At 46.5% G+C, this 72089-nt stretch overlaps 2 protein-coding genes and 1 non-coding gene across 4 annotated transcripts; 2 read left to right on the top strand and 1 right to left on the bottom strand.

Moving 5' to 3' along the window:
• Positions 1 to 5549: 5549 nt before the first annotated feature.
• Positions 5550 to 8175, top strand: LOC125513550 (protein FAR1-RELATED SEQUENCE 5). The gene is given in 3 exon segments (XM_087539776.1): positions 5550 to 6777; positions 6780 to 7768; positions 7805 to 8175. Coding segments are annotated over 3 exon segments (2337 nt in total). The 5' UTR covers positions 5550 to 5579; the 3' UTR covers positions 7955 to 8175.
• A 48425-nt stretch (positions 8176 to 56600) lies between these two features.
• TRNAD-GUC (transfer RNA aspartic acid (anticodon GUC)) lies at positions 56601 to 56672 on the top strand. The gene has a single exon. It is a non-coding gene; the product is annotated as a tRNA-Asp (tRNA).
• Positions 56673 to 58162: 1490 nt separating this feature from the next.
• LOC125524453 (uncharacterized) lies at positions 58163 to 66965 on the bottom strand. 2 transcript variants are annotated; one of them, XM_048689516.2, is made up of 18 exons: positions 66733 to 66965; positions 65532 to 65604; positions 65396 to 65439; positions 64729 to 64771; positions 64483 to 64653; positions 64154 to 64309; positions 62699 to 62764; positions 62508 to 62552; positions 62323 to 62396; positions 61569 to 61633; positions 61423 to 61489; positions 61209 to 61322; positions 60481 to 60554; positions 59086 to 59183; positions 58828 to 58887; positions 58674 to 58742; positions 58551 to 58604; positions 58163 to 58451 (listed from the first exon to the last, which is right to left on the bottom strand). In XM_048689516.2, exons 1-18 carry the CDS (start codon positions 66810 to 66812, stop codon positions 58380 to 58382), a joined length of 1425 nt encoding a protein of 474 aa, XP_048545473.2. In that variant the 5' UTR covers positions 66813 to 66965; the 3' UTR covers positions 58163 to 58379. The 2 variants fall into 2 exon arrangements, with proteins under 2 accessions (XP_048545473.2, XP_087384158.1); XM_087528032.1 differs by lacking the exon at positions 66733 to 66965 and having other exon boundaries at positions 65532 to 66244.
• Between the last annotated feature and the right edge of the window lie 5124 nt (positions 66966 to 72089).

The raw sequence follows: 72089 nt of genomic DNA, 5'->3' as shown, positions 1-72089 counted from the left end.
GTTGCTATCAATATTATTGAGTTTGGTTTACTTTTATTTTGAAGTTACTAAAAAAATTCAGAATTTTTCGGAGGAAGAAAAATGCTTAGGAAAATGTTCCAAGGTGGTTCCTCAAGGAAGCAAGGACCCAGGCTTGCAATGCGTGATGTTGATGAAGAGCCACCAAGAGACGCTCCAGTGCGTCCTTGTGAGTGGCCTTCCGAAAATTTTATGGATCGAGAAGGAATTAAAGAAGAATTCAACGCATATTTGCGTAATGCCTATCTTGTGAGCTTCGAGGAAGAGAAGTGCAGTCAGTATCACAACCTCACCAGTACCTTTGTGAGGAGGTTTGAATTTTCAACTTCACGTAATTCTCCAACTGTCCGGTTTGATCTTTATGAAAATTCTTATACTATGGACTTAGAGGACTTTACCACTGCTTGCAAACTTCCACAATGGGGTAGTATAAGGGATCCTCGCAAATCTGAATTTAGAGATTGTCTTGCTAGTATAACTATGGGAGAATCTAGAGATATAACACAAGCCACCATATGGAGCATTCACTTTCCTGTTATACGTTATTTTGCTCTCTTCATAGGTAGATGCATTAATGGTAAAGATGAGGCATGTCACATGTGTGTCCCTGACCTCAGTATTCTTAGGAGTGCTGTGTTAGGAGACACATCTTATAATTTGGGAGCCATTGTTGCACGTAGGTTGCATCTTAATAGATTTAATGGAGATTTCTTTGGTGGGATTTATGCAACCCGCATAGCTAATTTTCTTGGTATAGCCATACGCGAAGATGATATTGAATTACCTCCTGCTTACCTAGACTTTAATGCTATGGTTCACCACCAGTTTGTCGAGAGGAATGAATCACCTCTCCAGTATCGACTAATCTTTGACATACGCCGTGCTATCCATATTACTCTCCCTGCTCCTGCCTTCTTTGATCATCAGGCATAAGGAAGATATACTATTACCAGAGAGGAGGCAGATGAGTACGAGAGGAGAGCGGAGGCCGCTCGTCGCCACGCTGCAGCTCAGCAGGCGATAGCCACTGCATCGCCGTACGACCCCAGCTACTATTATGGATATCCGCCAGGCCAGCCGTGGCCATAGACCAACTTAGGCCAAAAGCCTAAGCTTGGGGGAGTACTATTTCCCACCGACATTACATTTATGTTCACACACTCATTGCTAGATGTCGGTGCTCATACTTTTTCATTGTATCATCCATGCTATTTTATTTTCCTTTTTATGCTTTCTTTTTGTGTGTTTAATAAACCTTAAGAAAAAAACAAAAAAATTAGTAGTAGTTTTTAGTTAGTTTAATTTCCATGCTTGTAATAGTAATTAAAAAGAAAACCCAAAAAGATTTCATGTTCTTCTTTTTACTTGTTGGGAGCTTTCCCGTGTAAATAGTTTTATTTTTTTCTTTCCTTTGGGGGTCGAGAGGAGAAGACCATAATTAAATTGTTGAAGTGGCTCTTATATGCATTAATGTTGATCTGACAAAAGGAGCCCATATTGCCTTGTGTTCTCCTGTTTATTGAATGCTTGCAGATTCCAGCTTAGTCCTGTGCACGCGCACTATTATTATTATTCACATCGTTTGGTCGTGCAAGTGAAAGGCAATTATGACGATATATGATGGACTGACTGAGATAAAAAAAACTGGTATGAACTCGACCTCTTTTGTTTTTGTAAATATTATTAGTTCATCGTTCCTGATTCAGCCTATTATGAATAAACATGTTTGCAATGACAACTAGAGATCATAGTTTCTTGTGCCATGCTTGATTAGCTAGGAGCTTATAATGGTTTACCTTACGTGCCAACATGCTATTAAAATAGTTGTGATGTGGTATGATAGGGTGGTATCCTCCTCTGAATGATTTAAGTGACTTGACTTGGCGCATGTTCACACATGTAGTTGAAACAAAATCAACATAGCCTTCACGATATTTATGTTCATGGTGGATTATATCCTACTCATGCTTGCATTCGGTGTTGATTAATTTTAATGCATGTTCATGACTGTTGTCGCTCTCTAGCTGGTCGCTTCCCAGTCTTTTGCTAGCCTTCACCTGTACTAAGCGAGAATACTGCTTGTGCATCCAATTGTGACGCTCCGATTCAATCGTACACTAATCATACACGCAAACGTGTACGATTAAGATCAGGGACTCACGGGAAGATATCACAACACAACTCTACAAATAAAATAAGTCATACAAGCATCATATTACAAGTCAGGGGCCTCGAAGGCTCGAATACAAGAGCTCGATCATAGACGAGTCAGCGGAAGCAACAATATCTGAGTACAGACATAAGTTAAACAAGTTTGCCTTAAGAAGGCTAGCACAAACTGGGATACAGATCGAAAGAGGCGCACGCCTCCTGCCTGGGATCCTCCTAAACTACTCCTGGTCGTCGTCAGCGGGTTGCACGTAGTAGTAGGCACCTCCAGTGTAGTAGTAGCCGTCGTCAACGGTGGCGTCTGGATCCTGGGCTCCAACATCTGGTTGCGACAACCAGGTAGAATGGAAAGGGGGAAAAGAGGGAGAAAAGCAACCGTGAGTACTCATCCAAAGTACTCGCAAGCAAGGATCTATACTACATATGCATGGGTATATGTGTAAAGGGCCATATCGGTGGACTGAACTGCAAAATGCCAGAATAAGAGGGGGATAGCTAATCCTGTCGAAGACTACGCTTCTGGCCACCTCCGTCTTGCAGCATGTAGAAGAGAGTAGACTGAAGTCCTCCAAGTAGCATCGCATAGCATAATCCTACCCGGCGATCCCCTCCTCGTCGCCCTATTAGAGAGCGATCACCGGGTTATATCTGGCACTTGGAAGGGTGTGTTTTATTAAGTATCCGGTTCTAGTTGTCATAAGGTCAAGGTACAACTCCAAGTCGTCCTGTTACCGAAGATCATGGCTATTCGAATAGATAAACTTCCCTGCAGGGGTGCACCACATAACCCAACACGCTCGATCCCATTTGGCCAGACACACTTTCCTGGGTCATGCCCGGCCTCGGAAGATCAACACGTCGCAGCCCTACCTAGGCACAACAAAGAGGTCAGCACACCGGTCTAAATCCTATGGCGCAGGAGTCTGGGCCCATCGCCCATTGCACACATGCATGTTGCGTGGGCGGGCGGAAGCAGAACTAGCCCCCTTAATACAAGAGCAGGCTTACGTTCCAATCCGGCGCGCGCCGCTCAGTCGCTGACGTCACAAAGGCTTCGGCTGATACCACGACATCGAGTGCCCATAATTGTCCCCGAGTAGATGGTTAGTGCGTATAGGCCAGTGGCCAGACTCAGATCAAATACCAAGATCTCGTTAAACGTGTTAAGTATCCGCGAACGCCGACCAGGGCCAGGCCCACCTCTCTCCTAGGTGGTCTCAACCTGCATTGTCGCTCCGCCACAAAGTAACAGTCGGGGGCCGTCGGGAACCCAGGCCCACCTCTACCAGGATGGAGCCACCTGCCCCTTCAGCCCCCAACTCCGAATAGTACCACAGGTAATGTAACAATGTAAAGTATATAGTATATGCCCGTGATCACCTCCCGAAGTGATCACGGCCCAGTAGTATAGCATGGCAGACGGACAAGAGTGTAGGGCCACTGATGGAACACTAGCATCCTATACTAAGTAGTAGGATAGCAGGTAAAGGTAACAACAGTAGTAGCAAGGACAGACTATGCATCAGAATAGGATTAACGGAAAGCAGTAACATGCTACACTACTCTAATGCAAGCAGTAGAGAGAAGAGTAGGCGATATCTGGTGATCAAAGGGGGGGCTTGCCTGGTTGCTTTGGCAAGAAGAAGGGTCGTCGGTGACGTAGTCGACCACAGGGGCGTCAGCATCGTCACGGGGTCTACTGAAGCGAAGAGGGGGGAGAAACAGTAAATACATAGCAAGCAAGTGCATAACAGGACAACAGGCAGAGTTAGACGTGTTCTAGCGCGGTATGAGGTGATACCGGTGAAGGGCGGAAACATCCGGAGAAGTATTCCCGGTGTTTCGCGTTTTTGACAAATGAACCGGAGGGGGAAAGTTGCATGTTCGATATGCTAGGGATGTGTGGCGGATGAACGGGCTGCGTATTCGGATTCGTCTCGACGTTCTAAGCAACTTTCATGTACAAAGTTTTTGCATCCGAGTTACGGATTATTTTATATGATTTTCCAAAGTTTTAAATGATTTTCAAATTTTCTGGATTTACTTGTAATTCGAAAATAAATGGGAAAATGCTAGGTGCACCCAGATCTGTGTACACAGAAGTGCACCATAGAATGACATGTGGGTCCACGGGGTCCTAGTTGACCAGTCAAACTTTGACTGGTCAACAAGGGGCGGGACCCCACCGTCATTGTTTAGTAGACTTAAGTTAACAGTTTGTTTTTGACTAATTAGGTTTTAGTTAATTAATTTAACTAATTAATTAATTTAATATTTATTATTTATATCCTCTGTTTTTTAACCTCTCCCTTTTTTTGGCAGGGCCCAGGTGGCAGTGGCCAACCGGCCTCCTGACCGGGCACTACGCACGGCGGACTGGGATCAGGTGACATGCCTCTTGGCAGTCACCGCGTAACGTGCGCCCTCCCATCCACCGCTATTTTTTCATCCAACGGTTATCAGCGAACAAAGTAAAAGAAGGCAACAGCTAGTAGTTTTGGCATGGAGACGAGACGATGCGGGTGAAAAAGAGGAATAGGCGGGCTCCTCAGTTCTTTCCCGCGCCCGCTGCAGAGCAGATGGAATCGGCGCCGCACCGCTGCTGAGGGAACCGGCTACATCGCCGCCGTCGTCCGCCACAAGGCCACAAGATCCACCACCAGGTCATCGCAAGGAAGTGGACGAGGGGTTGGGGTGGAGGGGCACCGCACGGATGGCAACGGGGCCGGGGCATCGCTGCCGCCGAGGTGAGTGAGGGAGCCGGGGCCGAGCCGCCGCGGAGGTGCTCGAGGAGGGGCTGTGGCTGAGCTGCACGCCGCGGAGGTGCTCAAGGGGGGCCGGGGCTGAGCTGCCGCGGAGGTGCTCGAGGGGGGGGGGGCGGGGTTGAGCCGTCGCGGAGGTGCTCGAGGGGCGCCAGGGCTGAGCTTCCACGGAGGTGCTCGAGGGGGTAGTGATTGAGCCGTCACGGAGGTGCTACGCCGACACGTCGGACCTCTCCGATTCCGCCGATTTGGGTGCTTCTCTGCTCCAGATTGTGGAGCTTCTCCACCTCAACAGGAGCAACCTACAGGAGGTTTAGAGGTACTAAGGCACAACCCCTCCTTTGTTTCGTATATGTTTCTGTCTGAGGATATTTAGGACAAAATTTAACAGAACAATGTGTGTTGCTTGAGGAGTAATCTGTAGAAAATCATCATCCTGTTTATATCTTTTGAATGAAGACAATTGTTAGAACAAGTCCCTGATGTTGAAGTGATGTCATTGTACTTGGTGCACATCATTCAATTTTCTTAATCATTGTTGCACATCCGTGCTTGTTTTTTCTCTGATATACATGTCATTTTGAATTTTGGCGGAATTTGGGTATTATGCAATTGTGAAAGTGTTGTGCAATGGCACAAATTGACAAGAGGATACCTCAAGTTGGTATGAGATTCAAAGATTCAAATGAGGCTTGGATGTTTTGGGTAGAATATGGGGGTCACATAGGCTTTGATGTGAGGAAAAGATGCACCAACAAAAGCAAATTTGATGGAAAGGTGACTTCATGCAGATTTGTTTGTTCCAATGAGGGTCTTAGAAGGAAATGTCAAACCGAACGTGAGCCAAAGCGTTTTAGAGCTGAAACAAGAACTGATTGTCTAGTTCGGATGGTTATTACATTGGATCGAGCGACAGAAAATTATGAAATTACTGAAATTGTGTTGGAACACAACCACTACCTTCAATTGCCACAAACCCGCCACTTGTTGGCTTCACAAAGAAAGATTTTAGAACTGCAAGCTTTCGAGATAGAAACCGCTGATGATTCTGGAATTATGCCAAAAGCCGCACATGAGTTTCCTTGTCGTAAAGTTGGTGGGCCGCTTAACCTTGGCTATACTTGTCGGGACCAAAAGAATCATTTGCGAAGCAAGAGACAGAGAGAATTGGCTTTTGGACAGGCTGGGAGTATGTTGAAATATTTTCGCGACAAAGTTGCTGAGAATCCATCATTTCAATATGCTTTGCAGCTCGATTGTGAGGAGAATATTGCCAACATATTCTGGGTTGATGCTAAAATGTTACTTGATTATGCACACTTTGGTGATGTTGGCACATTTGACACCACATTTGGCACAAATAAAGAGTATAGGCCATTTGGTATTTTTCTTGGGCTCAATCAGTTTAGAGAAACCACCATTTTTGGTGCTGCCTTGATGTTTGATGAAACATGAGACTCGTTTATATGGATCTTTGAGAGTTTTCTAGCAGCACATAATGAAAGACAACCTAGAACTATTTATACGGATCAAGATATAGCAATGGGAAAAGCTATAGAGCATGTCTTCACGCAATCATATCATGGATTGTGCACCTTCCACATAATGCAAAATGCTGTCAAACATTTATCTTCAGTGAAGGACAAAGAGGAAGATGAAGTGGAAGAGAGAGATGAAGTGGAAGATGAAGAAAAGGAGACTCACATTCTCACTGATTTTGGTCCATGTATGTATGGCTATGAGGACAAGGCAGAATTTGAAGAAGCGTTTGATAATATGAGACAAAAGGTGCATAAGCAAACTTGGTTAGATAGTATCTACAAGGTGAAGGAAAATGGGTTGAATGTTATATGAGAGATGTCTTCAGTTTGGGAGTGAGGAGTACACAACTAAGTGAGAGCTTCAACAATGCATTGAAGAATCATTTGAAATCAGATTTTCATATTGTTCGATTCTTGATGCACTTTGAGAGGACGATGGAAGTGAAAAGAAGAAAGGAATTGGAATCTGAATCTGAGGCAAGGAAAAAATTACCAAGAATCAAAATGTTCACACCTATGTTGGTGCAAGCAAGCAAAGTGTATACTCCAATTATTTTTGAAGCTTTCCAAGGTGAGTATGAAAGATCCATGGCTGCATGTTGTAGAGTATTGGATGGAAATAACAAATTTGGTGTTGCTATTGGGAGTTTGCATGGTGATTTACAGTTCGAGGAGGAGCGCATAGTGATAGGTGATCCTTTGACCCAAACCATTTCATGTAGTTGTGGAATGTTCAATAGGGCAAGAGTATTGTGTTGACATGGTCTCAAAGTTCTTGATTTGCTGAATATAAAGACAATGCCAACACATTATGTCTTAAAGAGATGGACTAGAGAAGCACGCAATGGAAGTATACAAGATAGGCAAGGAAGGAATGTTGTAGAAAATCCAAAACTAGAAGCTCAACTTCGGTACCAGGATTTGTCTCATAAATTTCACAATTTGGCACATAAAGCAGCCAACTATTTAGAATGTTGTGTGCTATTGGAGAATGCACTTGATTCCGTTGCTCCACAAATAGAGGATAAACTCAACGCAACTACGAGTGCTATGAATGAACCATGTAAAGACAAGGAAAATGTTGAACCAAATGTCTAGCAAACAAATGAGTTTCTTTGTTCCGCACAACTAAAGAAAAAAGAGGTTCAATCAAGAAATTTAAGGAGAAAGAAAGGTTGGCTTGATAAGTTACTCAAGGGGAAGCGCAAGTCAACTAAAACTACCGCACCAACAAAAAAAGGAGCAAAGGTATGTCGTTATTTACATGATTTGTTCATTGTTCAATTCTAAACTAGTTACTTTAATTTTCACTAGAAGCAACAAAAGAAGGGGAAACCTCAAGTGGAAGTGGAGAAGGATGACAAGAACAAAGGAGCAAACTTGGAGTTTCAAGAGTGCAATGCAATCTTCAGTTTCACCCAACTCTTGACAACTCCACCTTGTGATGTTCATCATTTGTTTTAGCATGTGCAAGTCTTCTAGATAGTATTTTGGACAGAGTTAACTATAGTTGGGGCTAACTATAGTCTTTTGTGGCCTAAGTGTACAAGTAAAACGGCCTATTTTGTGTACTCCGATGATTGTTTCACTAGCAAGACTTGTTGCTGCAGAATTTACATGTTGAGTACTGCTAGTGGCAGCATGTAATTTGGTCCAGCAATACTAGTGTTGATCTTGAGCAAGAATGATGGCTGCTGTTTCTTTCAATGCTAAGCGTTGAATTTATTGACTCGATCATGTACAATACCTCTTTTTAACCTTAAATAGTTGCTGTTGTTTTTCATCTCTAATTGCATCAAAACTGACTGATGTTGGCTTTACTGTTGGCTGTCTAAAGAATAGTAAGTTTGGATTTTTCTTTTCAGTTTTCTAATCTGTGGATGATGGCTGGATGGGTTCATGAATTGGTTGATGTATGCTTGATAGAAACTGACTGATGTTGTTTACACTGTCGGCTGTCTAAAGATGTGTAAGTATGGATTTTTTTTTTCAGTTTTCTAATGTGAGGATGGTGGCTGGATGTGTTGATAAATTGGTTGATGCATGCTTGATCGTTGCCAGGTCTTGATTTTAATGTATACAAATTGGTACAACATATAAAGCTGTAGTTTCTGGACTAGCAAAATGATCGCTGTTGTGAGACGCTTGCTACTGTCGACTGTCTGAAAAAAGCTCAAGTCTGAATTGTTTTGCACTTGGATCAATCAGTGGCGTTGGATGAGGAATCAACGATGGATGGGAGGGCGCATGTTACGCGGTGACTGCCAAGAGGCATGTCACCTGATCCCAGTCCACGCAGGGCCTCGCAGAGGAGGGCCGGCGACCACGGTCAGGCGCAGGGGGGGCAAGGGCCGGCCGGTAACGGGGCGGCTCCGGCGGAGGGCAGCGCCGGTGCCGGCGGGACGAGCGGGGCGGGCGCTGCAGGAAAAGGGCGCAGGCAGGGAGCAGCGGCGGTAGCAGTAGCGAGCAACGGCGGGCGGCAGCGCATCTCGGGCGCGTCGGTGGAGCAGTGCGGCGTGAGGACGAGCAGGCAGGGCGGCGGAGCGGGGCAGCACGGGCATGCTGCCGGCGCACCACGCCCAGGCGGACGCGGCCAGGGGATGGGTTGGGCGCGCGGGGACGGCAGGGGGAACCCAGGTCGCGGGCTGGGCGCGGTGAGCGCATCCAGAGGCAAGCGGGCACGCGGAGCTCCAGGACAGCACGGCAGGCGCGGGGCGGAGGCCGGCGCGGGCGCAGCCTGGTCGTGCACGGAGCAGGGCACCGGGCGCAGCAACGGGAGGACGCGAACGGCGATTACGGCGACGAGGTTGAGAGGGGGTCGTCGGAGAGGCTCACAGCGGAGCTCGTGGAGGTCTCGGTGAAGCCGGGGGAGGTCGAGGCCGTCCGCTGAGGCAGGGGCAAGGCGCGAGGTTGGAGGAGCCGGCGGGGAGGGGTCGGGACGAGGGGGATCCGGCGGAGGGGCTCGGTGCGGCGATGTTGGAGGAGTTGCAGGGCGGAGGCGGCGGTCCTTGGGCGCGGTGCGCGTCGAGAGGAGGGGACCGAACAGGGGCGCCCCTCCCCTGCACGTCTGCGTGCGTGTGTCGTGTGTGCGCGGGAGGCGGCGCTGGGAGGGTGACGAGGGGAAAGGGGAATCGTGGGGGGTTACGGGTTAGGGTTCGGTGGGAGTGGGGAGTTAAGGGGAGGAGTGGGGATGGGCCGGCCTAGGTGCTGGCCTGGTGGGCCGAGGCCCATGTGAGAGGGAGTGGCCTATGCTTTTATTTTAGTTTTTTTGTTTTCCGTTTTACTTATTTTCTTCTCTATTTTATTTTATTATTTAATTCGTTTTTGTTTTCAAAAATATACAATTGGCACCAAAAATAGTGTTGTAATTTAAGCCTCTGTAATAACAAGTTTGACCACTAAAGAAAATAGTCTAGCATTTCATAATAATAAAAGGCATTTTTAATTAAACATTTAAATCACTATCTTATTTAGTTTTGAACATGTAAACACATTATAAAAATGTGGTCTCTCCTCTAATATTTATTATGGATTATTTTCCCCCTCTAGAAGATTTTAGTTTTATTGTTTGAAAACTTTATTGTTCAACTTTATTTTAAATTTGAATTTTGGATCGGTTTTGAACTAACGTGAGATTAACCACATTAATCATGGTGACATGGCATCATTAGTAGAGATTACTGTAGCTTAACGATCCGGTCGTCACAATTCTCCTCCACTACAAGAAATCTCGTCCCGAGATTTAAGAGGGGAGTAAGGGGGAAAGTTCTGGTTACGAAAGTTTAGCGAGGGTTATCGGTATTCGTTACTCTTCTCGAAGAGGTTGATCCAATACATTGATGTCTTAATTTCTCTGCTTCAGGTCATCATGATGAAGTCAACATTCTTTCTTCGGGAACTCCATCGTACTTACGGTAGAATAAAGCGGGGTTATTTTGGGAGAACGAACCTCACAAGGTTGACTATCTGGTTGATAACATCGGGGATGGTGGCGGAAAGTAACTCTTGAATTGATACTTAACAAATTATCGAGAGCAAAGTAAGGAGGTGCAAAATGGAAGTTTCAAGCGCATAGGCAAACGTTTGTTTTCTGAAACGAAGTGTGAAAGGGGTATAGAGCAATGGGAATAAGCATTGCGCCTGATACCAGAATAGATCACTAGACAGGTGGTCCGTGAATTACATACGAAGTCAAGCGCGAGTGAGGGAGTCCTGAATTAGGGGGTGTCCGGATAGCCGTACTATACCTTCGGCCGGACTCCTGGACTATGAAGATACAAGATTGAAGACTTCGTCCCGTGTCCGGAAGGGACTTTCCTTGGCGTGGAAGGCAAGCTTGGCGATACGGATATGTAGATCTCCTACCATTGTAACCGACTCTGTGTAACCCTAGCCCTCTCCGGTGTCTATATAAACCGGAGGGTTTTAGTCCGTAGGACGAACAACAATCATACCATAGGCTAGCTTCTAGGGTTTAGCCTCCTTAATCTCGTGGTAGATCTACTCTTGTACTACCCATAGCATCAATATTAATCAAGCAGGAGTAGGGTTTTACCTCCATCGAGAGGGCCCGAACCTGGGTAAAAACATCGTGTCCCTTGTCTCCTGTTACCATCCGCCTAGACGCGCAGTTCGGGACCCCCTACCCGACATCCGCCGGTTTTGACATCGACATTGGTGCTTTCATTGAGAGTTCCTCTGTGTCGTAACTTTTAGGCCCGATGGCTCCTCCGATCATCAACGACAATGCGATCTAGGGTGAGACTTTTCTCCCCGGACAGATCTTCGTATTTGGTGGCTTTGCACTGCGGGCCAATTCGCTTGGCCATCTGGAGCAGATCGAAAGCTACGCCCCTGGCCATCAGGTCAGATTTGGAAGTTTGAGCTACATGGCCGACCTCCGCGGAGACTTGATCTTTGATGGATTCGAGCCGCAGCCGAGCGCGTCGCACTGTCACGATGGGCATGATCTAGCTCTACCGCCGAACAGTGCCCTGGAGGCCGCACCCGCATCAGCTCCGACCCTTAATTCAGAGCCAACTGCGCCAATCGAGGATGGGTGGTTGGACACCGCCTCGGGGGCTGCAATCTCTATGGCGATCGAGCCGAACACCAGCCCTATTCTCTGCGAAGCCCGTGACTCCAAGGAGCCGGACTCCTCTCCAGACTCTGAGCCCTCCACGCCCCTACCGATCGAACCCGATTGGGCGCCGATCATGGAGTTCACCGCCGCGGACATCTTTCAGCACTCGCCCTTCGGCGATATTCTAAATTCACTAAAGTCTCTCTCTTTATCAGGAGAGCCCTGGCCGGACTATGGTCAGCAAGGTTGGGATGCGGATGATGAAGAAATTCAAAGCCCACCCACCACCCACTTCGTAGCCACTGTCGATGATTTAACCGACATGCTCGACTTCGACTCCGAAGACATCGACGGTATGGACGCCGATGCAGGAGACGATCAAGAACCAGCGCCTATAGGGCACTGGAAAGCCACCTCGTCATATGATATATACATGGTGGACACTGTTGGAAATATGCCCTAGAGGCAATAATAAATTAGTTATTATTATATTTCCTTGTTCATGATAATCGTTTATTATCCATGCTAGAATTGTATTGATAGGAAACTCAGATACATGTGTGGATACATAGACAACACCATGTCCCTAGTAAGCCTCTAGTTGACTAGCTCGTTGATCAATAGATGGTTACGGTTTCCTGACCATGGACATTGGATGTCGTTGATAACGGGATCACATCATTAGGAGAATGATGTGATGGACAAGACCCAATCCTAAGCCTAGCACAAAGATCGCGTAGTTCGTATGCTAAAGCTTTTCTAATGTCAAGTATCATTTCCTTAGACCATGAGATTGTGCAACTCCCGGATACCGTAGGAATGCTTTGGGTGTGCCAAACGTCACAACGTAACTGGGTGGCTATAAAGGTACACTACAGGTATCTCCGAAAGTGTCTGTTGGGTTGGCACGAATCGAGACTGGGATTTGTCACTCCGTGTAAACGGAGAGGTATCTCTGGGCCCACTCGGTAGGACATCATCATAATGTGCACAATGTGATCAAGGAGTTGATCACGGGATGATGTGTTACGGAACGAGTAAAAGAGACTTGCCGGTAACGAGATTGAACAAGGTATCGGGATACCGACGATCGAATCTCGGGCAAGTGTCGTACCGATAGACAAAGGGAATTGTATACGGGATTGATTAAGTCCTTGACATCGTGGTTCATCCGATGAGATCATCGTGGAACATGTGGGAGCCAACATGGGTATCCAGATCCCGCTGTTGGTTATTGTCCGGAGAGTCATCTCGGTCATGTCTGCATGTCTCCCGAACCCGTAGGGTCTACACACTTAAGGTTCGGTGACGCTAGGGTTATAGAGATATGAGTATGCGGTAACCCGAAAGTTGTTCAGAGTCCCGGATGAGATCCCGGACGTCACGAGGAGTTCCGGAATGGTCCGGAGGTAAAGAATTATATATAGGAAGTGCTATTTCGGCCATCGGGACAAGTTTCGGGGTCACCGGTATTGTACCGGGACCACCGGAAGGGTCCCGGGGGTCCACCGGGTGGGGCCACCTGCCCCGGGGGCCACATGGGCTGTAGGGGGTGCGCCTTGGCCTATATGGGCCAAGGGCACCAGCCCCAAGAGGCCCATGCGCCAAGAGAAGAGGAAAATGAAGAGTCCTAAAGGGGGAAGGCACCTCCGAGGTGCCTTGGGGAGGAGGGACTCCTCCCTGGCCACACCCTTCCTTGGAGGAAGGGCCAAGGCTGCGCCTCCCCCCTCTCCCTTGGCCCTATATATAGTGGGGGAAGGGAGGGCAACCATACCTAAGCCCTGGCGCCTCCCTCTCCCTCCCATGACACATCTCCCTCCTCCCGCGGCGCTTGGCGAAGCCCTGTTGGAATCCCGCTACTTCCACCACCACGCCGTCGTGTTGCTGGATCTCCATCAACCTCTCCTCCCCCCTTGCTGGATCAAGAAAGGAGGAGAGGTCGCTGCTCCGTACGTGTGTTGAACGCGGAGGTGCCGTCCGTTCGGCGCTAGGATCATCGGTGATTTGGATCACGACAAGTACGACTCCATCAACCCCGTTCTCTTGAACGCTTCCGCGCGCGATCTACAAGGGTATGTAGATCCACTCCTCCCTCGTTGCTAGATGACTCCATAGATAGATCTTGGTGACACGTAGGAAAATTTTGAATTTCTGATACGTTCCCCAACAGTGGCATCATGAGCTAGGTCTATGCGTAGTTTCTATGCACGAGTAGAACACAAAGTAGTTGTGGGCATTGATTTTGTTCAATATGCTTACCGTTACTAGTCCAATCTTGATTCGGTGGCATTGTGGGATGAAGCGGCCCGGACCGACCTTACACGTACTCTTACGTGAGACCGGTTCCACCGACTGACATGCACTAGTTGCATTAGGTGGCTGGCGGGTGTCTGTCTCTCCCACTTTAGTCGGATCGGATTCGATGAAAAGGGTCCTTATGAAGGGTAAATAGCAATTGACATATCACGTTGTGGTTTTTGCGTAGGTAAGAAACGTTCTTGCTAGAAACCCATAGCAGCCACGTAAAACATGCAAACAACAATTAGAGGACGTCTAACTTGTTTTTGCAGGGTATGCTATGTGATGTGATATGGCCAAAGGATGTGATGAATGATATATGTGATGTATGAGATGATCATGTTCTTGTAATAGGAATCACGACTTGCATGTCGATGAGTATGACAACCGAAAGGAGCCATAGGAGTTGTCTTAATTTATTTATGACCTGCGTGTCAACATAAACGTCATGTAATTACTTTACTTTATTCCTAACCGTTAGCTATAGTAGTAGAAGTAATAGTTGACGAGACAACTTCATGAAGACACGATGATAGAGATCATGATGATGGAGATCATGGTGTCATGCCGGTGACGATGATGATCATGGAGCCCCGAAGATGGAGATCAAGAGGAGCAAAGTGATGATGGCCATATCATGTCACTATTTGATTGCATGTGATGTTTATCATGTTTATACATCTTATTTGCTTAGAACGATGGTAGTAAATAAGATGATCCCTCATTAAAATTTCAAGAATGTGTTCTCCCCTAACTGTGCACCGTTGCTAAAGTTCGTCGTTTCGAAGCACCACGTGATGATCGGGTGTGATAGATCCTTACGTTCACATACAACGGGTGTAAGACAGTTTTACACATGCAAAACACTTAGGGTTAACTTGACGAGCCTATCATGTACAGACATGGCCTCGGAACACAAGAGACCGAAAGGTCGGGCATGAGTCGTATGGTAGATACGATCAACATGAAGATGTTCACCGATGATGACTAGTCCGTCTCACGTGATGATCGGACACGGCCCAGTTGACTCGGATCATGTAATCACTTAGATGACTAGAGGGATGTCTATCTGAGTGGGAGTTCATAAGATGAACGTAATTATCCTGAACATAGTCAAAAGGTCTTCGCAAATTATGTCGTAGCTCGCGCTTCAGTTCTACTGTTTAGATATGTTCCTAGAGAAAAATTTAGTTGAAAGTTGATAGTAGCAATGATGCGGACTAGGTCCGTAAACTGAGGATTGTCCTCATTGCTTCTTAGAAGGCTTATGTCCTTAATGCACCGCTCAGTGTGCTGAACCTCGAACGTTGTCTGTGGATGTTGCGAACATCTGACACACACGTTTTGATAACTACATGATAGTTCAGTTAACCGGTTTAGAATTAAGGCACCGAAGACGTTTTGAAACGTCGCGAAACATATGAGATGTTTCGAGGGCTGAAATTGGGATTTCAGGCTCGTGCCCATGTCAAGAGGTATGAGACCTCCGACGATTTTCTTAGCCTGCAAACTAAGGAGAAAAGCTCAATTGTTGAGCTTGTGCTCAGATTGTCTGAGTACAACAATCATTTGAATCGAGTGGGAGTTGATCTTCCAGATGAGATAGTGATGTTTCTCCGAAGTCATTACCACCAAGCTGCTAGAGCTTCGTGATGAACTATAATATATCAGGGACATATATGATGATCCTTGAGATATTCGCGATGTTTGACACCGCAAAAGTAGAAATCAAGAAGGAGCATCAATTGTTGATGGTTGGTAAAACCACTAGTTTCAAGAAGGGCAAGGGAAAGAAGGGATACTTCATGAAACGGCAAATCAGCTGCTGCTCTAATGAAGAAACCCAAGGTTGAACCCAAACCCGAGACTAAGTGCTTCTGTAATAAGGGGAACAGCCACTGGAGCAGAATTACCCTAGATACTTGGTAGATTAGAAGGCTGGCAAGGTCGATAGAAGTATATTGGATATACATTGTGTTGATGTGTACTTTACTAGTACTCCTAGTAGCACCAGGGTATTAGATACCGGTTCGGTTGCTAAGTGTTAGTAACTCGAAATAAAAGCTACGGAATAAAAGGGAGACTAGCTAAAGGTGAGCTGACGATATGTGTTGGAAGTGTTTCCAATGTTGATATGATCAAGCATCGCAAGCTCCCTCTACCATCGAGATTGGTGTTTGCGTTGAGCATAGACATGATTGGATTATGTCTATCGCAATACGGTTATTCATTTAAGGAGAATAACGGTTACTCTGTTTATTTGAATAATACCTTCAATGGTCTTACACCTAAAATGAATGGTTTATTGAGTCTCCATCATAGTGATACACATGTTCATGCCAAAAGATAGTAATGATAGTACCACCTACTTGTGGCACTGCCACGTAAGTCATATCGGTATAAAATGCATGAAGAAGCTCCATGTTGATGGATCTTTGGGCTCACTCGTTTTTGAAAGGATTGAGACATGCGAACCATGTTTTTTGGTAGATATGCATGAAGAAACTCTATACAGATGGATCGTTTGGACTCACTTGATTTTTGAATCACTTGAGACATGCAAATCATACCACATGGGCAGGATGACTGAAAGCCTCGGTTTCAGTAAAATGGAACTAGAAAGCAAATTGTTGGAAGTAATACATTTTGATGTGTGCAGTCCAATGAGTGCTGAGGCGTGTAGTGGATATCGTTATGTTCTTACTTCACAGATGATTTGAGTAGATGTTGAGTATATTTACTTGATGAATCACGAGCCTGAATTATTGAAAGGTTCAAGTAATTTCAGGGTGAAGTTGAAAGATCGTCATAACAAGAGGATAAAAAGATCTATGATATGATCATAGAGATGAATATCTGAATTACGAGTTTGGCACAGAATTAAGACATTGCGGAAATTGTTTCACAACTAATACAGCCAGGAACACCATGGTGTGATGGTGTGTCCGAACATCATAACTGCACCCTATTAGATATGATGCATACCATGATGTCTCTTATCAAATTACCACGATAGTTTATGGGTTAGGCATTAGAGACAACCACATTCACTTTAAATGGGGCACCACGTAGTTCCGTTGAGACGACACCGAATGAACTATGGTTTAGAGAAACCTAAGCTGTCGGTTCTTAAAAGTTTGGGGCTGCGACGCTTATGTAAAAAAAGTTTCAGGCTGATAAGCTCGAACCCAAAGCGGATAAATGCATCTTCATAGGACACCCAAAACAGTTTGGTATACCTCCTGTCTCAGATCCGAAAGCAATAAGGGATTGTTTCTAGAATCGGGTCCTTTCTCGAGGAAAAGTTTCTCTCGAAAGAATTGAGTGGGAGGATGGTGGAGACTTGATGAGGTTATTGAACCGTCACTTCAACTAGTGTATAGCAGGGCACAAAGAGTTGTTCCTGTGGCACCTACACCAATTGAAGTGGAAGCTTATGATAGTGATCATGAAACTTCAGATCAAGTCACTACCAAACCTCATGGGATGACAAGGATGCGTACTACTTCAGAGTGGTACGTAATCCTGTCTTGGAAGTCATGTTGCTAGACAACAATGAACCTACGAGCTATGGAGAAGCGATGGTGGGCCCGGATTCCGATGAATGGCTCGAGGCCATAAAATCCGAGAGAGGATCCATGTATGAAAACAAAGTGTAGACTTTGGAAGAACTACTTGATGGTCGTAAGGCTGTTGAGTACAGATGGATTTTAAAAGGAAGACGGACAATGATGGTAAATGTCACCATTAAGAAAGCTCGACTTGTTGTTAAGATGTTTCCCGACAAGTTCAAGGAGTTGACTACGATGAGACTTTCTCACTCGTAGCGATGCTAAGAGTCTGTTGGAATTATATTAGCGATTACTGCATTATTTATGAAATCTTGCAGATAGGATGTTGAAACATTGTTTCCTCGACGATTTTTTGAGGAAAGGTTGTATGCGATACAAACCGAAAGGTTTTGTCAATCCTGAAAGATGCTAATAAGTATGCAAAACTCCAGCAATCCTTCTAAGGACTGGAGTAAGCGTCTCGGAGTTGGAATGTATGATTTGATGAGATGATCAAAGATTTTGGGTGTATACAAAGTTTATGAGAAACTTGTATTTCCAAAGAAGTGAGTGGGAGCACTATAGAATTTCTGATGAATATATGTTGTTGACATGTTGTTAATCAGAAATGACGTAGAATTTCTGGAAAGCATATAGGGTTATTTGGAAAGTGTTTTTCAATGGAAATCCTGGATTAAGCTACTTGAACATTGAGCATCAAGATCTATAAGGATAGATCAAAAATTCTTAATGGTACTTTCAAATGAGCACATACCTTGACATGATCTTGAAGGGGTTCAAGATGGATCAGTCAAAGAAGGAGTTCTTGCCTGAGTTGTAAGGTATGAAGTTAAGACTTAAAGCTCGACCACGGCAGAATAGAGAGAAAGGACGAAGGTCGTCCCCTATGCTTAAGACATAGGCTCTACAGTATGCTATGCTGTGTACCGCACCTGATGTGTGCCTTGCCATGAGTCAGTCAAGGGGTACAAGAGTGATCTAAGAATGGATCACAGGACAGCGGTCAAAGTTATCCTTAGTAACTAGTGGACTAAGGAATTTTCTCGATTATGGAGGTGGTAAAAGAGTTCGTCGTAAAGGGTTACGCCGATGCAAACTTTGACTCTAATCCAGATTATTCTGAGTAGTAAACTGGATTCGTATAGTACAACAGTTATTTGGAATAGCTCCAAATGTAGCGTAGTAGTTGCATCTACAAGATGACATAGAAATTTGCGAAGTACATACAGATCTGAAAGATTCAGACCCGTTGACTATAACATCTCTCACAAGCATAACATGATCAAACCCAGAATTCATCGAGTGTTAATCACATGGTAATGTGAACTAGATTATTGACTCTAGTAAACTCTTTGGGTGTTAGTCACATGGGGATGTGACCTTGAGTGTTAATCACATATCGATGTGAACTAGATTATTGACTCTAGTGCAAGTGGGAGACTGTTGGAAATATGCCCTAGAGGCAATAATAAATTAGTTATTATTATATTTCCTTGTTCATGATAATCGTTTATTATCCATGCTAGAATTGTATTGATAGGAAACTCAGATACATGTGTGGATACATAGACAACACCATGTCCCTAGTAAGCCTCTAGTTGACTAGCTCGTTGATCAATAGATGGTTACAGTTTCCTGACCATGGACATTGGATGTTGTTGATAACGGGATCACATCATTAGGAGAATGATGTGATGGACAAGACCCAATCCTAAGCCTAGCACAAAGATCGCGTAGTTCGTATGCTAAAGCTTTTCTAATGTCAAGTATCATTTCCTTAGACCATGAGATTGTGCAACTCCCGGATACCGTAGGAATGCTTTGGGTGTGCCAAACGTCACAACGTAACTGGGTGGCTATAAAGGTACACTACAGGTATCTCCGAAAGTGTCTGTTGGGTTGGCACAAATCGAGACTGGGATTTGTCACTCCGTGTAAACGGAGAGGTATCTCTGGGCCCACTCGGTAGGACATCATCATAATGTGCACAATGTGATCAAGGAGTTGATCACGGGATGATGTGTTACGGAACGAGTAAAAGAGACTTGCCGGTAACGAGATTGAACAAGGTATCGGGATACCGACGATCGAATCTCGGGCAAGTGTCGTACCGATAGACAAAGGGAATTGTATACGGGATTGATTAAGTCCTTGACATCGTGGTTCATCCGATGAGATCATCGTGGAACATGTGGGAGCCAACATGGATATCCAGATCCCGCTGTTGGTTATTGTCCGGAGAGTCATCTCGGTCATGTCTGCATGTCTCCCGAACCCGTAGGGTCTACACACTTAAGGTTCGGTGACGCTAGGGTTATAGAGATATTAGTATGCGGTAACCCGAAAGTTGTTCGGAGTCCCGGATGAGATCCCGGACGTCACGAGGAGTTCCGGAATGGTCCGGAGGTAAAGAATTATATATAGGAAGTGCTATTTTGGCCATCGGGACAAGTTTCGGGGTCACCGGTATTGTACCGGGACCACCGGAAGGGTCCCGGGGGTCCACCGGGTGGGGCCACCTGCCCCGGGGGCCACATGGGCTGTAGGGGGTGCACCTTGGCCTATATGGGCCAAGGGCACCAGCCCCAAGAGGCCCATGCGCCAAGAGAAGAGGAAAAGGAAGAGTCCTAAAGGGGGAAGGCACCTCCGAGGTGCCTTGGGGAGGAGGGACTCCTCCCTGGCCGCACCCTTCCTTGGAGGAAGGGCCAAGGCTGCGCCTCCCCCCTCTCCCTTGGCCCTATATATAGTGGGGGAAGGGAGGGCAACCATACCTAAGCCCTGGCGCCTCCCTCTCCCTCCCATGACACATCTCCCTCCTCCCGCGGCGCTTGGCGAAGCCCTGTTGGAATCCCGCTACTTCCACCACCACGCCGTCGTGTTGCTGGATCTCCATCAACCTCTCCTCCCCCCTTGCTGGATCAAGAAAGGAGGAGACGTCGCTGCTCCGTACGTGTGTTGAACGCGGAGGTGCCGTCCGTTCGGCGCTAGGATCATCGGTGATTTGGATCACGACAAGTACGACTCCATCAACCCCGTTCTCTTGAACGCTTCCGCGCGATCTACAAGGGTATGTAGATCCACTCCTCCCTCGTTGCTAGATGACTCCATAGATAGATCTTGGTGACACATAGGAAATTTTGAATTTCTGATACGTTCCCCAATAGACACCCCAAAAGAAGGCAATGGCAATGGAACAGCGGAGGATGACCCCTCCAAGAAGCAGCCTAAGCGCCGGCGTCAGCGGCGCCGCTCTAAATCCCGCCAAAGCAAAAACGGTGATTCCGGCACGGGAGATAATAACACCCCGGACAGTGCCGAAGACAACCACCTCTAGCAAGATTCAGCACAGGAGGATGGAGAAGCCAGCCCTCATGGGAGAGCGGCAGACAGAGAGGTCGAGGACGATAATTATATGCCTCCCTCCGAAGACGAGGCAAGCCTCGATGACGACGAATTTGCCGTGCCGGAGGATCCCGTCGAACAAGAGTGTTTCAAACGTAGGCTTATGGCCACGACGAGCAGCCTCAAGAAAAAACATCAACAACTTAGAGCTGATCAAGATTTGCTAGCCGATAGATGGATTGAAGTCCTTGCGGCCGAAGAGTATGAACTTGAACGCCCCTCCAAGAGCTACCCAAAGCGCAGGTTGCTACCCCGATTAGAGGAGGAAGCACCTAAACCTACATCACCAGCGCATGATGCGGCCGATCGGCCACCCCGTGGCCGCGACAGAGAGGCCTCTCGGCCCTCCACTCAAGCCACACCCCGGCGCCACTTAAAAAATACCAAGGCACGGGAAAATGCACCAGACCTGCGAGATATATTGGAGGACAAGGCAAGGCAAAAAATATCGATCTACGGATCGCGTGGGCGCCCCACGGCACGAGACAATAATCGTCACTCCGGATACAGTCAATCCGGCCGGGCCGAACACAGTAGACAAAGCTCGTTTGAGCTGCGTCGTGATATAGCCCAATACAGAGGCGCCGCACACCCACTATGCTTCACAGATGAAGTAATGGATCATCAAATCCCCGAGGGTTACAAACTCGTGAACATCGAATCATACGATGGCACAACAGATCCTATGGTATGGATCGAGGACTATCTCCTTCATATCCACATGGCCCACGGTGATGACCTACACGCCATCAAATACCTCCCACTCAAGCTTAAAGGACCAGCTCGGCATTGGCTTAACAGCTTGCCAGCAGAATCAATTGGTTGTTGGGAGGACCTGGAAACCGCATTCCTTGACAATTTCTAGGGCACTTATGTGCGACCACCAGACGCCGATGACATTAGCCACATAATTCAGCAGCCAGAGGAATCGGCCAGACAATTCTGAACACAGTTCCTAACCAAGAAAAATCAAATTTTCGACTGTCCAGACGCAGAGGCCCTAGCAGCCTTCAAGCATAACATCCGCGACGAGTGGCTTGCACGGCACCTAGGACAGGAAAAGCCGAAATCTATGGCAGCCCTCACGACACTTATGAACCGCTTTTGCGCGGGAGAAGACAGCTGGCTAGCTCGCAGCAATAACATGACCGAGAGCCCTGGTAAATCGGATACCAAGGACAGCAGTGGCAGGTCGCGTCGCAACAAGCAAAAGCGTCGCATTAATGGCGACAATACTGAGGATACGGCAGCTAATGCCAGATTCAAAGGCTCTAAACCCGGTCAGCGGAAAAAGGCATTCAAAAGAAATACTCCAGGCCCGTCCAGTTTGGACCGAATACTCGACCGCTCATGCCAGATACATGGCACCCCCGAAAAACCAGCCAATCACACCAACAGGGATTTTTGGGTGTTCAAGCAGGCAGGCAAGTTAAATGCCGAAAGCAGAGACAAGGGGCTGCATAGCGATGATGAGGAGGAGCCCCGGCCGCCAAACAATAGTGGACAGAAAGGTTTTCCCCCACAAGTGCGGACGGTGAACATGATATACGCAACCCACGTCCCCAAGAGGGAGCGGAAGCGTGCGCTAAGGGACGTATACGCGATGGAGCCAGTCGCCCCAAAGTTCAACCCATGGTCTTCCTGCCCGATCACTTTTGATCGAAGGGACCACCCCACTAGCATCCGTCATGGCGGATTCGCCGCATTGGTTCTAGACCCAATTATTGACGAATTTCACCTCACTAGAGTCCTTATGGACGGTGGCAGCAGCCTGAACCTGCTTTACCAGGATACAGTTCGGAAAATGGGCATCGATCCCTCGAGGATTAAACCCACTAAAATGACCTTTAAAGGTGGCATACCAGGTGTAGAGGCCAACTGTACAGGCTCAGTTACACTTGAAGTGGTCTTCGAATCTCTGGATAATTTCCGAAGCGAGGAGTTAATCTTCGACATAGTCCCGTTCCGCAGTGGCTATCACGCACTGCTCGGGTGAACCGCATTTGCCAAGTTCAATGCGGTGCCGCACTACGCATACCTCAAGCTCAAGATGCCAGGCCCTCGAGGAGTCATCACGGCCAATGGAAACACCGAACGCTCTCTCCGAACGGAGGAGCATACGGCGACTATCGCAGCAGAAGTACAAAGCAGCCTCTCAAGGCAATTCTCCAGTCCGGCCATTAAATGTCTGGACACCGTCAAGCGCGCCCGGAGTAACCTACAACAAGACCACCTGGCATGTTCCGAGGAAGCGTAGCAGTGCGGCCCGACCCCAGCCCTCCCGAACTTGTGAAACCAGTGTTGCGCGTACATAACTACGCTCTGGAAATACCATGGGCACAGGGGGAGGGGCACCATCACGGCACGCCCGAAACGCGGCTTAAACCGCACTAGGGGCTGCCGATTTCTTAATTTTCTCTTATTTTCAGGACTCCATTCTTCGGAAGGCTTGTCCGGCAGTACAATTGCCGCACAAACGATACAACCAGGGAAGCAGAAAGCTACGCCGCACTATGGAACTCTAAGGTGGTCTCTATAACGAGTAGTATACCTGTTTCACATACCATTCCGCAGCTCGCCCCTAGAAAGGACATGTTAAATAGTCCCATCTTTTGCTTATTGCACTATTTGTATCGTTCTTCTTTGATCGCAGCTTTTTTAAATAAACAATGCATATATTTCGTCTATTATTGCATTACTCTTTTTTACGAATATATGTTCATTAATGACATGTTGCACCCGTACACTTTGGTACGGCCAATACGCCAGGGGCTTAAGTACCCCACAATACGGTGTGAGAAGTCCGAACACTTTCACAAGTGCGGCACCCTGAACTTATAGCATTATATGCATCGGCTCCAAATCATGTCTTGGGTCAATAGTTGGGTTTGCCCGGCTCCTATGTTTTGGTACCTTACGTTCCGTTATATCGGCTAAGGTAGCACTAGGAGAACTACTGCGATTGTGCCCCAGTTGAGCTAGGCTAAGCACCTCAGTAGAGAAAGCTAAAACTGACCGTCATGATGAGGCGAGAGCTGGTCGCTATTCGAGAGGTTTTCGAGTCCCTAAAGACTTATGCCGCTTAGAGCGAGGAGTCGGCTTTGTCCGGCCTAGGCGTGGATAGCGCCCCGAACTCGGTCTTCCGAGCACTAGGGGCTTCGCCGAAATTTAAAATTATAGAATTCTATGGCTAAGTGAGAGTGTTCAAGCATTATAGTCCGATTGCCTTGTTCGCCTCCCTCGAAGGACCCAAGAATGGGAAAAAGAGCGCTCATGTTTATCCCGAACACCCCAGCACTCGCGGCATGGGGGCAGAAGCCGACGACTCGCCATCTCTCAAATTTGATAAACGGCCACACAGAAGGTAATATTTTAAATTCAAAAGCGTTGCTTAGCGCATATGAACAAGTTTTCAGCGTACAGGATCACAAATGCGAGTTTACTCAAAAATTACATCTTTGGAGCATTCATCCGCTATAAGGCGGGCACCCTTCAGGACGCCCTCATAATACGCTTCCGGGACGCGATGCTCCTTGCCCGGCGGCCGCCCGTCCTTCACCGGCTTCTCCGCATCCATCTTGCCCCAGTGCACTTTAGCACGGGCAAGCGCCCTACGGGCACCTTCGATGCAGACGGAGCGCTTGATTACTTCAAGCCGTGGACAGGCATCCACCAGCCGCCTCACCAGCCCGAAGTAGCTCCCAGGCAGAGCCTCTCCAGGCCAAAGCCAAACTATGAGGCCCTTTATGGCTTGTTCGGCCACCTTGTGGAGCTCGACCATTTGCTTCAGCTGGTCGCTCAAAGGCACCAGGTGTCCGGCCTCGGCATACTGAGACCAGAACACCTTCTCCGTCGAGCTCCCCTCCTCGGATCGGTAGTAGGCGGCGGCATCAGACGCACTGCGGGGCAAATCTGCGAATGCTCCTGGAGAGCTCCGGACTTGGGTAAGTAACAAGTAATTCACTTTCATGTGCTTGCTTTGCATAATGAATGCCTTACCCGCCGCTATCTTCTTCATCACTTCAATTTCTTGGAGGGCTTTTTGGGCTTCGGCCTTGGCAGACTTCACGCTTTCGAGGGCTACCGCAAGCTCGGACGCTTGCGTCTTTGAGTCAAGCTCCAAACTCTCGTGTTTTTTCATGAGAGCCTGGAGCTCTTTCTGCACCTCCTCCACCCGCGCCTCTTGCTCCCCTCTCTCTGTGCGCTCCGCGGCCGCTCTGTTTTTGGCCTCGGACAGTGCTTTCTTAAGGGTTGCCATCTCGGTCGTGGCCCCTATAATAGCACGTTGATCCTGTCATTTTTTGCAACCACATCTTCTCTATATAGTTGCGCAAGGTATTACTTACCTTCCTTCTCCTCGAGTTGCCTCTTGGCATGGCCGAGCTCGTTCTCGGACCGCGCGAGGTTTTGCTTCAGTGTATCCACCTCCGCAGTCAGTGCGGCGGAGGCCAGCAGCGAAGCCTGCATACGCATATTGACTTGATTATGTTAGACTCCTGCGGATGTTATTAGATCCTCTATTCGACTTTTCTTTCCGAACGCCGAACAGAGCATCGGGGGCTACTGTCTATGCGGTAATATTTTTACATATTCTTTACCTACCTCAAAGCCTGTTAGAAGGCTGGCACAGGCTTCAGTCAGTCCGCTCTTGGCGGACTGAACCTTCTGGATCACCGCACTCATAATAGTATGGTGCTCCTCGTCGATGGAGGCGCTGTTAAGCACCTCCAGAAAATTGTCTGGTGCCTCCGGTTGGACGGAGGTCACTGGCTCGGTAGGCTTGCTCCTCTTAGAAGGAGGCTGCCTACCGGAGTCCAGAACCGTTGAAGGTTCCGGCGCGGTGTCCGGCTCAAGGCCGGACTGAGCCCTTGGGGGTTCTATCCCCTTTGCGCCTAGAGTCTGGGAGGTCGCCTTGCGGCGCCTCTAGGACCACCTCCTCCTGGCTTGGAACCTGTTGGGACGCCACCTTGGCGTCGTCCGTAGGGTGGGGGGAGGTAGCCGTCAGAAGCGAATTCACATCCGACGAATCCAGGGAACCGCTCGACGACACGTCGAGCTGGTCTTTGGGCGGACTGCATAGTCATATTCGACGTAAGGAGGAGCTATGCAAGAAAGGAACACTATGAATTGCTCTGGTGTCCGAATACTTACGATCTCGCCAGGGGCTTGGCCCTGTGCGGCCACTCCTCTTCGCCGTCGTCGGCGTTGGTGGAGTAGTCCGGAGGAGGGGTCTTCCCCTTCTTGGACCCTTCGGTCTCCCCAATTGGGGCGGCCTTCCTTTTCTTCCCTCCCCCGCTGGAGGGGGAGAGGTCTCTTCTTCCTCCTCCTCGTCTTCACAGGAGGAGTGCATCTTGGAGTCGTCGGATGATGAATCCGACACCTCCAGGCGTCGGGCACTCTTTCGAGTCCCCGTGGCCTTCTTCTTGGCCTTCTTCTTCAGCACCACATAGGGTGCCGGAACCAGCAGCTTCGCCAAGCGAGCGTCCGCTGGGCCTTCGGGCAAAGAAGTCGGACAGTTGATCTGTCCGGACGTCTCTTGCCAATCCTGTCAAAGGTAAGGGAGCTTAGATCCCGCATGGAGTCAAACTATGAAAAACTAATACCCTGTAAAAGGTAAAAACAGCTTACCGCACTAGCGTGACGCTTCGTGCTGAATCCGCGATCCTCGGTAGCGGATGCGGGGGCCTCGATGCCCTTGAAAAGCACCTTCCAGGCATCTTCGTACGTCGTGTCGAAGAGCCTGCTCAGAGTTCGGTGCTGCGCCGGGTTGAAATCCCATAGGTTGAAAGCCTGTTGTTGACACGAGAGGATCCGGCGGATGAGCATAACCTGGACTACATTGACAAGTTTGAGCTTCTTGTCCACCAGGGTTTGGACGCATGTTTGGAGTCCGGTCAGCTCTCCTTTTTTACCCCACGACAGGCCCGTCTCTTTCCAGGAGGTGAGCCGCGTAGGGGGTCCGGATTGGAACTCGAGGGTTGCGACCCATTCAGGGTCGCGCGGCTCGGTGATGTAAAACCACCCCGATTGCCACCCCTTTAGGTCTCCACGAAGGAGCCCTCGAGCCATAGGACGTTAGGCATCTTGCCCACCATGGCGCCACCACACTCCGCTTGGGTGCCGCGCACCACCTTCGGCTTGACATTGAAAGTCTTGAGCCATAGGCCAAAATGGGGGCGGATGCAGAAGAAAGCCCACACACGACGATAAACGCCGAGATGTTGAGGACAAAGTTCGGGGCAAGATCGTGGAAATCAAGGCCATAGTAGAACATGAGCCCCCGGACAAATGGGTGGAGAGGGAAGCCCAGTCCATGGAGGAAATGGGGGAGGAACACCACCCTCTCATGGGGCCTAGGGGTGGGGATGAGCTGCCCCTCTTCGGGAAGCCGGTGCGCAATGTCGTTAGACAAGTATCCGACCTTCCTCAGTTTTTTGATGTGTCCCTCCGTGACGGAGGAGACCATCCACTTGCCTCCCGCTACGGACATGGCTGGAGAAGGTTGAGGTGGGGTGTGCGGACTTGGGCACTGGAGCTCGAGTGCACGGAAATGGATAGGCGAAGGAGGAAGAAGGCATGGATGAAAAGGTGGATCCTTATCCCCTTATATGGGCGGATGCGACTATGCGTCCCCACCAGCCTGGTAAAACTCACTTATCTCCCAAGCGCTGTAATCAATGGCGCGGTTGGGTTACCCACGCCCGTATTGATGATAATCCCGGAATAAGGGGACACGATCTCTGCTTTGACAAGACGTGCCAAGGAAACCGCCTCGCTAAACGCGCTGAGGTGGGACAGTAAAACGATTCGAATAATGACTTGGCCGTGGTGTGATGTCACGCTACGGAATACGTCAGCAGATTAGATTTGTGTAAATATTATTCTCTCTATGGCAATATGTGGAAACTTATTTTGCAGAGCCGGACACTACCTTTGTGTTCAAAATCTTCTATGAAGTACTTGGAGGAGGAACCCGCCTTGCAATGCCGAAGAGAATCTGCGCGCCGGACTCGTCGTCATTGAAGCCTGGTTCAGAGGCTACTGAGGGAGTCCTGGATTAGGGGGTGTCCGGATAGCCGGACTATACCTTCGGCCGGACTCCTGGACTATGAAGATACAAGATTGAAGACTTCGTCCCGTGTCCGGAAGGGACTTTCCTTGGCGTGGAAGGCAAGCTTGGCGATACGGATATGTGGATCTCCTACCATTGTAACTGACTCTGTGTAACCCTAGCCCTCTCCGGTGTCTATATAAACCGGAGGGTTTTAGTCCGTAGGACGAACAACAATCATACCATAGGCTAGCTTCTAGGGTTTAGCCTCCTTGATCTCGTGGTAGATCTACTCTTGTACTACCCATATCATCAATATTAATCAAGCACGAGTAGGGTTTTACCTCCATCGAGAGGGCCTGAACCTGGGTAAAAACATCATGTCCCTTGTCTCCTGTTACCATCCGCCTAGACGCACAGTTCGGGACCCCCTACCCGAGATCCGCCGGTTTTGACACCGACAATGAGGAACAACCTTGGGAATAGATGGTGTACAGGAGAGTCAGGTTTTGATCCTGTGGAACTGTGGGTTATGGGCCCACCATCTGGGATAAAAGTATGAGTGGTGACATCTTGCATGGTCACGATAGCAATGCATGTCAGAGGCTAGCCTATCAGTTATGTCGGCAACAACATCGATACCAAGGGCGAGGGACGAAGAGAACCATTTTCCTGCTCGTTGAACGAGGCGGACCAATAGGCAAAGTTCTCGTCCATCGGTGGTTACCGGGATGCTATCAACAATGGTAACAGGGTCTTACTGACAGAGTTGTACAACGAGGTGCTTACCCAGCAGGGAATTATCACTGCTCAGTTAAGTCAGATTACAAGAAAGCTTAACAAGACAATGGAAAGGAAAATGCGATTATCAGGTTTAAACAGAACAATGGAAAGGGAAATGTGTTTAAACACATACTTCAAGTGTATATCCTTCCCAAGGAAAAGCAGAGCATGATATCCATAACATGATAGAAAGTAGAAAACCATTTAGGTAAGGGGGGAAATCTCATGATATTACCCATACAACGGTGTTAGGGTAAATGATAAGAAAATTTAGCATTGTGCTTCAAATGTTCTTATTGAAGATCAGAGTACCACAGACATGCTTCGAGATAGCATTGACATGGTCTTCAAGCAAAGATCAAACTTGGATACACAAAGGATCCCTTAGGAATAACTTGTAGAATAAGTCATACAATTTCCTCATGGGAGAATGGATAACCTTGCTGAAAAGGAATCTATAACCATAGGGCCTCCGGCCGGGTGTGCTAAGCACGACATCCTGGATATAAAAGATGGTAATACTCCAAGGTAAGGAAGAACAAATGTTGGATAGCAAGGAACTCAAGGTATAACACGAAACACGGACAAGTTTGTGTTGGAGGGAAGGCAATAACTTGTCGATGATAACACAATTCATCGAGGGGCAAGGATGGTATTTCTCACCATGACTTCGATTGATATTCTAGAAGAGCTCATAAGATTGATGATGATCATGACACAATGGTTGAGAGGTTTCATGAAGATGTAATCCCTCGGCGATGACATCAAGTCAAATGATTGATGAAGCGAAAGGTTATTGGAACCATGGGTACGGCACAAACTCGAAACCAAGCTTGTGGTTTAAGGAGAAATGATATGATGAGGAAAATCGACGTAAGCTTAGCTCATCATAGAAAATTGTGCTCCGGGAAGAAGGACCAGGTAGCACAGTTAAGAGCAGCACGATAAGGGTATAGCCGATCAAGCTAGGTATGACTTGAAGGATTATTTAAACTCGTAAGCAACAAAAATTATTTAGGGTTATTGAATCGGAGTGCAGACTCGATTCACTATTCGATGTTCTCGGTTGACGACAACCCAGAACCCAGAAAACTTGGAATCGGTGAGAAATAATAATTAATGAAGAACCCATAAGAAGTTATGTAGTTCCAAGACATTATCAAGATATCATAGTGTAATAATCGATAGTAGATCAAAGTAAAGGTTGGACAGGTGCAATGAACTGCACAAGACAAGTACTTCAACTTGTCTGAGAAATGGTATTAAGGAAAAAATATGGTCGGAACCATGATTACAAAGGACCAAACATAGATACAGGACGAACTTATAACAAGGGGATTATTATCATTTACAAGAAGCTTCGATGAAAAGTTCCACATCGGGACCATGGGCATGAACGCAAAGGCTCAAGGTCGACTCCCACTTCTTCAATGCATAACCTTTCATTTTACTTCTCGTTTTTTATGAGGCTGTAGTGTAGAAATTTTATCTGGCATGACAATAGTAGAGTATGACCCGTAGTAGTTTCCGGGTTCACACAGATTAGAAAAGGCATAGGTCCAACCCATCAGGGCCACTTAGGAACATATATGAGGGAGTCCTGGATTAGGGGGTGTCCAGATAGCCGGAATATACCTTTGGCCGGACTCCTGGACTATGAAGATACAAGATTGAAGACTTCGTCCCGTGTCCGGAAGGGACTTTCCTTGGCGTGGAAGGCAAGCTTGGCGATACGGATATGTAGATCTCCTACCATTGTAACTGACTCTGTGTAACCCTAGCCCTCTCCGGTGTCTATATAAACCGGAGGGTTTTAGTCCGTAGGACGAACAACAATCATACCATAGGCTAGCTTCTAGGGTTTAGCCTCTCTGATCTCGCAGTAGATCTACTCTTGTACTACCCATATCATCAATATTAATCAAGAAGGACGTAGGGTTTTACCTCCATCAAGAGGGCCCGAACCTGGGTAAAACATTGTGTCCCCTGCCTCCTGTTACCATCCGCCTAGACGCACAGTTTGGGACCCCCTACCCGAGATCCGCCAGTTTTGACACCGACATTGGTGCTTTCATTGAGAGTTCCTCTGTGTCGTCACTTTTAGGCCCGATGGCTCCTCCGATCATCAACGACGATGCGATCCAGGGTGAGACTTTTCTCCCCAGACAGATCTTCGTATTTGGCGGCTTTGCACTGCAGGCCAATTTGCTTGGCCATCTGGAGCAGATCAAAAGCTACGCCCCTGGCTGTCAGGTCATATTTGGAAGTTTAAACTACACAGCGGACCTCCGCGGAGACTTGATCCTCGACGGATTCGAGCCGCAGCCGAGCGCGCCGCACCCGCATCAGCTCCGACCCTTAATTCGGAGCCAACTGCGCCAATCGAGGATGGGTGGTTGGACACCGCCTCGGGGGCTGCAATCTCTACGGCGATCGAGCCGAACACCAGCCCTATTCTCTGCGAAGCCCGTGACTCCAAGGAGCTGGACTCCTCTCCAGACTCCGAGCCCTCCGCGCCCCTACCGATCGAACCCGATTGGGCGCCGATCATGGAGTTCACCGCCGCGGACATCTTTCAGCACTCACCCTTCGGCGATATTCTGAATTCACTAAAGTCTCTCTCTTTATCAGGAGAGCCCTGGCCGGACTATGGTCAACAAGGTTGGGATGCGGATGATGAAGAAATTCAAAGCCCACCCACCACCCACTTCGTAGCCACTGTCGATAATTTAAACGACGTGCTCGTCTTTGACTCCGAAGACATCGACGGTATGGACGACGATGTAGGATATGAACATGAACCAACGCCTATAAGGCACTGGACAGCCACCTCATCTCATGATGTATACATGGTGGACACACCCAAAGGAAGCGACGACGAGGAACACAGGGATGCAACGAGGGATTGTTCACTCGAAAAGCAATCAAAGCGGCAACGTAAGCGCCGCTCCAAACCCCGCCTCGACAGAGAAAGCAGCCATACAGACCCAGCCATAGAGCAGGATGAGCCGGCGGACGACGAACATGCCTTCGAGCAACCTCCGAACAGGGCAACTTGGATAAACAAACCGAACACCCCGTCCCCGGCGAAAACAACAGTCCGGACGACCTTACGCCGGATAGGCTCATGGAGCAGAAGAACCTCCATGAAGGGCTCGTCGCTACTGCGCGTAGCCTGAAAAAGCAGAAGCGGAATCTCAAAACTGCGGAAGATGCACTCAAAATCAGATGGAGCAAAGTACGCAGCACCGCAGACAAATATGGCGGCAGTCGCCGCACAAAAAGCTATCCAAAGTGAAAGCTACTGCCTGAATTTGACGAGGAGGCCTTAGAGCCCCCGCAGTCAAAAAATAGGAAAGCCACCCGGTCGGATAGACGACCACATGGCCAGCATGGAGCAGCAAGCGGCGACGCACACAAGCCGGCACGCGATCCACCAAAGGATCCGCATCAAAAAGATGGCCCAGCCAGATCTATCTACGGGCCAAGAAAGCAAGCTCTAGTAAGCAATGCAAAACAACAAATATCCGAACATCACGGCACACCCAAATACAGGGGTGCCGCACACCCCCTATGATTCACCGATGAGGTGCTGGACCATGAATTTCCAGCGGGATTCAAGCCCGTAAACATAGAGGCGTATGACGGAACAACAGACCCTGGGGTCTGGATCGAGGATTATATCCTCCACATACACATGGCCAGAGGAGATGACCTCCACGCCATAAAATACTTACCCCTCAAGCTTAAAGGGCCAGCCCGGCATTGGCTCAAAAGCCTTCCCGAAAACACCATTGGAAGTTGGGAAGAGCTTGAGGGTGCTTTCCGGGCAAATTTTCAAGGGACCTATGTCCGCCCTCCGGATGCAGACGATCTCAGTCACATAACTCAACAGCCTGGAGAGTCAGCCCGGAAATTCTGGAACATATTTCTTACTAAAAAGAATCAGATAGTCGACTGTCCGGACGCTGAAGCCCTAGCAGCTTTTAAGCATAACGTTCGAGACGAATGGCTCGCCAGACACCTTGGCCAAGAAAAGCCAAGAACAATGGCCGCATTAACAAGCCTCATGACCCGCTTTTGCACAGGAGAGGACAGCTGGTTGGCAAGATGTAGCACCAGCGACCCAAGTACATCCGAAGTTAGGGATGGAAACGGAAAACCCCTACGCAACAAGGACCAGCGCCGGAATAAGAGAAACAGCCCAAAGAGCACGACGGTCAACGCCGGATTCAAAAGCTCGCGGCAGAATCAGAGAAAGCCGCCCCTCAAGGATAACAGGGACGAGCTATCCAACTTAAACAAAATCTTGGACAAGATATGTCAAATACACAGTACTCCCGGGAAGCCTGCGAACCATACCCATAGAGATTGTTGGGTTTTCAAGCAATCCGGCAAACTCAATGCCGAACACAAGGGGTTCGACACACCAAGTGAGGACGACGACGAACCCCACAAGCAGAGCACCAGGAAACAAAAGGATTTCCCACAAGAAGTCAAAACAGTAAACTTACTTCACGTGACAAACAGAATGGCGCCAACAGAGATACGCGCCATACGGCCTATCCCAAAGGAGTCCCGCCAATGGTTGTTAAAACCGATCACCTTCGACCATCAGGATTACTCTAGAAGTATCCGGAACGCAGGCTGGACTGCCTTGGTATTAGATCCAATAATCGGCGGACTCCACTTTACAAATGTCCTGATGGACGGCGGCAGCGGTCTAAACCTGTTATACCAAGACACAATCCGCAACATGGGGATAGACCCAATAAAAATTCGCCATAGCAAAACCTCCTTTCAAGGGGTAACGCCAGGCCCGGATGCCCGTTGCATGGGTTCTCTCCGGCTAGAAGTTATGTTCGGCTCCCCCGATAACTTCCGTCGCGAACAGCTAACTTTCCACATCGCCCCATTCTCAAGTAGCTATCAAGCACTGCTGGGACGCGAAGCTTTCGCCCGCTTTAACGCAATACCGCATTATGCATCTCTCACGCTTAAGATGCCCGGTCCACGAGGTATCATCTCATTAAAGGGAAAACATTGAGTGTTCCCCCCGCATGGAAGACAGTGCGGCTGCCTTGACAACCCCACAATAAAGCGGCTTCACCAGCCAAAGCACCTAAACAGGTCGTCAAGACCACGGACACGGCTAGATGAGTCCGGCATAAACATACAATTGATAAAGGCTTAATAGCCGTATACCCCTGTACTAGGGGCTCCGCGCATATAAAACAAGAGACAATAAAGCTCAATTTTACCCATTTCGATTTATACTTCGTTTATTTAGTATAACTCATGTTCAGCACGATCTTTCCTAAACTAAGTTCCTCTCTTTTACAGATGAACACCGTGCTACGCCCGTCCAGGATACGGCACAACGGAGACACAGGCGCAGACGTGCAGCAGGGACCCGTTCCAAGGATTCTTTTCAGATTAAGACCCTGCGTAAACCTTTTTTACTGTCTCTTGTTGATACACATCCCTTGGTTTCTTGGTATAACCAAGGAGGAGGCTGGCGTTTTGGCATGTGGCCACGTCAGAGTTTTGCGCGTACCTGGACACTAGGGTCTTATTACTAAGGGTGTTATCCCGCCCGCCCTCATAAAGACCGAATACCTTAGGGAGTGTTCGGCGTCGCGAGTTTGGCCTTATATGCATTAGCTCCGAATCATGTCTTTGGTCAAATGTTGGGTTTGCCCGGCTCCTGCGTTTTGCTACCTTACGTTCCGCTCTATCGGCTAAGGCGGCACCAGGAGAACTACTGCGATTGTGCCCCTGTTCGGCCAGGCGAGCACCTCAGTAGAGAAAGCCAAAAACTGACTGTCATGATATAGCGTGAGACTGGTCAACCACTCGATGACTTACCAGAATCTTTAGGATTCCTCCGCATTAACGAAGGGCCGCTTCCCGGCCAGGCACATACGCGCCCCGAGTTCGGGCGAGCGCAGACGCCACCAGGGGCTATATAAGTAGCCTCACTGTCAAACTCCTATGGCTAAGTGAAAGTGATAAAGCATCATAGTCCGATTGCCTAGTTCGCTGCGCTATCACCTCCTTTGTAGGACCAAGACGTTGGATCAAGTGTGAAAATGCGCCTTCTGCGAACACCCCCGCATTATGTGCGTGGGGGCTAAAGCTGACGACTGCCATCTTTCAGATTATATATACATATATGTTAAACGGCCGCACAGGAGGTATTATAATACTTGCAGGCACAAGTATAAAAAGCTTCTCAATTTATCAAAATATTGTTTTACAATAATATATGCTATTCGAATATAGTATCCTTCGAGCACTGCGTCTCTATTAAACGAGCACCTTGCAGAACTTCCTGAAAATAGTGCTCGGCAGGTACTCGGCTTCCATCCGAGTCTGGGGATGCAACAACGGTGGCCTCCATTTCCGCCCAGTATGTCTTCACACGGGCAAGAGCCATCCGCGCACCCTCTATGCACGCTGACCTCTTCATCGCATCGATATGCGGTGCCGCACCAAGGAACTGCTGCACTAAGTTGAAATAACTTTTCGGCTCCGGCCTCTCTGGCCACAAATGACTCATGACATACTTCAACCTATTTAGCTCGGCCCATTCAGCCAAACGATCGGCTAATGACAGTGGACGCTCCGGATTGTGGAACTGCGACCAAAAGAGCTTTTCCACTTCGCGATCTTCTTGATCTCAGAAGTGTTCGGCCGCATCTGCGGCACTCGCTGCCAAATCCAGATAGGTGTCTGCCGTACTCCACATCCGGTCTAACGGAGCATGTTTAGGACCACAGAACTTCCTCCGCAGCATAAAGGGCTTTCCAGCCGCGATCTCTCCAGCCTGACGCAGCTCCTCCTTCATAGCTCTCATTGCAGAGCGAGCATCCTTGGCATCAGAAACGACCTTCTCCAGGTCCGTCTGTTCCGCCCAATCTTCTTTTTCAAGAAGATTGCAACGGTCAGCAGCGTTCTTCAGCTTCACGGCCATCTCGGCCATTTCCTTCTTGCTTCGGCAGTGAGCAGCCTGTTCGGCTTTCAGCTCTTCAATTGCCTTTCCGGTAGCCGCATCACTTTTCCTGGCTTGCTCCTTGGCTCGGGCAAGTTCCGCCCGAAGATTCTCCATGGCAGCAGCACCATCTGCATCAAGCGCACACATTGTAAGATACTGGCATAAAGCTCCTCTTACCAGGTGCCGCCGGAGGAATTACATACCTTGTGCCTCGTCAAGCCGCTTGTTGACAAGCGCGATGTCGGCATCGGCCACATCAAGTTCCCGCTTTAGCTCGGCAAATTCATCAGTCTGGCTTGCCACCGGACACTTCGCCACCTACGTATGAAGGCGGCATATTAGACCTGGGATTATGATCCTCTGTGCGTCGTCACTTTTGACAACGCACAGAGTCTCAGGGGCTACTATCTACACAGGGCGCATCTTATTTATGCGCAACTGTCCAAAAAGGGTACATTATTTAGCGTACCTCAAAACCTGTCAGCAAACTCCTGACGGCCTCGTGCAATCCGCTCTCCGCGGATGAAATCCTCTCAATCACCGATCACCGTACCCATCAATGCACGGTGCTCCTCTGAGATAGATGCTCGCCCTAGCAGATCCTTCAGCTCCTCCGATCGCGCACCAGACGGCGCCGGACTCGTCCGATGGCCCTTTTCGAAGGCCGGACATGGAGGGCTTTGGGGGCCATATGACTACCTTCCGGCCCTGCCGGATTCGAAGAAACCCTCCGCGATGATACCTCAGGGTCGCCCGCCTCGCAAGGCAGTATGGCAGGGGGAGGCGTTCCGCTCTCCATCATCTCCGGAAGAAGATCCCCCGAAGACGAGCTCTGCTGAGAAGGGCTAAGGTCCGAGCTACAATAGCCGGACACTACCTTTGTGTTCAAAATCTTCTATGAAGTACTTGGAGGAGGAACCCGCCTTGCAATGCCGAAGACAATCTGCGCGCCAGACTCGTCGTCATTGAAGCCTGGTTCAGGGGCTACTGAGGGAGTCCTGGATTAGGGGGTGTCCGGATAGCCGGACTATACCTTCGGCCGGACTCCTGGACTATGAAGATACAAGATTGAAGACTTCGTCCCGTGTCCGGAAGGGACTTTCCTTGGCGTGGAAGGCAAGCTTGGCGATACGGATATGTAGATCTCCTACCATTGTAACTGACTCTGTGTAACCCTAGCCCTCTCCGGTGTCTATATAAACCGGAGGGTTTTAGTCCGTAGGACGAACAATAATCATACCATAGGCTAGCTTCTAGGGTTTAGCCTCTCTGATCTCGCGGTAGATCTACTCTTGTACTACCCATATCATCAATATTAATCAAGCAGGACGTAGGGTTTTACCTCCATCAAGAGGGCCCGAACCTGGGTAAAACATTGTGTCCCCTGCCTCCTGTTACCATCCGCCTAGACGCACAGTTCGGGACCCCCTACCCAAGATCCGCCGGTTTTGACACCGACAATATACCACAAATTTCAGGAATAATTTATACAAGCTCGAAGGTAGAGCATGCTTGAGAAAGCAGAGGATATAATTTACCAAAGGCATTATGTATCCGGGGAAGAACTCACAAGGTGATTGAATAGGAAGGACACTGTCGGATGATATTTCAACAAAGGATCCGACGGTCCATAGCGAAGCTGATGTGAGTATCGGCACACAATCAGAGGAAGAAACAATGCGAAGGCACTAGATTATAGAAGCAACTAGCTAATTCAAAGCTCACATGTAAAGGAATTATGATTTCCAAATCAAGGGATCAGAAGCAAACGCTCTGATTAAGGATGGATAGGTTGAGTAAGCTTAGGGGTAAAATCGACAACAATTTGATTGGTCGAGATTCAGCTCATGTTTAAAATGACGTCAGAGCCGAAAGAATGAATTCTAGGATCTGATTGAGGATTGCGAGCATTCACAACATTTTGAATCAACGGACTCAAAATGATAATGACAAGGGATGCCAATATGATTACGAGACTTATGGGATTAACCATAATGCCAGCAAGCAAGAATTTCAAGAGCAATACGGTCCTGAGGATTTTCGGAAGATCGAATGGTATTTCGAAGATTGGTGACATACATGAATCAACTGGGGAGGAGTGGATACTTGGTAAGGGTGAGAAATTATCCGTAGGGATATTCATGTGGCAAGAACTGCAAGGCAGTAGACACAAAGTATTCTCGGAACATTAGAGAGAATTTCGGGGTATCTTGTAATAACAAGATCAACTGGGAATAAAAGTAAGAACGACAGGTGTAAGTATTTATCCATAGGGATGTTTCAGTGGTAGGGAATTGCAAAAGCGACAGGCACAAGGTCTCCAGAGAATATCGGAGAGTATCTTCGAATTCTTCTGGTTCACAGAGCAATCATCTGGAGTGAGGGGTTCTCCGGGAGGAAGTAGTAACGAGATCCTAAAGTTAGATTTTAGTAAATTCAGTAAACCCGAATAGAAGAGAGATCAGAGTCCCGGAGTAAAGGTCAAGGAGTAAAAGATCCTAATACCACCCAGATGGCGACGTCGGCCCGTAAGGCACACAGCCATGTTAGTAAAAAGTTTTGCAATGCCTAGACTCGACTTCGGTCAAGGAGTGTGGAAGGGGGATTCCTACAGGCAGTCAGCTCTGATACCAACTTGTGACGCCCCGATTCAATCGTACACTAATCATACACGCAAACGTGTACGATCAAGATCAGGGACTCACGGGAAGATATCACAACACAACTCTACAAATAAAATAAGTCATACAAGCATCATATTACAAGTCAGGGGCCTCGAAGGCTCGAATACAAGAGCTCGATCATAGACGAGTCAGCGGAAGCAACAATATCTGAGTACAGACATAAGTTAAACAAGTTTGCCTTAAGAAGGCTAGCACAAACTAGGATACAGATCGAAAGAGGCGCAGGCCTCCTGCCTGGGATCCTCCTAAACTACTCCTGGTCGTCGTCAGTGGGCTGCACGTAGTAGTAGGCACCTACAGTGTAGTAGTAGCCATCGCCAACGGTGGCGTCTGGATCCTGGGCTCCAACATCTGGTTGCGACAACCAGGTAGAATGGAAAGGGGAAAAGAGGGAGAAAAGCAACCGTGAGTACTCATCCAAAGTACTCGCAAGCAAGGATCTATACTACATATGCATGGGTATATGTGTAAAGGGCCATATCGGTGGACTGAACTGCAGAATGCCAGAATAAGAGGGGGATAGCTAATCCTGTCGAAGACTATGCTTCTGGCCACCTCCGTCTTGCAGCATGTAGAAGAGAGTAGACTGAAGTCCTCCAAGTAGCATCGCATAGCATAATCCTACCCGGCGATCCCCTCCTCGTCGCCCTGTTAGAGAGCGATCACCGGGTTATATCCGGCACTTGGAAGGGTTTGTTTTATTAAGTATCCGGTTCTAGTTGTCATAAGGTCAAGGTACAACTCCAAGTCGTCCTGTTACCGAAGATCACGGCTATTCGAATAGATAAACTTCCTTGCAGGGGTGCACCACATAACCCAACATGCTCGATCCCATTTGGCCGGACACACTTTCCTGGGTCATGCCTGGCCTCGGAAGATCAACACGTCGCAGCCCTACCTAGGCACAACAGAGAGGTCAGCACACCGGTCTAAATCCTATGGCGCAGGAGTCTGGGACCATCGCCCATTGCACACCTGCACGTTGCATGGGCGGCCGGAAGCAGAACTAGCCCCCTTAATACAAGAGCAGGCTTACGTTCCAATCCAGCGCGCACCGCTCAGTCGCTGACGTCATGAAGGCTTCGGCTGATACCACGACGTCGAGTGCCCATAACTGTCCCCGCGTAGATGGTTAGTGCGTATAGGCCAGTGGCCAGACTCAGATCAAATACCAAGATCTCGTTAAACGTGTTAAGTATCCGTGAACGCCGACCAGGGCCAGGCCCACCTCTCTCCTAGGTGGTCTCAACCTGCCCTGTCGCTCCGCCACAAAGTAACAATCGGGGGCCGTCGGGAACCCAGGCCCACCTCTACCGGGATGGAGCCACCTGCCCCTTCAGCCCCCAACTCCGAATAGTACCACAGGTAATGTAACAGTGTAAAGTATATAGTATATGCCTCTGATCACCTCCTGAAGTGATCACGGCCCAGTAGTATAACATGGCAGACGGACAAGAGTGTAGGGCCACTGATGGAACACTAGCATCCTATACTAAGCAGTAGGATAGCAGGTAAAGGTAACAACAGTAGTAGCAAGGACAGGCTATGCATCAGAATAGGATTAATGAAAAGTAGTAACATGCTACACTACTCTAATGCAAGCAGTAGAGAGAAGAGTAGGCGATATCTGGTGCTCAAAGGGGGGCTTGCCTGGTTGCTTTGGCAAGAAGAAGGGACGTCGGTGACGTAGTCGACCACAGGGGCATCAGCATCGTCACGGGGTCTACCGAAGCGAAGAGGGGGGAGAAACAGTAAATACATAGCAAGCAAGTGCATAACAGGACAACAGGCAGAGTTAGACGTGTTCTAACATGGTATGAGGTGATACCGGTGAAGGGGGGAAACATCCGGGAAAGTATTCCCGGTGTTTCGCGTTTTTGACAAATGAACCGGAAGGGGAAAGTTGCGTGTTCGATATGCTAGGGATGTGTGGCGGACGAACGGGCTGCGTATTCAGATTCGTATCGACGTTCTGAGAAACTTTCATGTACAAAGTTTTTTTTTCATCTGAGTTACGGATTATTTTATATGATTTTCCAAAGTTTTAAATGATTTTCAAATTTTCTAGATTTACTTGTAATTCGAAAATAAATGGGAAAATGCTAGGTGCACCCAGATCTGTGTACACAGAAGTGCACCATAGAATGACATGTGGGCCCACGGGGTCCCAGTTGACTAGTCAAACTTTGACTGGTCAACAAGGGGTGGGACCCCACCGTCATTGTTTAGTAGACTTAAGTTAACAGTTTGTTTTAGACTAATTAGGTTTTAGTTAATTAATTTAACTAATTAAATTACTAATCAACTAATTAATTAATTAAATATTTATTATTTATATCCTCTGTTTTTTTAACCTCTCTTTTTTTGGCAGGGCCCAGGTGGCAGTGGCCAACCGGCCTCCTGGCCGGGCACTATGCACGGGCGACCACGGACAGGCGCAGGGGGGGCAAGGGTCGGCCGGTAACGGGGCGGCTCCGGCGGAGGGCGGCGCCGGCGGAGGGCAGCGCCGGTGCCGGTGGGACGAGCGGGGCGGGCGCTGCAGGAAAAGGGCGCAGGCAGGGAGCAGCGGCGGTAGCAGTAGCGAGCAACGGCGGGCGGCAGCGCGTCTCAGGCGTGTCGGTGGAGCAGTGCGGCGTGAGGACGAGCATGCAGGGTGGCGGAGCGGGGCAGCACGGGCATGCGGCCAGTGCACCACGCCCAGGCGGACGCGGCCAGGGGATGGGTTGGGCGCGCGGGTACGGCAGTGTTGGAAATATGCCCTAGAGGCAATAATAAATTAGTTATTATTATATTTCCTTGTTCATGATAATCGTTTGTTATCCATGCTAGAATTGTATTGATAGGAAACTCAGATACATGTGTGGATACATAGACAACACCATGTCCCTAGTGAGCCTCTAGTTGACTAGCTCGTTGATCAATAGATGGTTACGGTTTCCTGACCATGGACATTGGATGTCGTTGATAACGGGATCACATCATTAGGAGAATGATGTGATGGACAAGACCCAATCCTAAGCCTAGCACAAGATCATGTAGTTCGTATGCTAAAGCTTTTCTAATGTCAAGTATCATTTCCTTAGACCATGAGATTGTGCAGTTCCCGGATACCGTAGGAATGCTTTGGGTGTACCAAACGTCACAACATAACTGGGTGACTATAAAGGTGCACTACGGGTATCTCCGAAAGTGTCTGTTGGGTTGGCACGAATCGAGACTGGGATTTGTCACTCCGTGTGACGGAGAGGTATCTCTGGGCCCACTCGGTAGGACGTCATCATAATGTGCACAATGTGATCAAGGAGTTGATCACGGGATGATGTGTTACGGAACGAGTAAAGAGACTTGCCGGTAACGAGATTGAACAAGGTATCGGGATACCGACGATCGAATCTCAGGCAAGTATCGTACCGCTAGACAAAGGGAATTGAATACGGGATTGATTAAGTCCTTGACATCGTGGTTCATCCGATGAGATCATCGTGGAACATGTGGGAGCCAACATGGGTATCCAGATCCCGCTGTTGGTTATTGACCGGAGAACGTCTCGGTCATGTCTGCATGTCTCCCGAACCCGTAGGGTCTACACACTTAAGGTTCGGTGACGCTAGGGTTATAGAGATATTAGTATGCGGTAACCAAAAATTTGTTCGGAGTCCCAGATGAGATCCCGGACGTCACGAGGAGTTCCGGAATGGTCCGGAGGTAAAGAATTATATATAGGAAGTGCTATTTCGGCCATCGGGACAAGTTTCGGGGTCATCGGTATTGTACCGGGACCACCGGAAGGGTCCCGGGGGTCCACCGGGTGGGGCCACCTGCCCCGGGGGGCCACATGGGCTGTAGGGGGTGTGCCTTGGCATATATGGGCCAAGGGCACCAGCCCCAAGAGGCCCATGCGCCAAGAGAGAAAAAAAAGGGGAGAGTCCTAAAGGGGGAAGGCACCTCCGAGGTGCCTTGGGGAGGATGGACTCCTCCCCACCCTTGGCCGCACCCTTCCTTGGAGGAAGGGGCAAGGGCTGCGCCTCCCCCTCTCCCTTGGCCCTATATATAGTGGGGAAAAAGGAGGAGCAAACCAATCTAAGGCCTGGCGCCTCCCTCTCCCTCCCGTGACACATCTCCCTCCTCCCGCAGCGCTTAGCGAAGCCCTGTTGGAATCCCGCTACTTCCACCACGCTGTCGTGCTGCTGGATCTCCATCAACCTCTCCCTCCTCCTTGCTGGATCAAGGCATGGGAGACGTCTCCGTTCCGTACGTGTGTTGAACGCGGAGGTGCCGTCCGTTCGGCGCTAGGATCATCGGTGATTTGAATCACGACGAGTACGACTCCATCAACCCCGTTCTCTTGAACGCTTCCGCGCGCGATCTACAAGGGTATGTAGATCCACTCCTCCCTCGTTGCTAGATGACTCCATAGATTGATCTTCGTGACACGTAGGAAAATTTTGAATTTATGCTACGTTCCCCAACAGTGGCATCATGAGCTAGGTCTATGCGTAGTTACTATGCACGAGCAGAACACAAAGTAGTTGTGGGCGTTGATTTTGTTCAATATGCTTGCCGTTACTAGTCTTATCTTGATTCGGCGGCATCGTGGGATGAAGCGGCCCGGACCAACCTTACACGTACTCTTACGTGAGACCGGTTCCACCGACAAACATGCACTAGTTGCATAAGGTGGCTGGCGGGTGTCTGTCTCTCCTACTTTAGTCGGATCGGATTCGATGAAAAGGGTCCTTATGAAGGGTAAATAGCAATTGGCATATCACGTTGTGGTCTTTGCGTAGGTAAGAAACGTTCTTGCTAGAAACCCATAGCAGCCACGTAAAACATGCAAACAACAATTAGAGGACGTCTAACTTGTTTTTGCAGGGTATGCTATGTGATGTGATATGGCCAAAAGGATGTGATGAATGATATATGTGATGTATGAGATTGATCATGTTCTTGTAATAGGAATCACGACTTGCATGTCGATGAGTATGACAACCGGCAGGAGCCATAGGAGTTGTCTTAATTTATTCATGACCTGCGTGTCAACATAAACGTCATATAATTACTTTACTTTATTGCTAACCGTTAGCTGTAGTAGTAGAAGTAATAGATGATGTGACAACTTCATGGAGACACGATGATGGAGATCATGATGATGGAGATCATGGTGTCATGCCGGTGACGATGATGATCATGGAGCCCCGAAGATGGAGATCAAAAGGAGCAATATGATATTGGCCATATCATGTCACTATTTGATTGCATGTGATGTTTATCATGTTTATACATCTTATTTGCTTAGAACGACGGTAGTAAATAAGATGATCCCTTACAACAATTTCAAGAAGTGTTCTCCCCTAACTGTGCACCGTTGCGACAGTTCGTGTTTCGAAGCACCACGTGATGATCGGGTGTTAGATTCTAACGTTCAAATACAATGGGTGTTGACGAGCCTAGCATGTACAGACATGGCCTCGGAACACATGCAAAACACTTAGGGTTAACTTGACGAGCCTAGCATGTACAGACATGGCCTCGGAACACAGAAGACCGAAAGGTCGAGCATGAGTCGTATGGTAGATACGATCAACATGAAGATGTTCACCGACGTTGGCTAGTCCGTCTCACGTGATGATCGGACACGGCCTAGTTGACTCGGATCATGTAATCACTTAGATGACTAGAGGGATGTCTATCTGAGTGGGAGTTCATAAGATGAACTTAATTATCCTGAACATAGTCAAAAGATCTTTGCAAATTATGTCGTAGCTCGCGCTTCAGTTCTACTGTTTAGATATGTTCCTAGAGAAAAATTAGTTGGAAGTTGATGGTAGCAATTATGCGGACTAGGTCCGTAAACTGAGGATTGTCCTCATTGCTTCTTAGAAGGCTTATGTCCTTAATGCACCGCTCAGTGTGCTAAACCTCGAACGTTGTCTGTGGATGTTGTGAACATCTGACATACACGTTTTGATAACTACGTGATAGTTCAGTTAAACGGTTTAGAGTTGAGGCACCGAAGACGTTTTTGAAACGTCGCGAAACATATAAGATGTTTTGAGGGCTGAAATTGGGATTTCAGGCTCGTGCCCACGTCAAGAGGTATAAGACCTCCGACGATTTTCTTAGCCTGCAAACTAAGGGAGAAAAGCTCAATTGTTGAGCTTGTGCTCAGATTGTCTGAGTACAACAATCATTTGAATCAAGTGGGAGTTAATCTTCCAGATGAGATAGTGATGTTTCTCCGAAGTCATTACCACCAAGCTGCTAGAGCTTCGTGATGAACTATAATATATCAGGGACATATATGATGATCCTTGAGATATTCGCGATGTTTGACACCATGAAAGTAGAAATCAAGAAGGAGCATCAATTGTTGATGGTTGGAGAAACCACTAGTTTCAAGAAGGGCAAGGGAACGAAGGGATACTTCATAAAACGGCAATTCAGCTGCTGCTCTAGTGAAGAAACCCAAGGTTGAACCCTAACCTGAGACTAAGTGCTTCTGTAATAAGGGGAACGGCCACTGGAGCAGAATTACCCTAGATACTTGGTAGATGAGAAGGCTGGCAAGGTCGATGGAAGTATATTGGATATACATTGTGTTGATGTGTACTTTACTAGTACTCCTAGTAGCACCAGGGTATTAGATACCGGTTCGGTTGCTAAGTGTTAGTAACTCGAAATAAAAGCTACGGAATAAACGGAGACTAGCTAAAGGTGAGCTGACGATATGTGTTGGAAGTGTTTCCAATGTTGATATGATCAAGCATCGCACGCTCCCTCTACCATCGAGTTTGGTGTTTGCGTTGAGCATAGACATGATTGGATTATGTCTATCGCAATACGGTTATTCATTTAAGGAGAATAATGGTTACTCTGTTTATTTGAATAATACCTTCAATGGTCTTACACCTAAAATGAATGGTTTATTGAATCTCGATCGTAGTGATACACATGTTCATGCCAAAAGATAGTAATGATAGTACCACCTACTTGTGGCACTGCCATGTAAGTCATATCGGTATAAAACGCATGAAGAAGCTCCATGTTGATGGATCTTTGAGCTCACTCGTTTTTGAAAAGTTTGAGACATGCGAACCATGTTTGTTGGTAGATATGCATGAAGAAACTCTATACAGATGGATCGTTTTGTACTCGCTTGATTTTGAATCACTTGAGACATGCAAATCATACCACACGGACAAGATGACTGAAAGCCTCGTTTTCAGTAAAATGGAACAAGAAAGCAACTTGTTGGAAGTAGTACATTTTGATGTGTGCAATCCAATGAGTGCTGAGGCATGTAGTGGATATCGTTATGTTCTTACTTCACAGATGATTTGAGTAGATGTAGAGTATATTTACTTGATGAATCATGAGCCTGAATTATTGAAAGGTTCAGGTAATTTCAGGGTGAAGTTGAAAGATCGTCGTGACAAGAGGATAAAAAAATCTATGATATGATCATAGAGATGAATATCTGAATTGCGAGTTTGGCACAGAATTAAGACATTGTTTCACAACTGATACAGCCTGGAACACCATAGTGTGATGGTGTGTCCGAACATCATAACTGCACCCTATTGGATATGATGCATACCATGATGTCTCTTATCGAATTACCACAATAGTTTATGGGTTAAGCATTAGAGACAACCGCATTCACTTTAAATAGGGCACTGCGTAATTCCGTTGAGACGACACCGTATGAACTATGGTTTAGAGAAACCTAAGCTGTCATTTCTTAAAAGTTTGGGGCTGTGACGCTTATGTGAAAAAAGTTTCAGGCTGATAAGCTCGAACCCAAAGCGGATAAATGCATCTTCATAGGACACCCAAAACAGTTGGGTATACCTCCTGTCTCAGATCCGAAAGCAATAAGGGATTGTTTCTAGAATCGGGTCCTTTCTCGAGGAAAAGTTTCTCTCGAAAGAATTGAGTGGGAGGATGGTGGAGACTTGATGAGGTTATTGAACCGTCACTTCAACTAGTGTATAGCAGGGCACAAAGAGTTGTTCCTGTGGCACCTACACCAATTGAAGTGGAAGCTTATGATAGTGATCATGAAACTTCAGATCAAGTCACTACCAAACCTCATGGGATGACAAGGATGCGTACTACTTCAGAGTGGTACGTAATCCTGTCTTGGAAGTCATGTTGCTAGACAACAATGAACCTACGAGCTATGGAGAAGCGATGGTGGGCCCGGATTCCGATGAATGGCTCGAGGCCATAAAATCCGAGAGAGGATCCATGTATGAAAACAAAGTGTAGACTTTGGAAGAACTACTTGATGGTCGTAAGGCTGTTGAGTACAGATGGATTTTAAAAGGAAGACGGACAATGATGGTAAATGTCACCATTAAGAAAGCTCGACTTGTCATTAAGAAGTTTCCCGACAAGTTCAAGGAGTTGACTACGGTGAGACTTTCTCACTCGTAGCGATGCTAAGAGTCTGTTGGAATTATATTAGCGATTACTGCATCATTTATGAAATCTTGCAGATAGGATATCAAAACATTGTTTCCTCGACGATTTTTGAGGAAAGGTTGTATGTGATACAACCGGAAGGTTTTGTCAATCCTGAAATATGCTAATAAGTATGCAAAGCTCCAGCAATCCTTCTGAGGACTGGAGTAAGCATCTCGGAGTTGGAATGTATGCTTTGATGAGATGATCAAAGATTTTGGGTTTATACAAAGTTTATGAGAAACTTGTATTTCCAAAGAAGTGAGTGGGAGCACTATAGAATTTCTGATAAGTATATGTTGACATATTGTTGATCAGAAATGATGTAGAATTTCTGGAAAGCATATAGGGTTATTTGGAAAGTGTTTTCAATGGAAAGCCTGGATTAAGCTACTTGAACATTGAGCATCAAGATCTATAAGGATAGATCAAAACGCTTAAAAGTACTTTCAAATGAGCACATACCTTGACATGATCTTGAAGGTGTTCAAGATGGATCAGTCAAAGAAGGAGTTCTTGCCTGAGTTCTAAGGTATGAAGTTAAGACTTAAAGCTTGACCACGGCAGAATAGAGAGAAAGGACGAAGGTCGTCTCCTATGCTTAAGACGTAGGCTCTACAGTATGCTATGCTGTGTACCGCACCTGAAGTGTGCCTTGCCATGAGTCAGTCAAGGGGTACAAGAGTGATCCAAGAATGGATCACAGGACAGCGGTCAAAGTTATCCTTAGTAACTAGTGGACTAAGGAATTTTCTCGATTATGGAGGTGGAAAAAGAGTTCGTCGTAAAGGGTTACGTCGATGCAAGCTTAACACCTATCCGGATAGCTCTGAGTAAAGATACCGGATATGTATAATGGAGCAACAATTTAGAATAGCTCCAAGTAGAACAGTTATTTGGAATAGCTCCAAATAGAACGTGGTAGCTACATCTAGGAGATGACATAGAGATTTGTAAAGCACACACGGATCTGAAAGGTTCAGACCCGTTGACTAAAACCTCTCTCACAAGCAACATGATCAAACCCAGAACTCTTTGGGTGTTAGTCACATGGCGATGTGACCTTGAGTGTTAATCACATATCGATGTGAACTAGATTATTGACTCTAGTGCAAGTGGGAGACTGTTGGAAATATGCCCTAGAGGCAATAATAAATTAGTTATGATTATATTTCCTTGTTCATGATAATCGTTTGTTATCCATGCTAGAATTGTATTGATAGGAAACTCAGATACATGTGTGGATACATAGACAACACCATGTCCCTAGTGAGCCTCTAGTTGACTAGCTCGTTGATCAATAGATGGTTACGGTTTCCTGACCATGGACATTGGATGTCGTTGATAACGGGATCACATCATTAGGAGAATGATGTGATGGACAAGACCCAATCCTAAGCCTAGCACAAGATCATGTAGTTCGTATGCTAAAGCTTTTCTAATGTCAAGTATCATTTCCTTAGACCATGAGATTGTGCAGCTCCCGGATACCGTAGGAATGCTTTGGGTGTACCAAACGTCACAACATAACTGGGTGACTATAAAGGTGCACTACGGGTATCTCCGAAAGTGTCTGTTGGGTTGGCACGAATCGAGACTGGGATTTGTCACTCCGTGTGACGGAGAGGTATCTCTGGGCCCACTCGGTAGGACGTCATCATAATGTGCACAATGTGATCAAGGAGTTGATCACGGGATGATGTGTTACGGAACGAGTAAAGAGACTTGCCGGTAACGAGATTGAACAAGGTATCGGGATACCGACGATCGAATCTCAGGCAAGTATCGTACCGCTAGACAAAGGGAATTGAATACGGGATTGATTAAGTCCTTGACATCGTGGTTCATCCGATGAGATCATCGTGGAACATGTGGGAGCCAACATGGGTATCCAGATCCCGCTGTTGGTTATTGACCGGAGAACGTCTCGGTCATGTCTGCATGTCTCCCGAACCCGTAGGGTCTACACACTTAAGGTTCGGTGACGCTAGGGTTATAGAGATATTAGTATGCGGTAACCCAAAAGTTGTTCAGAGTCCCGGATGAGATCCCGGACATCACGAGGAGTTCCGGAATGGTCCGGAGGTAAAGAATTATATATAGGAAGTGCTATTTCGGCCATCGGGACAAGTTTCGGGGTCATCGGTATTGTACCGGGACCACCGGAAGGGTCCCGGGGGTCCACCGGGTGGGGCCACCTGCCCCGGGGGGCCACATGGGCTGTAGGGGGTGTGCCTTGGCATATATGGGCCAAGGGCACTAGCCCCAAGAGGCCCATGCGCCAAGAGAGAAAAAAAGGGGAGAGTCCTAAAGGGGGAAGGCACCTCCGAGGTGCCTTGGGGAGGATGGACTCCTCCCCACCCTTGGCCGCACCCTTCCTTGGAGGAAGGGGCAAGGGCTGCGCCTCCCCCTCTCCCTTGGCCCTATATATAGTGGGGAAAAAGGAGGAGCAAACCAATCTAAGGCCTGGCGCCTCCCTCTCCCTCCCGTGACACATCTCCCTCCTCCCGCAGCGCTTAGCGAAGCCCTGTTGGAATCCTGCTACTTCCACCACGCCGCCGTGCTGCTGGATCTCCATCAACCTCTCCCTCCTCCTTGCTGGATCAAGGCATGGGAGACGTCTCCGTTCCGTACGTGTGTTGAACGCGGAGGTGCCGTCCGTTCGGCGCTAGGATCATCGGTGATTTGAATCACGACGAGTACGACTCCATCAACCCCGTTCTCTTGAACGCTTCCGCGCGCGATCTACAAGGGTATGTAGATCCACTCCTCCCTCGTTGCTAGATGACTCCATAGATTGATCTTGGTGACACGTAGGAAAATTTTGAATTTATGCTACGTTCCCCAACAGGCAGGGGGAACCCAGGTCGCGGGCTGGGCGCGGTGAGCGCGTCCAGAGGCAAGCGGGCACGCGGAGCTCCAGGGCAGCACGGCAGGCGCGGGGCGGAGGCCGGCGCGGGCGCAGCCTGGTCGTGCACGGAGCAGGGCACCGGGCGCAGCAACGGGAGGACGCGAACGGCGATTACGGCGACGAGGTTGAGAGGGGGTCGTCGGAGAGGCTCATAGCGGAGCTCGTGGAGGTCTCGGTGAAGCCGGGGGAGGTCGAGGCCGTCCACTGAGGCAGGGGCGCGGCGCGAGGTTGGAGGAGCCGACGGGGAGGGGGATCCGGCGGAGGGGCTCGGTACGGCGATGTTGGAGGAGCTGCAGGGCGGAGGCGGCGGCCATTGGGCGCGTGCGCGTCGAGAGGAGGGGATCGAACAGGGGCGCCCCTCCCCTCCACGTCTGTGTGCGTGTGTCGTGTGTGCGCGGGAGGCGGCGCTGGGAGGGTGACGAGGGGAAAGGGGAATCGTGGGGGGTACGGGTTAGGGTTCGGTGGGAGTGGGGATGGGCCGGCCTAGGTGGTGGCCTGGTGGGCCGAGGCCCATGGGAGAGGGGGTGGCCTATGCTTTTATTTTAGTTTTTTTGTTTTCCGTTTTACTTATTTTCTTCTCTATTTTATTTTATTGTTTAATTTTTTTGTTTTCTAAAATATACAATTGGCACCAAAAATAGTGTTGTAATTTAAACCTCTGTAATAACAAGTTTGACCACTAAAGAAAATAGTCTAGCATTTCATAATAATAAAAGGCATTTTTAATTAAACGTTTAAATCACTATCTTATTTAGTTTTGAACATGTAAACACATTATAAAAATGTGGTCTCTCCTTTAATATTTATTATGGATTATTTTCCCCCTCTAGAAGATTTTAGTTTTATTGTTTGAAAACTTTATTGTTCGACTTTATTTTAAATTTGAATTTTGGATCGGTTTTGAACTAACGTGAGATTAACCACATTAATCATGGTGACGTGGCATCATTAGTAGAGGTTACTGTAGCTTAACGATCCGGTCGTCACACCAATCCCCTAAACCCCAAAATTATTCTACATGAGTCCACTATACCTACCTATATACGGTATCTACCTGCCGTTCCAAGTAAATTTGTATGTGCCAAACTCTAAACCTTCAAATAAATATTCTGTTTTGTATGCTCGAATAGCTCATGTACCAACTAGGGTTGTCTGTATCTTCCATGTTAGGCGGGTTATTCTCAAGAGGAGTGGACTCCGCTCCTCACTCATGAGATAAATGGCTGGTCATCGGGATGCCCAGTCCCATGCTTTATGCAAACTAAATAAAAATAATTGCAAATAAAACTCCCCCTGGGACTCTTGTTAGTTGGAGGCACTCGTTGTTTCGAGCAAGCCATGGATTGATGCTTGTTGGTGGAAGGGGGAGTATAAACTTTACCATTCTGTTTGGGAACCGCCTATAATGTGTGTAGCATGGAAGATATTGCCATCTCTTGGTTGTTATGTTGACAATGAAAGTATACCGCTCAAAATATTATTCACCTCTATTTCAAAACCGAGCTCTGTCACCTCTACAAATCCCTGCTTCTCTCTGCGAAGGGCCTATCTATTTACTTTCATGTTGAGTCATCATCCTCTTATTAAAAAGTACCAGTTGGAGAGCACCGTTGTCATTTGCATTCATTATTGTTAGTTTACATTGAGTATGACCTGACTGGATCTCTTTTACCATGAATCGGTCCTTGGTCTTTAAAGGTGCTCTGCATTTATGTTTTGCGGTCTCAGAAAGGGCTAGCGAGATACCATCTTGTTATATCATATTATGATTGTTTTGAAAAAGTGTTGTCATCCGAGATTTATTATTATTGCTCGCTGGTTGATTATGCTATTGGTATGAGTAAACTTGAGACCTAAGCGTTATTGCGAATGTGGTTAGTTATAATCTTTGCTGAAAACTTGAATCCTGACTTTACATATTTACAACAACAAGAGCAAACAGAGTTTGTAAAAGTTTTTCTTTATCACTTTCAGTTTGTCAACTGAATTGCTTGAGGACAAGCAAAGGTTTAAGCTTAGGGGAGTTGATACATCTCCGTCGTATCTACTTTTCCAAACACTTTTGCCCTTGTTTTGGACTCTAACTTGCATGATTTGAATGGAACTAATCCGGACTGACGTTGTTTTCAGCAGAATTACCATGGTGTTATTTATGTGCAGAAACAAATGTTCTCGGAATGACCTAAAACTTCACGGAGCAACTTTTTGGAAAATATAAAAAATACCTGCAAAAGATGAAGGCCAGGGGGCCCACCACCTGTCCACGAGGGTGGGGGCGCGCCTGCCCCCCTAGGGCGCGCCCCCTACCTCGTGGGCCCCCTAGTGCCTCTCCGACTCCAACTCCAACTCCATATATTGTGTTTCGGGGAGAAAAAATCAGAGAGAAGAATTCATCACGTTTTACGATACGGAGCCGCCGCCAAGCCCTAAAACCTCTCGGGGGGCATATCTGAAATCCGTTCGGGGCTCCGCAGAGGGGAATCCGTCGCCATCGTCATCATCAACCATCCTCCATCACCAATTTCATGATGCTCACCGCCGTGCGTGAGTAATTCCATCGTAGGCTTGTTGGACGGTGATGGGTTGGATGGGATCTATCATGTAATCGAGTTAGTTTTGTTAGGGTTTGATCCCTAGTATCCACTATATTCTGAGATTGATGTTGCTATGACTTTGCTATGCTTAATGCTTGTCACTAGGGCCCGAGTGCCATGATTTCAGATCTGAACCTATTATGTTTTCATCAATATATGAGTGTTCTTGATCCTATCTTGCAAGTCTATAGTCACCTATTATGTGTTATGATCCGCTAACCCCGAAGTGACAATAATCGGGATACTTACCGGTGATGACCATAGTTTGAGGAGTTCATGTATTCACTATGTGCTAATGCTTTGTTCCGGTACTCTATTAAACGGAGGCCTTAATATCCCTTAGTTTCCATTAGGACCCCGCTGCCACGGGAGGGTAGGACAAAAGATGTCATGCAAGTTCTTTTCCATAAGCACGTATGACTATATTCGGAATACATGCCTACATTATATCAATGAACTGGAGCTAGTTCTGTGTCACCCTAGGTTATGACTATTACATGATGAACCGCATCCGGCATAATTCTCCATCACCGATCCATTGCCTACGAGCTTTCCATATATTGTTCTTCGCTTATTTACTTTCCCATTGCTATTGCTATCATCACTACAAAAAACCAAAAACATTACTTTTGCTACTGTTACCTTTTGCTACCGTTACCACTACTATCATATTACTTTGCTACTAAACACTTTGCTGCAGATACTAATTTTCCAGGTGTGGTTGAATTGACAACTCAGCTGCTAATACTTGAGAGTATTCTTTGGCCCCCCTTGTGTCGAATCAATAAATTTGGGTTGAATACTCTACCCTCGAAAACTGTTGCAATCCCCTATACTTGTGGGTTATCATAGAGCACCTTTATAATCACCCAGTTACGTTGTGGCGTTTGGTAGCACACAAAGCGTTCCTCCAGTAAACAGGAGTTGCACAATCTCATAGTCATAGGAACATGTATAAGTCATGAAGAAAGCAATAGCAACATACTAAACGATCAAGTGCTAAGCTAACGGAATGGGTCAAGTCAATCACATCATTCTCTAATGATGTGATCCCGTTAATCAAATGACAACTCATGTCTATGGCTAGGAAACTTAACCATCTTTGCTTCAACAAGCTTGTCAAGTAGAGGCATACTAGTGACATTCTGTTTGTCTATGTATTCACACATGTATCAAGTTTCCGGTTAATACAATTCTAGCATGAATAATAAACATTTATCATTAAATAAGGAAATAAATAATAACTTTATTATTGCCTCTAGGGCATATTTCCTTCACTCGAAGCCATTCTGCTTCGACGCATGATGTGTCTAATGTTGTGAGTTCTGCTTCCATAGTCGATCTGGTTAAGATCGTCTGCTTGCAAGACTTTCAGGAAACAGCACCACCACCAAGTGTAAAGATATATCCACTTGTGGCTTTCATCTCATCAGCATCAGATATCCAATTAGAATCACAATACCCTTCAAGTACCGTTAGTTACCCAGAATAGTGAATACCATAGTTTGCATTACCTTGCAAGTAACGCATCACTCGCTCAACAACATGCCAATGCACATCTCCTAGATTGGAAACAAACCGGCTCAGTTTGCACACACCAAATGAGATGTCAGGACAAGTAGCACAAGCTAGGTACATTAGTGAACCAACCACTTGAGAATATCTCAATTGATCTACAGTCGTGCCTTCGAGGTTTCGAATCCGGACGCTAGGATCATATGGTGTTGTAGAAGGTTTGCAGTCCGAATATCCAAAACGGCTCAAAATCTGCTCAACATAGTGGGATTGCAAAAGTGTAATTTCACCCTCAGTATTTCTCAATAGCTTGATGTTCAAGATAACATCAGACATGCCCAGGTCTTTCATCTCAAAGTTATTACATAGAAAGGCCTTGACCTCCTCAATGACTTTGAGGTGGGTCCCAAATATTAGTATGTCATCAACATACAAACACAGTATAACTCCTTCGCCCCCACCATAGCGATAGTATACACATTTGCCAACTCCGTTAACAACAAAGCCAGCAGATGTCAGAGTAGTGTTGAACTTCTCATGCCATTGCTTAGACGCTTGTCCATGAGTTATTGAGTGTTTTCAGTTGTTTACACAGAATAGAAGGGGAAAAGGAAGAAAAGAATGGCCCACCGGCCAAAGGCAACAACACTAGTGATTAGGGAAACTCCAATATGGACCATCAAATTGCCCCTAAATATTCGAATCGAGATCAGTCCGAGCATTTTTAGCTGTCCAACGGTGGTTACCAAAATTGTCCGCACCAATTCAGATGTCCAAAATCTCACAAACCAAAACCAAATTGCGGGCGGTTTGTGGGCGTCCATACGTCCATCATGTATGCATCTGGCAATGAGGACCCACCCAAAAACCCTCTCCTACTGCATCCGCTCACCTCCGCCCCGCATTCATCTGGCAATGCGGACCCATCCAATAACCCTCTGCCATCGCATCCGCTCACCTCCGCGACACATTCATGTTGGTTCAAATCGGACATGACATGACGTGATGGCTTTCGACTACATTCAGCCGGTTAACCGACCATCCGCCTACCCGACATTCATACCGGTGCGGCGAATAAGACGCCAACTCCAAGAGTCCCCCATTAAAGCCGTTGCTCCGCCTCTCCCGCCATGTTCGCTTGCTCTCCGCGCTACATTCTTCATGTCGGTTCATAGTGGACGTGACCAAACGGGACGATGAGACCACTTCCTACTGCATTCAAGCCGGTTAATCGGTAGTCCGCCTTCCCGGCATTCATAGCGTGCGGTGAACGAGAAGCCAACTTAGGGCACCCGCATTCAAGCCACTGCTCCGCCTGCCTGGGCACCTGTTATTTATAGCCGGATGGTGACGCCACAAAACCTGACCCCTCCATGCCCCATCTCCCTCCATCCAAGTCACCGGCGCACTGCCACTTCCTCCAATTCTCCTTCGTCTACCGCCGACACAATGGACGAGACCGGTCATGAGTACTGGAAGAGCCTTGATGTGAAGCCGCCATGAAGTCGCCATGAGCCTGTGTATTTGCCTCCCCTCTGCATGCCGCTCCAGTGACCAGTGGGTGGGGTGGGGGGATCCCAGTGCTTCCGCCCCGGTTAGTAGTTTAGGCTAGGGTTTTAGTCCTTGCAGGTGTGGCGCTTCTATCTGGAGTTTGTTTTCCGTGCTCAGATCCTCCTCGAGTTCGTCCATCTGGACATTGTCGATGAAGCTCTGACGTAGATTCGTGCCGTCTCTTTGGGGCGGTGAGGTTATGGTTTATTGTCAAGTGGCGAGATTTGGTGTTAGGTGCTTCAAATCTATTCAAGGTTCAACGATGAAAACTGCGGCTCCAGAGTGCTAGTCCTTAGGGGCACATGCACGAAGACTTTCCGGCTATATAATCGACAAGGTCAAGCTGGCTCCGATAGGGGAGCGCAGTGGCGGTGCCGGGATCAGAAGTCTGTGATGTCATTTCAAATCTGTGATGTCAAATACATGTGTTTTCACTAATTTTATAAAAAACATACATGATTTCTACTTGTGTACAAAGGATTTGCCAAAAACCTGTGTGGTCAATCGACCACACTCCTCTCAACGTGGCTCTGCCACTGGGGGAGTGGCGACAACGGCGCGTCGACGGCTCATTCTGACGGCGGTAGTGATTATTCGGTGGTCTTGGAATCTTAGGCCCTGTTCGGGAATTGTCCAACTCCGTAGAATACGGGAGCCGACGGAGTACCACTTTCGCAACTCCTAGAAAATACACCGCAGGCCGCTCCGCTCCGGCCGCTTCAGGAGCGGAGCTGCGGAGCCGGAGAGCTGCCGAACAGGCTCTTAATGTAATTTTTTTATTATGTTTGAGATACTTTGTACTTTCGATGAACTTTGATAATAGATTTGGATCATTTTTGGAAGAGAAAAAACTCGGTTGCATGGACGTCCATAGCTCCCACAACTCAGGGTGCTCGGTCCCTGGCGTTCATGAGTAGGGTTATATTGCGGAATCTGAAAAAAAAAGTAGGGTTATTACGGTAGTGGTGTACTGGTCCCCGGCATGCGGACGAGAAAGATTTCTCTAATGATGGGGGAGTTCATGAAGGAGAAGGCACAGATCACGTGGAGCACGGTGCTGCTAGAAAACAAGGGGGACTTTGTCTGTGGCGGAATCTACTAGTGAAGGCAAGAACAGAGCCAGCGTGCTTAGCTGCTTGGTGGGGCCTGAGGGAGCTAGTTGATACAGTCAAGTTAGCTTCAGTTCGATGCAAGCACAAGCAAGTCGTTGTAGTATAGTGGTAAGTATTCCCGCCTGTCACGCGGGTGACCCGGGTTCGATCCCCGGCAACGGCGTTTTTTGTTTTTTAGTACCCAACATGTTTGGCTTGGGTCTTAAAGGTAGCCCACAAAGTATGTTTACTACTCACTTCGTTTTATAATATATAGATTTTTTGATAGTTAAACTTAACAATCTTCGATCAACAGAAACCTATTTATATCTACAATATCAAATATAGACAACATAAAAGTATGACTCGTGATTTTTTTTTGAACCGGCCTATAACCCCTTTACATCGCAATTGAATTTGATGCTGTCCAGGTTTTTGCCTCATGGCATTCGTTTCGACGGTGGGCGAATGAAGTGGGTTCGATCCCCGGCAACGGTGCTTTTTGTTTTTTAGTACCCAACATGTTTGGCTTGGGTCTTAAAGGTAGCCCACAAAGTATGTTTACTACTCACTTCGTTTTATAATATATAGATTTTTTGATAGTTAAACTTAACAATCTTCGATCAACAGAAACCTATTTATATCTACAATATCAAATATAGACAACATAAAAGTATGACTCGTGATTTTTTTTTGAACCGGCCTATAATCCCTTTACATCGCAATTGAATTTGATGTTGTCCAGGTTTTTGCCTCATGGCATTCGTTTCGACGGTGGGCGAATGAAGTGGGTTCGATCCCCGGCAACGGTGCTTTTTGATTTTAGTACCCAACATGTTTGGCTTGGGTCTTAAAGGTAGCCAACAAAGTATGTTTACTACTCACTCCATTTTATAATATATAGATTTTTTGATAGTTAAACTTAACAATCTTTGATCAACATAAACCTATTTATATCTACAATATCAAATATAGACAACATAAAAGTATGACTTGTGATTTTTTTTTTCGAACCGGCCTATAACTCCTTTACATCGCAAATGAACGTAAATACAATACTTCTAGAAACAATTAGGGGGTAGGGAAAGAGGTAATGCGAGCTCAAGCACTGCCAGGAAACCCACTTCATTCGCCCGCCGTCGAAACGAATGCCATGAGGCAAAAACCTGGACAGCATCAAATTCAACACTCATCTTCTTTTTTTACGGGGGCAAATTCAACAATCTCAATACTACTACAGCCTATTACACCAAAAGCCAGCAGGGGGCAGGATACCACCGCAAGTCTAACTGCAAGCACAGCAAAAGCTAATTAGGGGACCAGAACCCAGCTGAACAAAGCGCCAAATTAGACAGCCCACCTATTCTCATTCTATCGGACGCCTCACAGCATTGCACATCTTCATCAGATGCATAGTTTGACTTGTGATGTACCCTAGGATATGTATTTCATATTCTAGATCTATATGTTTTTCTCTACAAACTTGGTCAAAGTTTGTAAATTTTGACTTTTTAAGAAATCTATATGCGATACATTATGTAATGGAGGGAGTGCTAAATTCTTTTGGATTCCTCGTTGTTTCCAGATAGACTATCGGCTGCACGTCACCCCCACACCAAGTAATGGTCAACCTTCTTTCGAGGCACATCACGTCGCCGTTTGCTAGAAGTGAAGTGACGCCAAGCAAATTATATCACAGGATTCACAGCACAGTTTCGCTCTGAGGTCCAAGTATCAACACTAGTATATCATGGTGCGACAATGGCGGCACCAAACACATCATCCTCGTTTGTCCCAGGATAAACATCACCAATGGGACCGACCCAAATCACTCTTTCTAAATTTCTAACAACTTTGACGCGAATTTCACACCAAACGGGGGATCTTCGCCTCACTGCCGCTTTTTAGCTTTCGACCGAGACGCATCCTTCCTCATCGTCCAAAATGCCGCGCGGTATCGATTCTGCGACTCAAACCAGATGCTGAGATAAGACCGGTTGTCGTACATAGATTGAATTCAATGTTATACGTCACATAATTCAGTCAACTGTTAGTAGTTTACCTGCATCATCGATACCATATTTGCTGTGTAAGTGGTATCTATCATTTTCTCCACCTGCAAAATTGCATGTTAATAAAATCTGTGGAAACAGCGATAGTCAATTTATAGTGCATAAACCCTCACCTCCATCACAAATCCATAATGGTAAGCTACCCTTTTCACGTCTTCCAAACTTAGTTCGATAGACATATCCTGAGTTCAAGGAGACAAATTATGTCAACTGATAATGCCACCTTCAATTAGTATAAATAATGGGGGTCAAGAAAAGAGTAATTACATCATCTGGTCCATAGGCATCAGCAAAGTGATAAAGAAGCGGACCCATGTTTACCCAGACCTGTTGATTCAAATTGCCGCAGTTACTTATTGATTATAGTAAATACAGAAAGAGCAGGTATAATAGCATTGGAGAGTGGAGAAACAACTTATACTAAATAATGACTTCCTACCAATCAGCTCACAAAATAACATGTGCACTACTGGTTCTCATGAAGAACATATATCCTAATTAAAATCTTAGAGCAAGTGAACTCACTCCACCATCTTTGAGAATTTTTGATATTATCTCAATATATTCAACAATATTGTGTGCCGTATCGAGGAAGAAGCAAGTTACAACAGCATCCCATGCAGCTGGAAGAGCAGATAAGAATTGTAAGAGTGTCAAAACAGCATTTATCCATTACGCAAGTACGGACTATACAAAATGAGAAAAGTAATAATGCAAGCAGTAAACAGAGAAATGCAAGAACAATGAACTCCAAGAGGACTTCAACTTGTTGTCATCCATGAGAAAAGTAATAATGCATCAGTAGCCTACATGGTTACAGAAGGGGTGTGCTTTAGTCCTCTCCAAGTTAATACCGACAAACGCAAAGCAGATTAAATTACAGGCTTGTTTTGCAACCACTCAGGCACCCACTACATTAGTACAAAACTGTTGAGATTTTTCTTTTGAAAGTTAACAAAGGCATTACTCCTAACGCAATTTATGTATTATATGCAGCCCTGAAACAAAACCAAACAAAGTAGCAGAACAAAAAATACTGAATATGTTTCCCACGAAAGCATGCTTTGTACTTCATATGTACATGATGCAACAACACCACAGATTATGATCTGGCTGTTTAACCCAACAGAATAAATCATGCTTTTCCTTGTGATTTCAAATTCCGACAATCTGACAAACAAAATCAGCTCAAACTTTCTCTCCTTTTAGGATACAAACAAGATGCAGCTTGCAATTATTAACACGTTTATATGCTTAGACAAGATGGAGTGATGGACTGACCCCATTACAGGAGTATCCATGTGTCAATAATTATTTAACCACACTGCGTCTAACAATCCAACCACCTTATTTCAGTTTCCTGCAGTTACATGCCTCTTTAATGGAGGATTGTAGCAAGCAAAAGCACAGTTAAGCTGATTCTGAAACAACATATAACTCTTTAGTTGAGAAAGTCGTGTAAGGGTCAATTTTTTCATCATTAATGCACCTAAAACTAGAAGCTTTCCTGGTCCGTGAGAAGAACGTTCAGTATTCCTTTAACATAATAACCAATAGTTCATGTGGCAAATATGTGCACCACAAGCCAAAGGGCCCCAGAACACTCTTCAAATCATAAATCATTTTGACCCCTGTCCAACTAAAAGGTGTCATGTCCAACAGTTAGGTGTAGCAGAGATGTGCATGCTGACATGAATATGTGGCCACGCAAGAAAGGATCGGGTCCGGATTGATGATATACGTGATAGAGTTGGGGTAGCACCAATTGAAGAGAAGCTTATCCAACATCGTGTGAGATGGGTTTCAGCTCTAGCCTACCCCCACTTGTTTGGGATTGAAAGGCTTTGTTGTTGTTCTTGTTTGTTTGACCCCTGCTTAGTTTACTAAAAGCCCCAATCGTAAGAGAGCAAGTGATCTTACATTCTTGGCTTTCCTCATTGTAGACCTCTACAAAATCTCCAGCACACATCGAAAATCCTTCGGTTATCCCAGCACTGTTAATAGAAAAGAGGACCCAAATACAAGTGAGCTAAATATACCAACGTGAAACATACAAACATATGACAATCAGTGTATCCGCGAGAAATCAAAGTCCACACTCAATAGAAATAAAATTTCAGCTTTTGCCTACAGTATAAATAATGCCAGCAGACTGAAACAAGCTCTATCAGTAAACTCAAACTCAAATGAAACAAAATTTAGATTAGGAAGTCAAATGTAACTATGCAACGACACAATTTTTAATGCCAAAAAAAAATTAACATCCAAAAGTCAAAATTGTGTGGATAAAAAAGTTGGGCCCTCAAAACTATTTCCATGGACCCAGGTGACGATTTTCAAGGTCCAGGACCTATATGACACCCCAGAAATAGTTTGAGGACCCATAATGCACTTTGATCTTCTCAAATATTCCATAAGCTGATTTGTATTTCATACAGAATCCTACAACACAATTTACCTACAAATGTAGTCAGCATAACTGTACTTGGGCCCATGGAAATACTATAATCTAAATGCACTCAATAATACATATATCCCAAATGTACAGCTTTGCACCAAATGTACAAAGAATGATGCATGGGAAAACATTATTTTTGTAGAGGTGCTGACACTGAAAATAAAGAAGTTAAACATGGTGTACTCAATACCTTGAGGGATGAATATCAGGAAATGAAACAGCCCGAAGTTGATCTTTGTCTGAAAGAGAATTGCAATTGTTGTGTATCCAAGGATAAATGGTCCATTCATTGGCCTCTTGGGTGCTGATAGAAATATGTGGTATTATTAGCATTATGAACACAGTTTGATAAAGATGCCGATTGCTTATAATATCTGTAGCACAGAGTTAATAGATTGGCATACTGGTTTAGAATGAAACTTGAACAGATCATCATGTAATATGAGAACTCATTTCCCTGGCTTACAAAACCTGTTCAAGGGAATACAATACAGAATTCAAGAAATATATTGTATTGGCTAATCTTCAACTGAACATCACCATACAGTACCCAGAGAAGAGATCTCCAGAGCCAATCTCCCAAGCCCAGCACCAGGGACTAAACATGAAGGTGGCCTGTGATTTTCAGAACATACACAGATCAGTGCTGGAAACTAGAAGTAAATCTGGAAGGAAAAAAACTTCTGTTTGTTTGTGATGTCAATGGAAATGCTTGGATCCACCATCAATAGCGTCTAAAAGAACAGTAATTTGCTCCGCAGTCTTAGGTTTTGGTGGCATTTATCACGTGCTTCTGACCCAAGATAATAGACTAATATAGCAAAAGCCTGAAGGAAATGTGCTAATAAATAGTAGTACCAGTGCGCCTGTAATCAAAGATACAAGAGTACAAAGACAAAACACGAATCTGCAAGAACATTGTCAATTTGTTCCTTCTGCATGATTCATTGAACAAATAGAAAAATAGGAAGGCTCAGCCTCACAGGGTTCTGGGAGCGCTGAGCAGCTTCAAAACACATTTCCATCATTACTGAGAAAACAATACTATCTGAAACGATTTGCCAGTTTTCATTATAATAATCCCCAGCCCCACCCGCCATGCAAGCAGACTAGTGAACACAAACACAAAGGAGATGACACTGTTAGATATTCCTATCAACCAACTATCCGTCTATCCCACAACGACAAAAAACTATTGCCAGTATCCACTCTTAAATCAAGATCAATTCTTAATCTTAGCAAATGATTTGAAAATGTACAGTAGCTCTTCATTACTGAAACAATAAGAGACAATGCATGTTTACCTGCTTCGGTCAGGAAAAAGACGATTAAGTTCCTCAAGAATTGGTTTATAGCACTCATCACGTTCAATTTGACCCTGGGACAAAAACAATTAAAGGTAAAAAGATCAACATTAGAACAGTGCAGAAAAATAGAAGGTCTACATCAAGCACATTCTAAAACAATCTAGAGTTGAACAGAAAATTACCTCCTGGGCCCAATCTCTCACAATATTTCTTATGATACATCTTACCTACATAAATAGTTAAAAAAGTGAATGCTAGATGAATCAAAGCAGATAGAATTCTGAGAAGAACAATTACTTTGTCAACGCCAAGAAAAGGAGAATGTATCAAATGCAGGCAAAAGGAGAATGTATCAAATGATAACAACAATTACTTTGTCAACATCAACTGGAGGAACATCCAGTGGCAAAGATGGAGCCCTGCGGTGCCCTGGAGTTATCTGAAATGAAGAAAACAGATTTGTTATAATCAACAGTTATTTAAACACATTATTATCTTCAAATAGAAGGCACAAATGATTATATTATAGAACAGGACTCAGTTCTTGATAAACTGAAAGGTGTTCGTGAGATGCTTTGTGATATCCTGTCCTAAACTTTATGAATAGTTCGCTGTTAGCTGAAGCATCGACTGGTTCTGCAAATTAGAAAAGCTGAACCATTTCCAATTTTAACTTTATCTGATGGGAGTTTCCTATGTCCAATCCTTAAATTTTGGTGGGGAGGCTATGGCATGGCACGGACGGCTCAATCACTCTGGCTAAGCTGCAGGTTACCTGACCTGGCACTCCAAATCACCTTCTGTACATTTCTTTTGCTTGTGGTACTGAACCATCTCTATGGTGCCAGTTTCTATGCAGGCTGGGTTGAACTCCTTGATCACCCTTTGTGCTTGGATGATTTGGAAGCATCGAAATGATTGTGCCCTCAATGGGAGTTCACCTAATGTCCAGAAGGTGCTGCTGGCTATTAAAGAGGAGGAGCAGCATTGGTGCATGGCTGGGGCAAAAGGCTTGGCCAGGCTGACCATGGGAGAGTCGTAGTTTGGCCATGGTTGAGTGTTGGTCGTGCTTTTTCTTGCTTGTGGCGCTCTGTTTATAGCTGTTTTAGTGGAGTATGTGGGTGTGTTTGTACTCTAGGTACATTTGTTATTAGTGCAATGCTGTGCAGCTTTCCTGCGTATTCGAGAAAAAGGAACTGCATGTTGCCAGGTTCCAGTTTGGCTTAAATTGGTTCAAAATTCACCCAGTGAATCTTTGAACTTTTGAATAAATCCCTTGAAGGCACAAATAAACGCCATATGACCCACTTTTATGTAGAAATCCAAAAACACAGGTGAATGTCCTATTTGTATTTTCTAACACTATGGAGCTCTTTAAAAAATGTCAAACTTTTCCAAGAAAGTGACTATGCAACAAAACCCACAAGGATTGGTACCTGGAAGAAAGAGTACCAGTACATTACCTGGTTTACTCTTTGCCAGGCATATTTTTGCAATACAGCCTCCTGAAATAACTTGGGGATAAATCTATTCATCACATGCCCTATTTACAGAAGAGTCTTTATAAAGTACATTTGAATCTAGTCCTAAATTCAGCACATATCACAATCAGAAGTTCAGAATTATCAGGGTTATTAAGTAATGGTAGTGGTAATATATTGACTGATGTCGCCAGAGATATATTACAAGTTCTCAAAGAGAACATAACAAGCATGCCATGTTTGTGCACTAGTCATTTAGACATTTCAAAATCTTGTCTGATAAGAATTTTGAATTATGCATATGTGAATTATTTGGAATAAAAACGGATCTTGCAACATGAGCTTACATTTTCATCAGTAGAAGATGCAAAGCAATCTGTATCTTGACAGTTAGCAGCTGCACTCGCATCTTTACCATCATTACATGATTTATCTTCACCTTGGGATATCCCCAAATTGCAGGCAGCAGGCTGGGAGGAACCCACCATGTGGACTTCCTCATCCTGTTTAATATAAATCAGTCAAACTATACATGCAACATAAAGGGGAATTCAGCAACATATCACCAATGCTGTAATCAAAAAATATGATAACAGAGTAACAGACTTCTAAGTGAAAACACTCATTATCATGTTTAATGTTTTAAGAAATAAACTGATTCAGACTGAGAAATTACCTTCTTGTTCTCAGTTTCTCTAGTATTTGCACCTTCCTCTGGGCAACAATGCTGAGCAAACAATTCGGAATTATTTATGGTATCAGCATGACTATGCCCGTGCATGTGCTCTGCACAATCATGACAATCACCATCTACACACTGACTCATGTCGAAAGGAGGTTCAAATGCCTGCAGTTCTTTCTTTTTTAAGAATACCATCACGTGCATTGCAGTTTTCATCAAACAGTCTCAAAAAGACCATACCTCAAGCATATTCATGATAAAAGATGTATTCATGGATATACACCTGCAAGTAATTATGCATCAAATAACAGTAGTCAAAATGTTGAATCAATCAGTACTGAACAGTACGCTATACGCACAAAGGCTTCTGTACAGATAGTGCTACACATGGATGGAGCAGGGGGGCATAGTTACCCCCATGGTAAAAAAAATGTTTACCCCCGATTTCTAATGTATTGCCCTGGCAATACCTCACATGTGAGGTTCTTTGTTTAACTCCTCCCCCAACCAACCACCTAGTATAAATTTTCTAGCTCCGTCCCTGTCTTACATGTCATTCATCTGATACTGATTTATAGCACATATTTTAAACATATCTATAATGCACAAGTGCCAAAACAAAGGACAGATATTGAACAAGCATGGCCAAACTTAATTTGAAAAGGGTATAGGTAGTTTTTTCTTCATAATAAGCCGATGGCTTGAACATAGAGCATCATCATTAAATCTCAGATAAATATGGATAAAATGAATCAATTACCCAGAGTCATATCAAAGATCTGAAAAAGTGAGGTTTGGTGATTCCATATAGACTAAATGAATAAATTACAGTTAACAAACCACTATTTCAGATGATGTACAGCTTGACAGATAGGTGGTTCAGCATTAAGCACAAAATATTACTTACCATCTCAATCGTTGGTACTTAAGACCAAGGTGAAACAGAAGTTCCTGAACAGAGAAAGACATCAGAGAGCATATAGCATTATATAACCTGGATAAATAAAAAAGGTGAATGTGGGGTGACCCTATGAAAACTAAACCTTGTGGGCAGGAGAAAGCTTTTTGAATGAACGTTCATATCTCTTGACATCTTTCTCTGCTGCATCTTGATAGCTGTTACAAAAGCAAAACAACAGTATTTTGATATTCGAAGAGAACAGGAAAGAAAGGGGGTATGCCGTTTCCATGTCTTTATCTTCTATAGATATCATTTTGTGCTATCACTAATCAATAAAAAGCAGCAAACATCATAATTGTGTGACATCAATGATGAAACGTCAAAGAAATCAAGACCTGGAAAAATATACATGTCCTGAATATGGTGTTTTAAGTACATCCAACAGACCAACTAAATCCTAGCATTCATATCAGTTAGTTCGCCATGTGCGCACTCTGATTAATATAGCCACATTTCTTGACCATCTTACACACCCTCCAACAACTTCAATCCGCAACAATCAAATGCAAGGGTGCCAGGAAACTCCGCATTGCGTGGTTATCTTTTTTGTTTCCCTCTAACATGATTAAAAAAACAGGCACACTCATCCATAACGTTTTTTTTTTTGAGGATCACCCATCCATAACGTTCGGACTGACGTGGTTGCTAGCAAATCCAATCCACTGTCGCTTCTCAACCATTTTACACACCCTCAATGGCTTCAATCAGCAACAATCAAATGCAAGGATGCCAGGAAACTCCGCATTATTGGTGTTTATCTATTGATTTTTTCCATCTATAACATGATTAAATAAACGGCCACTCCCATCCCCAACCTTCAGACTGACGTGGTTGCTCGCAGTCCAATCCACTATCAGCTCCAATACATCAATGTTTACATACTGAATCTATCTTATCCGACCCATGCGCCAGCACAGAGAGGGGGGGGGGGGGGGGGGGGGTGCTATTCACGAAACCCAAACAGTCGAGCACACAGCAAAGCCTTAGCCCCCCGCCATCGCCGCCAGTGAACTCGAACTGGGGCAACCATTCCTAAACCCTACAACTCAGAAGGAGACGACCATGAACTCGGACTGAGCTCCACCGCGAGCTCCAGTCCACCCAATCGGGCCACAGCTCGAAGCAGCGCCCTGGAACTGCCGCGCTCCCCTTCTACACGACCTTTCAATCTCGCTCCGAGGACCGGCGGCGATGGCGGCGGGGGTTGGAGAGCCCGAAGCGATGAGGATGGAACGGGAGGGTTCGCGGAGGAAGGAGAGGATGGGGATCGGGGATTCGCGTACTTGATGTAGGCGGCGATGATGCGCCGAAGGGACTTGATCTCGAGCGCCTCCTCGTGCTCGGTATACCGCCGCGCGGCCATGTTCCCCGGCGGCGGCGGCTAGGTGATGCTAATTTTCTTCAGATGGATTTTTCTTTAGGGGTTCAGATGGAATTGGTGGGTTTGAAATGAGGGGCAGGTTTTTCAAGGCCGTGGGCCTTGGGTCCATCCGACTTTACTGGATTATATTCTGACTTCCGAGGGTTTCACTCGGTGATAAATATTTGGGCATGACAGATGTGAGACAGTCCAAAAATGGCACTTTAAAATATCTAGATAAGGTATGGGAGAAAGTGATAGGCTAAATTATCAGCAGCAAGAAAAGAAATTCTAATAAAATCAATGGCACGGGCAATTCCGGTGTATTAGATGGCATGCTTCAGGCTGCCCAAGGAATTTTGCGAGGGTGTGACATCAATTATATATCAGTTTTGGTTGGGGAATAAAAGTGACAAACGGAAACCTTGTTGGGTTGCTTGGGATGTTATGGCATGGCCGAAGAATCTTGGTGGCTTGGGTTTTCGTGATTTAGAAATCTTCAATCTTGCTCTATTGTCTAGGCAAGCATGACGGATTTTTAATGAGCCAAACTCATCGAGCGCTCTAACTTTAAGAGCAACCTACTTCCCCTCTTGTACTGTTCTAGAAGCAGAACTGGGTCCTCACCCGTCGCAAGTTTGGCACAACGTGGCTGACGGTCTTGATTAACCAAGGCATTATTCGGAGAATTGGAGAAGGTACTTCAAGGCGAATATGGGTCCCTCAACAAGGGATCATGAAGACATTTTCATCCCATGTTTCTAACCTACCTCGAGTTGTGTCAGAGATCATAGACCGGAACAGGGAGGTATTTTTCCCGTCGATGTTGAAGCCATTTTACATATTCCTCTCTGTACACGTCAAGTTGATGACTTCTGGGCATGGAATGATGATCCAAAGGGGTGATTCTCAGTTCGTTCAGCATACGAAATGTTTGTTGAAGTTAATCTTGGGAGAGAAGCATGATTAGAGAAGAGGGAAGACGTTTCAAACCCAGCTGCGGAGTCCAAGGAATGGTTGTCTCTTTGGAAAACTTATGTGCCATCTAAGTTAAGAGTGTTCTCGTGGAGTCTTGCACAACATTCACTTCCCACCGGTGATGTCCTCCAAGGATGGAATATGGCCACCACATGTGGGTTGCCCTCTTTGTAGAGCCTTGGATAGCTGGCGTCACTCACTCAACGATTGTAGTATGGCAAGGAGCGTCTGGGGCTGTCAAACAAAGAGATGGTGCAACATAGACCAATGAGACTGATGCTAAATTATGGCTTTTCGCCATGAGCGATTTGTTGCTACCGAATCAGTTTATATTGATGGTAGTGACTCTTTGGGTGATTTGGAGTGTGCACCGAAAAGCTATACATGAGGATGTGTTTCATTCCTTTTGCCACAGACCAATCCATTGCTTCATATCTGGAAGATATCAAATTTATGCAAGGTGCAAATGTGGGATCAAGGTCAACGACGTCGCCAAGGCCAACGTAGTGGCTACCGCCACCACTTGACCACGTTAAGCTCAATGTGGACGCGACAATATCTAGAGATGGAAATTTTGGTGCAGTCAGTGCCATACGTCGCAATGAGTCAGGCATTTTTCAGGGGGCATCCGTGGTGGTCATGAGGAGACTATGCGATCCCCAGGTCCTTCAGACTTTGGTAATCCGAGAAGCTTTGGCACTGGCGAAGATCTCTATGTTCCGAGAATTTTTTTTGCTTCAAATTGCAAGGTGGCGATGGATGCGATCAAGGAGGGAAGTGGTGCAAACTTTGGAGCTATAGTACATGAAATAACGGCTAGGGCTACTACACTTTCTACATTCCCTTTTAGCCACAAATTTAGAATCTCGAATGTTGAGTCATGTTTGGTTAGGCCAACCCGGTGATCTTATCTTCGTACTTGTAAACATTGTGATGACGTAATAAAGTTTTATGGGATTTCTCAAAAAATCGAGGGTTTCAGAGGCATAATATAACTAGAAATTTTCTTGCGCCTCGCCGCTCACATTCATGGGACCTTTTTCTATTGGTGTTCTTTTTTTTAGGTGTTGTTGGTAACACGTGGAAGAGTGGAAGGTTAGCAGTGCAACAGACTCCTCCCTTTGGCAAGGTAGTGACACAGTAGCCCTCCCTCACACCCACATCAATAACAAAAATCAGCAGGCCAACGCCACTTCCTTTCACACACATTCCGACCATAGGGACAACTAACCACACCACCACCAACACCAATCATACCAACACTGACACGTGAAACGCAAAAAGGCCACACACGTGCTACACATATCTATGAATGGGCCCAACGATCATATACAACCATCCCATCCACTTTCGAGCTCAAAGCATTGCCACAATCTCAATGCACCACAAGGTTCCCTTTCTAGGGAGCTTAGTAGTTGTGGTGGTACGAGTTTTGAAGCAAATTTTCGAAATCTCATACGGCATGGGGGAGAAGGGTGAAGGAAGCCAGACCTCCAAATCACCATCCAAGCCCCAAAAACAATGCTACAATTATGGTCATCTAGGTCATTTTTCATTGCAGATTGCCCAAACAAGAAGAAGGGCATGAGAGAGGGCAAGGACAAGGAGAAGAAGAAGTGCAAGAAGAAGCCCTTCTTCAACAATGGGAAACCATACAAGAAGGACAAGCAAGCTAAGCCCTTTTGTTGGCCATGGATACACCCTCGACAAGTCCGATGATAAATAAGAAGATGAAGTAGTGGTTGCGGGCTAGCGATAATCTCTCCATCAAAGCTAGCATGCCTCCTTCATCAAGTTCGACTACTCCGACCAAATCAAGAGTATTCCTAGATGCCTTATGGCTATGGAGTCAAAGGTAAGATGATACGGGGTAAGTCGTTGAGTGGTCCAATATTCACGAATTGGGGAAGGATTTGAGAAAGAACACGAGGGGAAAGTAGAGGAATTGCAAGGGGAACTAGCGCAAATTGACACACAAGTAGCAACACAAGATACGCATGGATAGATCTTTTATCTCAATCATCCACAAGAGAGAGATGGGGGAAAGATAGGGTTCTTCTCCAAGTCCTAAGATGAAGACGGAGGAATCTTCCCCACAAGTGGAGATCTTGATACTCCTCGAAATCTTCACCTCGCAAGGTGGTCTTCTTCTCCATGAGGAGCTATCACGAATGGAGGAATCCCACTTAGGGAGGTATATGTCTCTAATACTTTGATATCCCTAGACTAGGAGGAGAAGGGGTATATATATAGGTCCACTCACAAAGGGGTAAGTAAGGGAAGGGAGAGATACTTGGTCAGTGGCCCAAAAGCTACACGCGGGCACTGCCCCGGTTATATGGGGTTGTTTGGGTCGGTGTTGTTGGAATAGTCTGAGGCGCATAGTCAATAATCCAAGGATGAAGCAATCTCACGAGGCACGCCACCGAGATTTGTTAACGAGGTTCGCCGATATGGCTACATCATGGGGCCTGACAATGAGCACTCCTCCCCATGACACCATCATGATAACGCACACCGGCCACCCAGGTGCCGGCACATGCCACCGCCTCCCCCTGCGTGCATGTGCCATTATGTTGGCATAGGTACATCGTGTGTCTATCCTGCATCATATAAAAGGCCTAGGATACAGGAGTCCTACTAGTACACTACTCCATACCATGTCTATGATACGTCTCCAACGTATCTATAATTTATGAAGTATTTATGCCATATTTACAACAATTTTATATGGTTTTGATATGATTTGAATGGAACTAAGCCGAACTGACGCTGTTTTCACTAGAACTAACATGGTGTTGTTTTTTGTACATAAATAAAAGTTCTCCAAATGCAACGAAACTTTTTAATGATTTTTTGGAACAAAAAGGCATTAGAAGCTTCGTGGGAGGACAAGAAGGTGAAGGAGGTGTCCACTACCCACCAGGGCACGCCCAGGGCCTTGGTCGTGGGCTGGTGCCTAGTGGGCCCTGTTGGGGAACGTAGCAGAAATTCAAAATTTTCTACGCATCACCAAGATCAATCTATGGAGAGAATAGCAACGAGGGGAAGGAGAGTGCATCTACATACCCTTGTAGATCGTTAAGCGGAAGCGTTCAAGTGAACGGGGTTGATGGAGTCGTACTCGTCGTGATTCAAATCACCGATGATCAAGTGCAGAACGGACGGCACCTCCGCGTTCAACACACGTACGGAACGGAGACGTCTCCCATGCCTTGATCCAGCAAGGAGGAGGGAGAGGTTGATGGAGATCCAGCAGCACGACGGCGTGGTGGAGGTGGTAGCGGGATTCCAACAGGGCTTCGCTAAGCGTTGCGGGAGGAGGAAGATGTGTCACGGGAGGGAGAGGGAGGCGCCAGACCTTAGATTGGTTTGCTCCTCCTTTTTCCCCACTATATATAGGGCCAAGGGAGAGGGGGAGGCGCAGCCCTTGCCCCTTCCTCCAAGGAAGGGTGCGGCCAAGGGTGGGGAGGAGTCCATCCTCCCCAAGGCACCTCGGAGGTGCCTTCCCCCTTTAGGACTCTCCCCTTTTTCTCTACTCTTGGCGCATGGGCCTCTTGGGGCTGGTGCCCTTGGCCCATGTAGGCCAAGGCACACCCCCTACAGCCCATGTGGCCTCCCGGGACAGGTGGCCCCACCCGGTGGACCCCCGGGACCCTTCCGGTGGTCCCGGTACAATACCGATGACACCGAAACTTGTCCCGATGGCCGAAATAGCACTTCCTATATATATAATTCTTTACCTCCGGACCATTCCGGAACTCCTCGTGACGTCCGGGATCTCATCCGGGACTCCGAACAACATTCGGGTTACCGCATACTAATATCTCTACAACCCTAGCGTCACCGAACCTTAAGTGTGTAGACCCTACGGGTTCGGGAGACATGCAGACATGACCGAGACGTTCTCCGGTCAATAACCAACAGCGGGATCTGGATACCCATGATGGCTCCCACATGTTCCACGATGATCTCATCGGATGAACCACGATGTCAAGGACTTAATCAATCCCGTATACAATTCCCTTTGTCTATCGGTATGTTACTTGCCCGAGATTCGATCGTCGGTATACCGATACCTAGTTCAATCTCGTTACCGGCAAGTCTCTTTACTCGTTCCGTAACACATCATCCCGTGATCAAATCCTTGGTCACATTGCGCATATGATGATGTCCTACCGAGTGGGCCCAGAGATACCTCTCCGCTTACACGGAGTGACAAATCCCAGTCTCGATTCATGCCAACCCAACAGACACTTTCAGAGATACCTGTAATGCACCTTTATAGTCACCCAGTTACGT

This window comes from Triticum urartu, chromosome 1A, assembly GCF_056163025.1.
Source record: "Triticum urartu cultivar PI428250 chromosome 1A, HENAU_Tu73, whole genome shotgun sequence".
NCBI lineage: Eukaryota > Viridiplantae > Streptophyta > Magnoliopsida > Poales > Poaceae > Triticum > Triticum urartu.
The sequence above is the reverse complement of the archived record's forward strand: the minus strand, read 5'-3'. Positions and strand labels throughout refer to the sequence as shown.

Excerpts from the sequence above, each read along its gene's own strand:
- LOC125524453 (XM_087528032.1), bottom strand. The coding sequence starts at position 65,702 with ATGATATCTATAGAAGATAAAGACATGGAAACGGCATACCCCCTTTCT. Across the intron at positions 65,440-65,531 it reads AGCTTTCTCCTGCCCACAAG|GAACTTCTGTTTCACCTTGG; the intron begins GTTTAGTTTTCA and ends TTCTCTGTTCAG. Across the intron at positions 64,772-65,395 it reads AAGTACCAACGATTGAGATG|GTGTATATCCATGAATACAT; the intron begins GTAAGTAATATT and ends AATTACTTGCAG.